The sequence below is a fragment of the Euphorbia lathyris genome, chromosome 9 (genome assembly GCF_963576675.1).
Source record: "Euphorbia lathyris chromosome 9, ddEupLath1.1, whole genome shotgun sequence".
Classification (NCBI taxonomy): domain Eukaryota; kingdom Viridiplantae; phylum Streptophyta; class Magnoliopsida; order Malpighiales; family Euphorbiaceae; genus Euphorbia; species Euphorbia lathyris.
Window position 1 is genome coordinate 63,357,966 of NC_088918.1, and position 71,032 is coordinate 63,428,997.

A 71,032-nucleotide genomic window follows, 5' to 3' on the forward strand; every position below is an offset into this window, starting at 1 on the left:
AGTTGTGGACAGGGCTACTGACGCCTGCTTCTTGCTGAACCAAGATACAAGACAGCTTCCTAGGAATTGGCATCCTCCAGAGGTGCTTTTTCTTTCCAGCTTGTCTCGTCCATAGTCAGCGTCAGTGTATCCGATGAGTGTAAAGTCATGAGTATTTGGATACCACAAACCTGCATTTACTGAGCTTTGCAAATATCTAAGGATCCTTTTTACGGCTATGTAATGGGATTCCTTAGGGTTAGCTTGATATCTAGCGCAATAACATACTGAGAACTGAATGTCCGGTCTACTTGCTGTTAAGTAAAGTAAAGAGCCAATCATACCTCGGTATAACTTGTTGTCTACTGACTTACCATTCTCATCAGCACAAAGGACAGTGTCAGTGCCCATAGGAGTGGATATTGGCTTGCAATTTTCCAAGTCATATTTCTTTAAGATCTCCTTGGCATATTTGGCTTGACTGATGAATATGCCATTCTTTCCTTGCTTAATTTGAAGTCCGAGGAAGAAGTTGAGTTCTCCCATCATTGACATTTCGAATTCAGTCTGCATTTGTTTGCTAAATTCCTTGCACATAGATTCATTAGTAGCACCAAATATAATATCATCCATATATATTTGTGCCAGCAGGGTATCTTTACCCTTTCTCTTAATGAATAAGGTTGTATCAGCTTGACCCCTGACGTAACCTCTAGTCAGTAAGAAGTTGGTCAGCCTCTCATACCAAGCACGTGGTGCTTGCTTGAGTCCATACAGAGCCTTTTTGAGTTTGTAAACGTGGTTTGGGAACTTAGAATCCTCAAACCCTGGAGGCTGATTTACATAGACCTCCTCGTCTATTACTCCATTAAGAAAGGCACTTTTGACATCCATTTGAAACAGTTTAAAGTTCATGTAAGATGCATATGCACATAAAATCCTAATAGCTTCTAGCCTTGCCACTGGGGCAAAGGTCTCACCGTAGTCTATACCTTCTTGTTGACTGTAGCCCTGAGCTACAAGTCTTGCCTTGTTTCTGACTACGTTTCCTTGCACATCTAGCTTGTTCCTGAAGACCCATCTTGTTCCAATGGTCTTTTGGCTCCTAGAATGTGGCACTAGCTCCCATACATTATTCCTCCTGAACTGATTGAGTTCCTCTTGCATGGCATTCATCCAGAATTCGTCATCCTCAGCTTCGGCAAAGTTCTTCGGCTCAAGTACTGAGACAAAAGCTACATTGCCGAGATATTTCCTCAGTTGATTTCTTGTCATCAGCGTATTTCCAGCTGAGTCAAGAATTGCATTTTCTGAATGCCCTCTTGGGACTCTTATCTCCTTTGGTAGACTTGTGTCTTGATCTATCTGTGTTTCAACATTCTCTGCAGAAGTAGATGGGTCAGTGAAAGTAATTTTAGGCTCACTCTTACTTTTGGTCAGCCGTTTTATGAAGGACTCAGTGGCTGGTTCTTGATCAGCAGGTGTTGAGTTTGGTTCATCTTCTGTCAGCGGCTGGTATCTTCCTGCAGGGTTAGTTTCATCGAATTGCACATGTATAGATTCTTCTAATACTTGAGTTCTCTTATTAAAAACTCTGTATGCTTTGCTGTTTGTTGAGTAGCCTAGAAAGATAGCCTCATCAGCTTTTGAATCAAATTTGGCTAAGCTATCTTTGGTATTTAAAATAAAACACCTACAGCCAAAGGCACGAAAGTATCCAATGTTGGGCTTTCGTCCTTTCCAAAGTTCATATGGGGTTTTCTTAAGTATAGGTCTAACTAAAGCCCTATTCAGAATATAGCATGCTGTGTTGACAGCTTCTCCCCAAAAATACTTTGGAAGCCTATGCTCATCCAGCATTGTCCTAGCAATCTCAACCAGAGTTCTGTTCTTCCTTTCAACAACCCCATTTTGCTGAGGCGTTCTAGGAGCAGAGAAATTGTGGTCAATGCCGCTGGCTTCACAGAATTCAACAAACTTCTGGTTCTTGAATTCTCCACCATTATCACTACGGATATGAGCTAATTTTAGGTCTTTCTCATTTTCAATTTTTCTAACCAAGTTTGAAAATGTCTCAAAGGTCTCATCCTTACTGGTCAGCAGGATAACCCATGTGTACCGAGAGAAATCATCTACAATAACCAAGGAAAACCTTCTTCCACCCAGACTCAGCGGCTGGACTGGACCAAAGAGATCCAAGTGTAGCATTTCTAACGGACGCTTAGTTGAGACAATGTTTTTACTTTGAAAAGATTGCTTGGTTTGTTTTCCAGCTTGGCAGGCATGGCATAATTGATCTTTTTGAAATTTAAGTTCAGGCAGTCCCTCAACCAATTGCTTTCTTGCTAATTTGGCCAGGAGGTCCATGCTTACATGACCAAGTCTCCTGTGCCATAGCCAGGAATTTTCTTCCTTTGTGACTAAGCATACAGTTTTTGAAAACTTCTTTTCGAGGTTTAGCATAAAGACATTGTCTATCCGAGGGGCAGTTAAAATTAACTCATTTGATTTTCCCTCATATATTTTACATCCAGTTTCGTCAAATATAACTTTTCTTCCATTATCACATAGCTGAGCTACGCTGAGTAAGTTATATTTGAGTTCGCTGACTAGGGAGACAGATTCAATAGTGGGATTACCTCCAACGGTGCCTGATCCTACTATTTTACCCTTTTTGTTGTCTCCAAAACTTACGCTTCCTCCTCGTTTACGTTCGAACGTGATGAATTGAGTTTCATCACCCGTCATATGCCTTGAGCATGCGCTGTCAATATACCACATTTTTTACTTCTCGGCACATCTCAGGCTTACCTGTATTGTAATCAGTTTCCTTTAGGTACCCAATTCTTTTTGGGTCCTGACTTGTTAGGTTCAACAGGTAAAGCATCATATTTTATTTTGTGGCGACATACATTAATAGTGTGGCCACTTTTTCCACAGAAGTCACAACTGACTTTCTGTTTAGGACTCTTTACTGACTTGTCAGCACCCCAGTGCTGAGCGTGCCAGCACACCTTAGTGGTGTGTCCTAACTTCCCATAAAAGTCACACTGGACTCTTCGCTGGGGATTTCGTCTCTGCTGAGTACCTTGGTACTGAGTACCTTGATACTTAGTTCTCAGAGGAAAATTATTTTTGTTTGGAACCTTTAGTTGGTTCTGAATGGTTGTGACATCCTTCCTCAGTTTCTTGGAAACTGACTGGACTTCAACGACAGACTCATGAATGGTTTTCATATTTTCATGCAAAACTGAGTTGTCTTGAAGAAGGTATCTGAGGTCACTCAGTTTGACCTCTTCTACTTCATCACAGCGCCGGCTGAGTGCCTTAATCTTCCTATTACACTTTTTAACAAGTGTATAGAGATCACTCAGGGCGTTACCCATTTCATTTCTGAGTTGAGAGAGTGAGATTACCTCATTAGATTGCTCTTCATTATCTGACTCATCAGATTGGTCAGCATGCTCAGAAATGCATAGCTCGGCAAGTTCGTCAGCCATAAAGCATATCTTCGCTGACTCGGTGTCCTCAGTTTCTGTTGATGAAGATTCATCACTGTCACTCCAAGTAGCCACCACTGCCTTCTTCCCACTTTTCTTGTCTTTCCTCAGCGTGGGGCAGTTTGACTTAATATGGCCATCTTGGTGGCACTCAAAGCATGTAATGGGCTTTGAGCTGTCCTTTCTGTATTTGCTGCCGCTTGAGTCAGCCTTATACTTATCAAACTTTTTGTAAGGTTTTTTGGAATATTTGTCGTTCTTCCTGAACAGCCTCTTCATCTTTCTTGTGAACATAGCCATCTCCTCATCATCAGTTGAACTCCCGTCAGTGGAGTCAGCCTTCATGATAAGTGACTTCTGCTTCTTGTCATCAGATTTTTCCTTCACCTCAAAGTTCTTCATTGATATCTTATGGGTCAGCAATGAACCGATGAGTTCGTCATATTTGTAGGTGGTTAAATCCTGAGCTTCCTCAACCGCTGTCTTCTTTGCTTGCCAGTCTTTTGGAAGACTCCTGAGTATCTTTTTGACTTGTTCTTCCTCAGTGAAGATTTTCCCAAGTCTCTTGAGCTCATTAATGATGTTGGTGAACCTTGCGTTCATGTTTGAAATGCTCTCATCATTGTTCATCTCGAACAGCTCGTACAGTCTCATCTGCTGATTCACCTTGGATTCTTTTACTTTGTTTGTTCCCTCGTAGGTGACTTCCAGCTTTTTCCAGATCTCTTGTGCCGACTCACAACCTAAGATTTTGTTATATTCTGCAGCATCGAGCGCACAGTGAAGCATATTGATAGCCGAAGCATGGTTTTGAAGCTTCTTAAGATCATCCTCTGTCCATTCAACCTCAGCTTTAACAACTGACTGGCCAGCAACAACTTTCACAGGTACAAACGGGCCTTGGACTATAGATAGCCAGGCACTCATGTTTGTAGCTTGAATGAAGTTTTTCATCCTATTCTTCCAAAAGGTATAGTTTGACCCGAAGAATAGGGGAGGCCTGGTAATGGACAGCCCCTCAGGTAATATCTGAGTTGTCTGGTTTCCAGGGAGAAACCGAGTGCTGTTTTTGCCCATGGTATGGATCAACTCAAGGTTGTTAGACCTTTAGTAATGAGCTTTTAGGCTCTGATACCACTTGTTGGTCCCTTGTAAGGTTGCAAATATAGTTCCAAGGGGGGGGTTAGGAACTATTTTACCTTTTTAAAATAATTTAGGCAGATTTCTTTTCTTTAAGAAAAGTTTATCTAACAGCGGCGCTTAGCACTCAACAAGACACTGGCTTAGTCAACTAGTGACTAGGACAGCTTCGTTGCTTAAGTCAGGAAATAGCACTTAGAGTCTATTCCTGAACCTTCTCGTTGGTAGCGCACAACTCAGCTTGACCTCTTTTACTTGGTCAGTTTTAGTTTGTTTTAAGCAAGCAATGTAAATAAGGAGTTAAGGTTTAGAAATACTTCACTCAGCAGATTTATCCAGGTTCGGCTTCTTCTAAGCCTACGTCCTGTCCCCGGAACACTTCCGAGATTTCAAATCCTCTACTGAGCTCTTTAAAGGTAGAGCCTCAAACCTTTTACAATATCAGCAATTGAGTATGACAAGAGTACCTTCCTCTATACTTCTACTCAATCCTAATCTCTCCGCTGAGTACTTAAAACCGAGTACTCAGCCTCTCCTTTCTACTTCTAGAAATGATAAAGATTTTTGTCCTAAACAACAATTGCTAGAACACCTTAGATGATTGAAAAACAACCACTCTAGACTTTTACACAGATATGAAAATGTAGTGTAAGAATTTTGCTTTGCTTCTTGCTTGCAGAACTTGTAGAGATTTGGACAGCGTAATGGCTTGATCAAGTTCTGTATTTAGTGAAGCTTGTGATGGCACTATTTATAGAGACGTCTGGCCATTCGGTCATTTCGAATTTCGAAATAACCGTTGGAGGGAAACGGCTATATGTCGTTGTCATCCTGACTTGCACAGAGCTCTTGGCCAATCACAATCGTGTATCTTCTGTCCTCGGTCAGCACAGCAGATGGTCTCTCCTTTTATGGTAAAGTCAACTGGACAGCATGCTGTGTCGTCTGAACTTTGCTAAAAGAGGAAACACTTTGTCTGGAAGTTTTCCTCTGCCGGTCTGCTGTCTTGTACGCTTTGTCGAGACTACTCAGCAGCTTCATTGTGAAGTTGTTCCTGAAGGTCTTCTAGATCCTTCCGTTTGCTGAGTTGCGTTTTTGTCCAAAACGACAACGTCTTGACATACGCGGGCCGAGTGTACTGAGTTGTTTGACTTGGGCCTTGGCTTCCGTATTGGGCTTGGGCCTTCCAATCCTTATGACTTATAACATTTATACTCAACATTGAACAAACACATTAGTAGAATAAATCAACGCATTTAAACTTAGTGTGTTTAGAATATGTATTCTAATTTATACTTAAACAATTTTGTCAAATCAAAATTATGTGGAAAGGTGTTTCAACACTCCTCTTGCTTGGACTAACATAGGACCGCATACATCTGAATGAATGAGTCCTAGAGTGTCTGATACACGCTCACCTTTATTGCTAAAGGGTGTCTTTGTCATTTTACCTTTTAAACATGATTCGCATGTTTCCAATGATTCGGAATCGATTGGATCTATAAGCCCATCTGAATGTAGCTTTAGCATGCGTCTCTTGTTTATATGGCCTAAACGACAATGCCACAAGTAAGTTGAATTATCTATCTTATGTCTTTTGGTATCAATTGCAAAAACAGGAGTTTTATCATCTAACACATAAATCCCATTTTGTGATATTCCTGAAAAATAAAAGATCGAATCTTTATAAAAATTGCAACTATTGTTCTTTATTGAAATATGAAAACCGTCGTCAACAAGACGGCTAATAGAAATAATGTTACGAGACATCTCAGGAACGTATAAACAATTCCTTAATTCTATTACAAGCCCAGAGGGCAAAAGTAAAACATAATCTCCAATTGCGAGGGCGGCAACTCTTGCTCCATTTCCCACTCGCAAGTTTATGCTTCCTTTCTTAAGTTCCTTAGTCTGTTTTAGCTCCTGCATATTTGTACAAATATGAGATCCACATCCGGTATCAAGTACCCAAGATTCAGACAATGAAACTGTATTTATTTCAATATAAAACATACCAGATGTAGAAGCACCGCCTTTTCCCTTCTTGAGGGTGGCTAGATACTCCTTGCAGTTTCTCTTCCAATGCCCATCTTTACCACAGAAGTGGCATTCTCCTTTGGGCTTTTTCACTTCCTTTCCCTTGGACACAGCTTTCTTACCTTTCTTGGGATGTTTAGGATTGGGAAAATTCCCTTTCCTTTTCTTCGATCCCTCAATTACAAGAGCTGGTATGGTCTTGTCTTTCTTCATATTGGGCTCAACTGACTTGAGCATGTTTGCAAGCTCTTCAAGAGAGGTTTGCAAGTCATTCATCTGATAGTTCATAATGAACTGTGAATAACTTTCTGGGAGGGATTGAAGAATTAAGTCAACACTTAATTCGTTATCCATCGCAAATCCAATACTAGAAAGTTTGGTAATGTAGCCAATCATCTTGACACAATGTGTCATGACTGATGTGCCCTCTTGCATCCTGCAACGATATAACAGCTTGGATATCTCGTAGCGTTCGCACCTGGTTTGTTTCCCAAACAATTCCTTTAGGTGCATGATGATGGAATATGCATTCATCTCCTCATGTTGCCTTTGTAATTCCGATGACATCGATGCAAGTATGATGCATCCGGTATGATCGTCATCAGCCTTGTGCTTCTGGTAAGCATCAATTTCCTCGATAGGAGCATCATCTTCAGGGACAGGGGGTATCGATGTATCAAGTACATACCCAATTTTCTCGAACTTCAAAATAATTTTGAGGTTGCGAAACCAGTCGGTGAAGTTTGAACCATTCAGTTTGTTATCGGTAAGAATGTTTTGCAGATTGGTTTTAGTCATGATTTTAAGAGTGTGTGTTTAAACAAAACCTGAGAGTGAGAAAGATAAACGTATGTCATTCATTTGCTTTAAAGTATAACAATCTAAAATTATAGGCCTTTTAATTTATTTCAGATTGCTCCCACTATTTTGCCAAATTAATAACCCTCCATATTAATTCGAAGAATTTCACAAATCCTTTAGTGAGCTAGGATCCTAACTCCTGAGATTTCGCCTTGACTTTAGCCAACAAGCTAGTCCCATTTGTCAGGTAGATTCATGCAATCAATCACATCTCGAATGTGATTCCTAGGTTATTGGGTTACTAACCACATTAGTAACTAATATGTCATTCATATTAATCCCAACCATTTTGCCCATTAGTTTATGACAATATGAGTTTGCCCATCCAATTATCATAATCTAATTTAAGTACTACCCCATATTCATGAAAGAATGATTTTCGATAATCCAGGTGTTACCATAAGACCCCGAGCTTGACTTTAGCCAACAACCCAAAGGCCCCCAGTGCTGCCGGCTGAATTATAATATTAGGGAGGGGCAACCGATTTTAATAACTTGCTTATTTACTTAACTTTTTAAAGAGGGATTTTTATTTAAGTCTCATAATCTAACTTAGTCTTGATTTGCTTTAGCATACATCAGACACACATACATACATACATACATTGGCGTTATGGACATATCATCTAAATTATTCCGTCGAGCCAGAGACGGAATAAAAGGCCAAACCTAAGGAAATACTAACTATTACATATTTCTCTTTAGGTCCTCCATCTTCTCCATGGCGCCTTGAAATTACATATTAATTTCTATACTACTATAAGAAAACTTCAATTGAATTGAAGGGAATCAGATGAGAGGAGAAATTACAATAGATAGTAGAAAGGCAGGACGCGCAGACCCTATTTCAAAAATACCAAAAGACTAAAAATAGGGTCCAAATATGTCCATAACTCCAAACATGCAAAGACTCAATTAAATCAATTTAATTGGTTGATTACATAACCGTCTTATGTAATATTTAGGTTAATCACATTAACTCGTCAAATTAACTTTCATCCAATTTTACATCTTATCGTTTCGTATCTTTATATTAACCCTTAGATTAATATAACCATATAAAACGTCGATTATGCATGTCCCAATTATTTTGATTTCAATTCATTTAACGCTTTGATTTACAACTTGGTAAAAACAAACTTTTAAACGAATTTTTCATTCGATAATCAAAAGAGAAAACTATTGATTTCCGAAACATATATATATATATATATATATAAATTATTTACAAGCCGATTTTAACAATTAAAATCAAGTGGGATTCGGGCTAGGGCCCGAAACTGGGCTGCTGCCGCGAGGCAGCAGCCGCGCGACAGCGGCTGGTGAGGCGCGACCCGAGCCGCTGTCGTATATTTTTTTTTATAAAATATAAATATATATATCAGTTTTTAAAACGATTTCAAAAACGATTTTCAGAAATAGGAAAAACTACAATAGATTTCCGTTTTATCTTTTAGAATTAATAAAACTAATTTTATTAACCTAACTATAAAACAAATAGATTTTGTTATAATGATTATCAACCGAAATAATTAGGAACATACGCATAATCAATTTTAATTAACAATTAACTAAAATTTATTTATCTTTAGAATTAATTAATCAAACAATTTGTTAATTAATCCTAACCATAAATATTTATTCAATCCTATTGAAAAACTTCTAAATTTTCATATATGAAATAACGGATTTAACGATGGCTCTGATACCACTGTTGGAAATTAAGGCTAAGGTATAGCAGCGGAAATATAAAAATTTTAGCCTATTTCCTTTTAACCATAGAATCCGTTAATCGTTATTTCATATAAAGAGGGATAAGAAGGAATACCTTTCGATGAACAATCTACCGTTGTTAAAGAAGCGCCCACAATTCTTTTCCAAGTTCCCAAGCACGAAGTATAACACAGTGAGGTTAAGTTAGAATCAACCCTTATGAGATGCAACCAAAATAGATTGCCTCTAATTAACCAACACAAGATCAAAGAGAAAAGGAGATGAATGAGATTAATCAATTGACGAAAGCCGTATGAATTCTTGTCCACGAACTAGGGGATGCGAATTCACTTTCTCTCTCTTAATGTAGGTTTCGAAAATCACAATAAGGGGAGGGGATAGGCTTAGTCGAAATTCTCATAAGGAGGGGGTATATATAGTCACTTGTATCTAAACCCTAGTTAGATAGGAATAGGTTACTTAATAGGAATTCCATTCGGAATAGGATTCCTAATTATTATCTTATAATATATCAAATACATTTAGGATAATAATAAATAACCTAATTGGATAATAATAGGAGTATATTAATCTAATTAAAACTCCTAACTTAATTATCTCTTAATTAATTTAATTCACAAACCTAATCAAATTAGGATTAATGGAATTAAGATAATTCCTTATTTACTATATATAAATTTCGGCCCCCCTCTATATAAATGGGCCTTACTGGGCTCATTTGGGCTTCCATCTATTAATGACATCCATCTCTCTTTTGGTTCCAAGTCTTATGTGTGATCCATTAGGTTCTTACTACTTCTGGCCGTATGCAACTATTAAATTAATTTCTTCAAGAATTATATTTAATCCTTGCATAACGGAATGATGTACTGAGTATGTTATTGGCAAGTCTGTAATCATTCCCCCAGAGTCTGTTAAGAAGACAGGTTGATTCTGTCGTTAACCCTTCCGTATTAGTTATAGTATAATTCGATCCTTTATCAACTACATCCTTGAACTGAATCTTATGACTATGGGTGATGTCAAGTCACATATAGCGAGACGTTCATTTTACTTGTACAGGCCGAGTCAACTCAAATAGACAGGTTAAGTGAAATCTGTATTTCTACTCTTAAGCTATCACCTTGCAAGGATTTAGAGTCGAGTCTTCCACAAGCGATCCTTGGATGTATCTCCCATTAATCGGGAGTGATAAATGCTCAATCCAATGTATAACTACCCTGACATTACCTCCTGTGACACCCAACCTTTGCAGTTCACACCCCAGAGTCATCTCTGTTAAGGATCGTGGGACCACAGGATCAAAGTCTCACATTCAGTAATTCAGGATGACCAATTAACATTCCTTTGAGTCTGAGGATTAGTTATACCTATTAATACCAATGAGATGAACAGGTGACAAGGAAGAATCTACCCATCCTGTTATCTCAAATCGGATCCCCAATCCTAATGAACGACGTTTCATCGGATCTATGTAACTGTCCAGATATCTATATATATGAAGCTTGTGAGATCAGCTTTCTGTCGGACAGAAGACATTGTTACATACAAGTCTCAATAGTGATATATCAATCCTAAACATATCACTTGACTTGGGGTGGTTTTAAGTCTATTAGTTTATTATAAAGTTTTGTCTCACTTCATGCTTGTATGAACACTTTATAATCACTTTAAACAAACTTACGGATTTCCTTTTATTAGACTTTATTTAGTGCTTAAAAGGGATTGCCTTTATATAGTTATAAAACATATATCTCATTAAAACAAATGACATAAAGAACAATTCATTTACATTAAGTTTGTATCCTGCAACAATTGTCTATAGGACACTAAACCCCAACAACATACGCGGGGCTTGGATTGGGCACGCTCAGCGTAGAATTAGGCACGCTCCGCGTACCTTCATTTTAAGGAACTTGCTCCTTACTCCAGCTTCCTCCTTAATTACAATCCTGTCACTCCTTATTTACAACCCATGCCACTCCCTATTTACCATCCATGTCACCCCTTTATATTTAACCCAATTTACCCTTATCTTGATATTTTAATTAGTTATGTTCTTTACCCTTTATTGTAATTTAGCAATTAGGTTTTAGATGATATAAATTCATCTCTTTCATTGTAATTCCTTAACTTTTTTATCAATCAAATATTAATCTTCTTCAAGAAGCTTATTAAGGTTTCCACCTTCAACAATGGGGATTTCATATTCCAATGGATTTTAGTCCATAAAACTCGGGATTAACTCCTTCTAGTTTAGCTAGAGAAGAAATATCTTTGTAAATTTACGATTAAAACTTTCAGACAAAACCGATCTATATCATACTATTAAAATATAAAATATATCATAGAGAGAAAAAAAATATTCAGACAATGTAGATTCATTTAGAGTATTGTAAACTACTTTAAAAAAAAGTAAGTAAACAATTATATTATTTATAATGAAACTTGCTACTATATTATTTTTTAATACAGAAATTTACAAAATTTATGAAGCGAAATGTTGTATGAAGCAAAATTATGTTCGAATCATTATGCTTCATTTTTCTTTTTTTTTTGGTAGAAACAGGAAAGGAAAACAAGCAAACAAAGAAAACTAACCCGGGATCAGCCTAGGAAGGCTAACCCCAATCCTATCCTCTAAAAGAAGCGACAAAAGAAAGATGGGAGGATCAGAAAGGGTAGAAACACCTAACATCCCCTCATGCCCAGCTGCCGCCAAGCGATCCGCAACCCGGTTCTGTTCCCTATAGATGTGGCTGAACTTTAAGAACTCAAAGGAAGGGCAAAGCCTTAAAATAGCTTTGATAAGATTTTGACTGTTAAGACAAATAGCCTGGTTATCAGAAATCCTGTTGATTGCCTCCATGTTATCAGATTCCACAGATAACTTCTTTACACCCAGGCTAATGGCAAGCTTGATACCCGAGAGAATACCCCAAAGTTCTGCCAAAAAGGAAGAACCCATCCCCAGGTTCTGGGTAAACCCAGCTAGCCAGGCGCCACCCGCATCACGAAGAACTCCACCGGCAGCAATCTTGCCATTACTAAGACAGGAGCCATCCGTATTCAGCTTAACTATCCCTTCTCTAGGCTTGCTCCATCCAACAAGGTGGACCTCTCTATTCTGGGTAGACCTAGCAAGGGGATCCCCTTTGAAGCTCTCAGTAATAATAGATAGTTTTTTCGAAAAGAAATCAAGTAAGTCAGGAATCAGGGCAGTTTTATCAGCAAAAAGCTCCTCGTTCCTCCACTTCCAAATCTGGTGACAGATGATAGCAAAGAAAATGTCACCATGCTCCATGTTAGCCATTAATTTTCCACTAGCACCATCAGAGAACCAGTCATACTCAGAGTGGGCCATGAAGGAAGGAAGAATGTGGTGAGGGAGAATCTTCTTCCAAACCTTTTTACTCTTAGAGCAATCCCTCAGAGCATGGCACAAAGTTTTATCATGGCCTCTACATCTACTGCAAGCTCCTGAATCCACCAAATGCCATCTGTGCCTATCCGAATTAGTAAGCAACCTGTTCTTGACTCCCAGCCACAGGAAACTCCTAATACGGTAAGGGATTTTAAGGGCCCAAATGGACTTCCAAGTATCCGAGAGAGGATCGGCCCTGTTAGGGGTAAAAGCTTCAAAGGCTGATTTGCAAGAATAAGCGCCATTGTTAGTCAGGGCCCAGCAATGCCTGTCCTTGTCTTCCTCATGATTACTAATCTTAACTCCTCTAATTCTAAGGAGGGTCTCCAGGCTAAAGAAGGTATGAAACTTTGACCAGATCCAGTCTCCCTCCGAGTCCACCACATCGGCAACTCTCCAGTTACGGAAGTTACTAGGCGGGGGGGAGCTACACACCTCTATAAGAGGTTTGTCACCAATCCATGTATCATACCAGAAACTGATGGACTTACCATTACCCACCTCCAGGCCAACCCCCGATCAGAACTCTGCAAACATAGCGCTAAGCCCTTTCCAGAGGAAGGAACAACTGACAACTCTCTTTTTAGGGCCACCAAAGATTTTGTCTTTCCGATACTTACCACAGAGAAGACGAACCCAAAGAGAGGAAGGGCATTGCCATATTCTCCAGAGAAGCTTCATCAAAAGGACTTTGTTGTTGTCCTTAGCTTGTCTAATACCAAGACCCCCTCTGCTTTTCGGTTGGCAGACCTCCTTCCAAGGGACCAGGTGAATCTTTTTCCCTTCTCCAGACTCTCCCCAAAGGAAACACCGGTTAATTTTGTCAAGCTCGTTGAGGACTGGCTCAGGAAGTTTACAGGCTTGCATGATATGATTAGGAGCCGCGCAATTGACAAACTGGATTAAAGAAAGACGGCCTGCAAGGGATAGCGAATTAGCTTTCCAACTAGCACACAAACCGTTAGTTTTGTCCAAAGTTTCTTTAAAAGAGGCTTTGGAGACTCTGTCGTTGTGGAGAGGGACCCCAAGATACTTCCCCAAAGAGTGAGTCAGGGGAATACCGGAAAGATCACTCAGCCTTCTGCACATGCCTTTGTCCATGTTCTTAGAGCACAGCATCCGAGACTTTTGGATATTAATCTTCTGGCCAGAAGCAGCACAGAAGCAATTAAGGATATCCATCACCACACTAATTTGCTCCTCATTCCCTTCTACGAAGAGCATCACATCATCAGCGAAGAACAAATGGGTAATAGGAGGACAATATTTGCTGATGGACACAGGATGGAGAGTCCCCTTGCTCACAGCCTCTTGGATCAGGTGAGACAATCTTTCCATAGCAATAACAAAAAGGAAGGGGCTCATAGGATCTCCTTGACGAATTCCCCTGGAGGGAGAGAACTCATCAGACATATCTCCATTGATCATAACCTGGAAAACAGGAGAGGAAATGCAATCCTCAATCAAGATCCTCCAGCTCTCCGGGATACCAGCTTTCTTCAAACTATCCAGAAGAAAGCTCCAGTTTAAACGATCATAAGCTTTCTCCGGATCCAGTTTGAGAGCCACGATCCCTTTCCTACCTTTCTTCATCTTCATGGAATGGACAACCTCCTAGGCAATAACTACATTATCCATCATTTGCCTGCCAGGAACAAAACTCCCTTGATTCTGGCTTATAATCTCCGGAAGGATCCGCCGGATTCTATTAGCCACAATCTTAGTAATAGCTTTATATAACACATTGCAAAGACTGATTGGCCTCATCTGAAGAAAGGAGGAAGGTTTATCAACTTTTGGGATCAGAACCATGAGGGTTTTATTAACCAGCCTAATATCTTTGGAGCCACCAAAAACACCTAAAACAAAACTGTAAATGCCCTCCTTCATAGTATCCCAGTGTTTATGGTAGAAACTAGCAGGAATACCATCGATCCCTGGAGCCTTAGTAGCTCTGATACTGGAGAAAGCCAGATCAATTTCTTTCTGGTCAATAGGATGGAAGGCTTCCTTAATAGCATCCTCCGCCAACCTAGGAAAGGAAATCCTAGAGTGGGCACTAATCAAATCCACCTCTTCCTCTTTAAAAAGGTCTTTATAGAATTCAAGGGCAAGGCGTCGAATATCTTCCTCCTCAAAGGCCCAATCACCATTGGAGTCTTTGATAGCATCGATCCTATTCCTCTGCCTCCTAATAATCGTTGAAAGGTGGAAAAACCTGGTATTCCGGTCCCCGTCCTTAATCCAAGCCTTCCTAGATTTCTGGAACCAAAGAAGCTCTTCCTGTCTAAGCACTGCTTCCAACTCGTTTTGGAGAGATCTAAGCTGACAATTCAGAATGTGATCGAAGCGGATCTCCAAACAACGTTGAATTCCTTCCATCCTTCTTAACAGTTTGTTTTTCCTTCTGATAATGTGGCCAAAGATGTTTTTATTCCATCCCACCACATTCCTCCTGAACCCCTCAGCGACAAGGAGAACATTAGAGTGAGGTTGCCAATTGTTTTTAACAAAATTCTTAAACTCAGGATGTGAATCCCGAGCAACAAGATACCTAAAAGGTCTATTCCCTTTAAGCCGATTACATTTAACCAGCTTAATGAGGATATGGAAATGGTCAGAATGACGGAAAGGGAGATTAAGCACGTTGACCTCAGGAAATCTATAAATTGCAGCAACATTAGCGTAAACTTTGTCTAAACGAACAAACACACTATTCCTTTTCCAGGTAAACTTGTGACCAGCGGCTCCCAGGTCCGACAGCCCGCATAAATCCATACTCTGCTTGTGATTAAGGCACCGGTTCACATAATGATTACCCCCTCCTCTCTGATCACTCATAAGGGCAATGTCATTAAAGTCCCCAGCCACCAACCAAGCATCCACCATGCTAGTACTGATAGAATACAGGATCTCCCACAGCCTTCTTCGGTTAGTCAAAACAGGATCAGCATAAACAAAGGTGACAAAGAAAGGTTTATTACCAGGGTAACACACCTTACTATGGATGAATTGACTGTCCATACTAATAATGTCAATATTAACTTGACTTGGCTTCCAAAAGAGCCAAATCCCCCCAGCTCGACCAGTAGCCTCCGATCTGACACAACTCCAATTCTTAAACTTTCTAACCACTTCATCTGCTTTGGAACCACTAACCTTGGTCTCCAGAAGAGCAAAACAAGAAGGATTAAATTGCTTAATAAGGTCATTAACATGGATGCGGGTTGCCTTGCTCACCGCACCTCTAACATTCCAAACAAAAAAGTCCATCAGAAAGGAAGACTACTGACACAAGCCCATACCCTAGATCATGTATTTATTCGGGGCTCCGGAGAGCCTAGAAGAGGTGCCAGAAGGCCCCCTTTTCTCCCAAGAATCCAACACACTATGGTTCTTTTTAGGGTTAGCTTTGGGTTTCTTCATATTCAACTTATTGACTCCCATAGGTTTTCCAATCAGAACATCAACAAGAGGTTTCAGGTTACTAACCTCATTATTCATCACTTTTCCTGATGAGGGAAAGGTCTGGGAACTCCCTCTGGCATCAGCTTTAGAAACAAAGAGAGGATTAATAGAATCACCTAGGATGGAGGCAGGCTCAGCCAATTCAAGGCCTGGCATGCTTAACTCCATATGCTCATTAGAAGGATCCGAGTCCTGTCCCTCCTCAATAGTCAGGACACTGAACCTTGACCCCGAACCGGATGCTGAATCCACACCAGCATCACCACCTCTCTTGATGTCAGGGGGCCTACACTTGATCTCAGGAGCAATATGGAGGGAGGTCATCTCTTTACTGATATCTGGAGAAGGAATCCTAGCAGCATTAGCTCGTGGCTTCCTTCTAACTGAACTTTTGGCAAGCATCCATGGGCCAAAATTCCTTCCTTCACCTTGACTCTCCTCAGCTCTACCTATGATAGGTGCTACCCTCTCCTCCACCACCTTCCTCTTTTTAGGACATCCATCATAGGTATGGCCAAACATGCCACACTCATAGCAGATATTGTGTAAACCTTCATATTCAATATGAAAGACCTTATTCTGAACACAGAATTTGGACAGAAGAGGCTTAGGGAGATCAATGTCAATACAAACCCTGGCGAACTTGCCCCTCACTGTCCCAACGGTAGTCTTATCAACATGGTGAACCTTCCCAACAAGGCCACCAATCTTATTCAAGAATCTTTCACTGTAGTATTCAATAGGTAGACCTGGGAATCTAACCCAAGTAAGGATCCTGTTCACAGAGCAATCATGAGGATTGAAATTTGGGACCCATGGCCTCAGCGCCAAAACATGATTGGAGATAATATAAGGTCCACCATTAACAACAGCATTGAAATCTTCAGCCCTTGTAAATTTAATGACATAATAGTCATTTTCAAGGTCTGTAATGGTAACCTTTCCCTTCTTCGCCCATTGTGCCTGGATCCTCTGGGCAAAGTAATTGAAACTAATCCTTTTCCCAAGGACCGTGACAATTAAGGATAACTTCCACTTCGATCTAAGGATTCGTTTATCTTCAGAGGAAAGACGGATCACTAGGCACAGCGGGTCCTCTTGATCTCCATCTTTAGCATCAGAGTCGGAGAAAAGTTCCTCAGACTCATCCTCGATAATATCATCCTCCAACATGGGTTCCTCCTCGACTACCCCTAACACCTTATCTCTCCAGGAAACTTTCCCCATATCGTTTTCCACAGTGAGATTATTCACCTTATCTACCGGTTTCCAAGAACCCGGATTAGTGTTAGGGTATATGGTATTCAGGCCCACAGCCCCCTGGGCCAGCGGTCCGGTCCCCGGGACAACCTCCGCCTCACAATCTGCCCTAGATCCAGGGGCAACTGCCGATAACTCTGCCTGGGCAGCAGCCCCCATCGATTGCTCAACCGCCACAGCAGCCCCCATAGCCGCGGTGCCCTCCTGCTCACAGCCCAGCGCGGCGCGGGCCGCGTCTCCCTCCGCATCTGGGCGTCTCTCACCCCCATCACCCATGCCCCTTGCCAAACCTCCCTCGGCACTCCCCGGCATCCCGCGCACCATCGCCTGCCCTTCCCCTGCCGATCGGATCTCGTCATCCAGATCCCACCACTCCCTCGTTTTCTCCATCCTCCCCTCACCTGCGCAACCCGAATCAGGCGCCGGATCCGGCCCCTTCCCCTCCCTAATCACCGGCCGTCCGCGATCCATAGACCGATCCCTCCGTCTCTCGCCGCCTGGCTCCATCACACTTCCATCGTCCCCCGTCAAAACCCCACCCTGCCCAAGATCAGCACCCTGCGCCGTCCCGGCCGCCCGTATCCCCAGCCCATGCGACGTCCGGCCGCCCACCGACTCCTTCGCCCTAGATCGCCCAAGATCGCCTTTTTTTGTCATCCGAGAGAAAAAAACCCTTACGTTCTTTTGTTTATGCTTCATTTTTCTAATATAAAAAATGTTTTCTCCAGTAGGAAGGCGAATAAGAGATCCAGTTCTGTCTACTTGTGGTGTGCATGACCCGAACAAGGAGATGTCTAGCCAATCAGAGGAGTTGTTGCACAGCGTCCAGGAACTGCCACGCCAGGAAAGAGAATAACGCAAAGAAAGTTCTTCTCAAAGACGAGTTTCACGCCTTCTACAGGGAGATGGTCTCTATCGTCTGGTCTTGCTTTTCGTCTTCAATATATTAATTATTATTTTTAATGTATAAAATATTAATTACTTATTACTTTACATTATAATCTAATTAATAAAAAAATATTATTTTTTGTTTCAAGAAAATATTATTTTCAATACAATTATTATACATATATTAAATGTGTCTTGTTAGCTTTTTTTTTTTTTTTTGAAAACAACAAATTATACAAAATTATTTTTTAAAAAATACTTTTAAAAATTTTAAATTATTTTAAAATAAAAACATTATTATCATTATATATAAATGATACAGTATATAATAACGGACTAGTATGAGTAAGACAACAAATAAATATATTATCATTATATAAATTATTAGTGTACACTTTTTTACCAAACACCCCAAATTTCAGTCAAACGAATTTGATCTTCAAGGACATCACGGACTGCAATTTCAGGTCACAACTGAAATGTGATGTCCTTGTTATGAATTAGCAGGTTTGACTGAAATCAAATCAGGTTTGATCCATCCTCAACTCCGGCCTTTAAAAAGAACTGCTCTGCTCTCCAGTGGCGAGGGTCTATTACAAAGGCGGAGGCAGCTGAGAGATAATAATTCATATATCATCAACTATAAGAATCCAGGTACGCTTTTATGAATTTTCTTTCTGCTGTGATTTTGAATACAACACTTGTCTTTTGGTGCTTTTATTTGCTTCTGTCTTCTCTTCTGGGTATTGCTGCTGAAAATAAAGTTTTGCGAACAGAAAAGAGTCGTATGTATGCATGATGTTTACTGAAGTTATGGAATTAAGGGTTCTAGAATGTTTCATTGCTGGAATTTTTAATATGTTAGTGAAGATCAATTGGATTTTTAGATGATAGTTATCACGAATTGATTGTTATTTTTGCTTGAGAGAGACCTAATTAAAATCCACCAGTTCTACATCTTGGATTATGCTGAAATTGAATTAGTTAGGAGTTATTGAGTAAAAAGACTTGAATTACGATTAAAAAGACTCCTAATCCAATTCTAATTAACATCTTCTCACTCGCCCTTAAAGTGTTCTTCTTCTTCCTCTGTTACGCCTAACTTACGTTTCTAATGGCTTCCTTTTGGCTGGTTACACGAAACAAGGAAGAGAAATCACCATCCTCTATTAATGATCTTCCGGTAGAAATACTCTTAGAAATCCTTTACAAACTCCCTGTTAAACAACTCCATGCCAACAAGATCATAAGTAAGCTCTGGCTATCACTCATCTCTCATCCTTCCTTTCCTTACCAATTCTTGTTTCGAATAAACTCTAATCCTGCAATCAGACCATCTCTCACAATATATCTAAGCTTTCCTGACCTGTTTTTTAATTCCTTCAATGGTGAACACTTAATCTACGATGGAGACTCAATGTCATGCTCCAAAAACAATCCTTTTGATTTTCTTCCTAATATTTTTCCAGGGAGAAAATTTTATTACCATGTTCTAGCTTCTAGCAACGGACTCTTATTATGCACCAAGACGTACTATCATTTTCCAGCCCTTTACTATGTCTGCAATCCCGTGACCAAGCAATGGTTTTCCCTTCCTCCCCCACCCAGCTACCGCCTATTTGCTTTGTGGGGAATTGTTTGCACCCCTAATTCTCAATCTGAAAATGGTTCGACTCACTTCAAGGTGGTCAAGATTGTTACCCGCGATGACAAAGTAATTTCAAAAGTTTCGAATATCGAGATATTGAGTCTGCAACTAACCAATGGAAGGTATTAACCACAACGTGTACTGCCAAAATCTTCTTTTTCACAACTATGTTAGATGCTGTTGAACACAGAGGGGTTGTGTACTGCTCTCATAAAGGTCATTCCATTATCGCATTCGATTCAAACCTTGATCTGTGTCGTCGCATTTCATTACCTCTAGCCGCTGTAATCTCGCATCCTCTTAGTGTATTTGGAGTAAGCCAAGACCATCTCTACTTTGTGCAAGTAGGTTATACTAGTACTAGAATTTGGAGATGTCACGAGTTTGAAGGAAAATATACTTGGAGTTCTCATGGAATATTTTATATGGATTGGATTGATCAACAAAATATATCTTTGCAAAATTGGCAGCATGTTAAATTATTAGGCATGGATCCCATGGACTGCAATATCTTGTATCTTTCATCATTGGATCAAGTCTCTTGCATCCGTAGCATTTACTCTCTCGATTTAGGAATGAGAGAGATGATGAAACTTTGCTCTTTTTCCCTGGACTCAGAGAATACTCTGGGTGGTGATTGTGATTGTTATATGCGGAGTTTGATGTTTCTTCAACCGAATTGGCGGACAACAGTTCCTAAGATGCCACAGGAACAGATCTAATTAGGGTCAGGATGGGTTTGAGGATGCATTAGTCGGTAGAACGTCCAAAGCCCAGGTGAATGTCAGCTACCACCACCATCCACAGCTGATAATTTACATTAACATACTCATCCATCCTCCTATCTTATGCCAGTCATTTAGTATTCCGCATTACAACATTCGATTATAAACTCAAATCGAGAATTTTCTTTTTGATATGTTTGGTCATGGTCGAAGCCAATAAATATTTGATGTAATGTTATACATTTTAGAGTTTATATTTTATATTGCCTGATTTATAATTTGTATTTTAAAGTTTATAACTTTATTTAACTAACATGAAATTTTGAAAGTATTCTAAATTTTTTGATAGATTAATATGTAGTTGGCATTATATATGATTCAGTGAAGAGATCAATGAAAGAAAAGAAAAGCTTAATACATCAGTTGTCCCGAACTTATCTAAAAAAATTTGATTGGTCTTCTGAACTTACTTATATGGTGTCTTATTAGCCCTAAACTTGTTTAAAGTATCATAATTAAGTACCGGAATCTATAAAAACGTCATAAAGATATACAAAACAGAAAGCTAATTTATTTTAAAGACTTAGAATCACAAATTAGGTCTTTATTGTTTAAGTTTTGAATTTTTTTATAAATTTAGACAAGTTGCAATTTATATCACGTTAAACAAGTTAGGAGGTAAATGGACCATTGTAAGCAAGTTTAAAAGACTAATAGATCACTTTAAACAAATTCGTAACTAATAAATTGCTTCAAACAAATTGGGAGACGTAATAAGACACCATATAAGTTTAGGGAGCCAATCGAACTTTTTAGACAGGTTCAAGAGCTTTAAGAAACTTTCAGCAAATGAAATGGTCAAGTTCTTATTCTAAATTTTCTATTACTTTCAAAACACTCACTTCCTATATATATTAGGTATATTAATAATTTAATATGCGGTTATAGCACCATATTATCAAGGTCGGTCCTTATATTTTATGGGTCTTGGAGATGAATGGTTCTTATTAATAATATTAATATTAATAATAATTGTATTTAAACATTTAAAATAAAAATTTGTATCCATTTTAGATTCAAAATGTCATTATTTTATCACTTTTAGACCTAAATGGATATTATAACTATATTTATAATTAATAAAAATTAATATATATATATATATATATATATATTAAAAAAATGGACCTTTTTGATTCTAGTCTCACGACCGCACTCCTAACCTATGTCCGGAACCATCCTCTTATATATTTTATTTTATATATTGAATACTCCTTTATAAACTAATGTGAGAGATAATTTATAACTACATACAGTAAAACCTCTATAAATTAATAATATTGGGATCATAGAATTTTATTAATTTAGAGAGATATTAATTAATCGATAAATTAATAATTATTAATTTATAGAGTGATTTTAAATTTTTTAAAATAAATTTTAAATTATTAATTGTTTCAAACATTGCAAAATTCGTACATGGGATGAATAAATCACAACGAATTTAGAGGAAGTAATCACAGAAGAAGACATTCATGAACTTGAGGGAATGATTGGTCAGCTTAGTTACCACAATCAAATGAATGTCAATCAAATATTGGATTATCCAGGTGAAAACAATGAATGCTCACAAATCCAAAGTTTAGAAGAAGTTGTATCAAGCGTTATGTAAAATTCTATTGAGGATGAAGCTGAAGATGATTTGGTACCTTTAAAACCAGTCACAAGAAAGTAAGCAATTATAGCATCATCCACTCTTTACAATTTTTTATTAAAATTTGACAAGGATACACCGGACTTTTGAATGCACTGAGAATAGTTAGAGATGAAATTCAACTAGATTTAAATTTCAAGAAAAAACAAAATACTATAGATTCATATTTTGCTAAATTATCCCAAGTATGTATATCTATATATATTTCGCATATGTATTTGAGAAATTATTAATTTATAGAGGTAATAATACAGTGTATTTATAAGGGGTTGTTCCAGAAAATTATTATCTTATTAATTTATTAAAATTGATCATTTTTTGAATTGGCCCAAGTCGGGACCAGAAGAAATTATTATTTTAAAGAGTTTATTAATTTATCGAGTATTAATTTATAGAGGTTTTACTGTATATTTGTGTTCTATAAAAGAATTTTTTTAAATAGGTTGATATATTGATGTGCGTGGGATATAGAGATATGTCATATGCAGTCTCATATTACTTTTACAATTAAATTATAATCATTCGATGGATTTGATATTTCTCCCAATAAAAATTAGAATTATTGTTCATTTGATCTTGGGTTTTACAAGACTGCAGTTGCATTCATTGCATTCTTGTTCAGTTGATATACCGTTAATTCAAGCATATTGACATTATGAAAAATTTATTCATGGTAGCATTCGTTTATATGAACAAACATGATGCGTGAATTCTATAAGTTTTTTAATATGAAATATGAGTAGTTTATTGTTGTTTTATTGCTATAGATATATTTATTTTATTACATATTTATTTTTTGATGTGTACTTTTTATTTTTATATTATATTGAAAATAGTGTTAGAAAATGGATAAGGTATCAAAATAGGCTTAAGGTTTTTGGTGAATCATCAATTTAGGCTTCACGTACAAAATAGCACCAATGTAGGCTTAACGTTTAAAAAAGAGTATCAATTTAGGCTTCGATAATAGAATGTGAGACGTTATTCATGTTACTCCGTTAAGTTCAGACAATTGTACATGGAGAGAGAAATAAGAACTTAACATAGTAATATAAATGGCATGTCATATTTCGTTATCGATGCCTAAATTGATCCTCTTTTTTTAACATTAAACCTACATTGATGTTATTTTGTACGTGGAGCCTTAATTGATACAATCTTTAAAACCTTACGCCTATTTTGATACCTTATCTCATTAGAAAATAATAACGATTTTTATAATAATTCAAACATTATTATTAAAAATTACAATAAATATAATATATAAATAAATAACCAACTATCAAAATAGTTAAATATATTAAGATCCGCGCAATTTACGGGTCTTTGACTAGATACATACTAGTATTTTTTATTTCCAATATGCGTGTATATGAAGTTATTAAGCTATATATCAATTAACTAAAAGAAACTAGTTAGTTACTCCCTTTCCCTTTGACTGTTTCCAAGTATTTTCAATGTCTATGTATACAGTAAATATCAATTTGTTCTTAAAAAAAATTGTTTTTTTTCTTTTATAAAAAAGCAAACTCGAATGAGACATGAGTACTCTTTCCCACAAATTTCTTCTAGAACTTATCCATTTAAAATATATATATTTCTTTTGAATAGATGCATCACGCGGGATTTTGCCCCAAAATGGGGTTCAAAATGAAAATTTATCCCTATTGGGAGTCCGGTTAAACATTTTGCCCACTATGAGGCTTGTTTAACCGGGCTCGAAACCGGATGACAAACTTCCGGTTTCAAATTGTAAAGAAACCGGAAGTTTATCTTCCGGTTTCTAATTTTAATTTTTTTTTTTTTTAATAATAAAAATTAGAAACCGTACTTGTTCTTCTGGTTTCAATTTAATATTATATATTTTAAAAACTTTGAATTCCCCATCTCTGCTTTTCAAAAATATTTAATGGAAATTTTTAAAAAAATCCCTCTATCTTTTTTAAACTTTCAAATTTTAATTATTTGTTTTTAAATTCATTAATTAAACATTTTTTTACCAAATTAGTTAGTAGTAAATATCTAATTCGGTCAAAAATGTTTATTCTTTTAAATGTAAGTTTGAAATTATATTTTTGACAGTTTAAATTACGGTTTTTACAGTTTTTTTATAATTTCAAACGTCACCGAAAAGTTACGGTTCAAAGTGACCGTTAAACCATTTCAAACTGTAATTTAAACTGTTCGAAGTGACATTTAAATTTGGCTAACACTTAACTGTCACTTCGAACAGTTTGAAATGGTTTAACTGTCACTTCGAACCGTAACTTTTCGGTGAAGTTTGAAATTATAAACTTAACCGTAACATTACGGTTCGAAGTGATAGTTTAAATTACAGTTTTTACAGTTTCTTGATAATTACAGTTTGAAATATGTTTTTTGCACTTCGAACATTTAACTATCACTTCGAACAGTTTAAATTACAGTTTGAAATGGTTTAACTGTTATTTAACTGTCACTCTGAATGGTAACTTTTCGATGACGTTTGAAATTATAAAGAAACTGTAAAAATCGTAATTTAAACTGCCAAAAATATAATTTCCAACTCACATTTAAAAGAATAAACATTTTTTACCGAATTAGATATTTACTACTAACTAATTTGATAAGAAAATGTTTAATTAATGAATTTAAAAATAAATAGTTAAAGATTGAAGTTAAATTAAAAGTTTAAAAAAGATAGAGGGACTTTTTTGAAATTTTCCATTAAATATTTTTGAAAAGCAGAAGTGGAGAATTCAAAGTTTTTAAAATATAAATATAAAATTGAAACCGGAACAACTTCCAGTTTCTATATTTTATTATTAAAAAAATAAAAAATAAAATAAAATTAGAAACCGGAAGACAAACTTCCGGTTTCTTTACAATTTGAAACCGAAAGTTTGTCTTCCGGTTTCGAGCCCGGTTAAACAAGTCCTACAGTGGGTAAAATGTTTAACCGGACTCCCAATAGGAATAAATTTTCATTTTGAACCCCATTTTGGGGCAAAATCCCATCGCGCGTAGTTCAACTATTGTGTAGTTCAATTATTCAATAGCATAGCATAGGAATGAGTAGTTATTCAAGTTATATGATAATACATTATATATAGGGAAAATTACACAGAAATTCATCTTTTGAAAACTATTTATAACAATGTCAAGTTATAATTTTGGATTATGTCAAACTAGTTAAAATCAGTACCTTTAATATATTTAAGGATTAGAATTTATAAATTAGAAGTCTATAATATATTTTCTACGGTCTATAGTTTATGAATTGGAGTCTAGAATCTTTAAATTATGATGTAAAATCATAATATATAAAAAAATAATGACATATTAAGAATTAAGTTTGGTGATATGACTTAGTTATAATTTTATACTTAATTATGATATTCATGTAATTGACCCTTATATATACAACCATTTCTTTCCCATTTTCAAAAGCTACTTTACTTCAATCTTTGCTTCATTTCTATCAATTGTGAGTTCTCCTTTGTTGTTCTTCACTTTAAATTCATGTTGAATCATGTGTTTTGATTTTTTTTTTTAATGTCTTGTTCTCTGATTATTTTTGTGGATTAAAATTTATTAAAGAATTTGCTATTTGTATATCTTATTTTCTCTATAAAATTTGTGGGAATTTGGATTTTTTTGTGCGTCCCTAATTTTCAACGTCAAGTACATAGTAAATATTAATTTGCTCTAAAAAAATATTTTAGCTTTTTTTTTCTTTTTTGTAGAAGCAAACTCGTATTAGTTACGAGTTCTCTTTTTTTTTTTTTTTGTCTTTCTAGAACTTACTGTTTGAAGTATATATATATATAAAAGTTAATTATTCATAGAGTAGAGGGAAAAAATCAAATAAGATGACATGTCAAATTCTCGACTTCCACTAAATTCCAAACTTTCCCCAAGGGAAATACACACTTTTATTTATAAGAACTTTATCAAGAAGTTATACACTTCAAATATTTAATATGTCCATGTATGCAAGTAACTACGTGAATTTACTTTCTAACTCATTATTTAATGTCATTATTTTTTCGAATTGATTAGACATTGGGATCCACACACCTAATTTTAATTTTGTTGTAAAACTCAATAAAATGTATTTCACGAAAATATTCTCAATTACAGGAAGAACTTGATTTACGCTTCTCAATGTTGGAATGTAGCTTCATGGAGAAACGTAGACCAAGTCCTTCTTGTAATTGAGAATCTTTCAGTGGAATGTATCTTTTTGAGTTTTACAATGGAACAGAAATTAGGTGTGTGGATCCCAATGTGTGATCCATTTGAAGAAATAGTGGCGTTAAACAATGGATCAGGAAGTAATTCATGTAATTACTTGCATACATGGGCATATTAAATGTTTGGAGTGTATCACTCCTTGATAGAATTTTTATAAATAAAAATTCTCCTTGAGAAACGTTTGGGATTCGGTGAAAGTTGGGAATTTGGTCTGCCATCTTTTTTTCTCCACTCAAAGGATAATTAACTTTTATATATATATATATATATATATATACACACTTTAAACAGGTAAGTTCTAGAAAGACAAAAAAAAAATTAAGGAAAAGAGAACTTATTCTAATACGAGTTTGCTTCTATAAAAAGCTAAAATATTTTTTTAGAGCAAATTGATATTTACTATGTACTTGACGTTGAAAATTAGGGGTGCACAAAAAAAACCGAACCAAGCCGATCATTGAATATATCATATTCTTAATCGCATCATAAAAAAAAGCATATATAAATATATCTTTATTAATATGTAAAAGTTAAAGAAAAATAGCGGTTTAATAATAAATACTGGTCTATATTCAGTGGAATAAAATCACACTTGAAAATTCAGTAAAATAAACACTATATAATATTGTTGAATTGATATAGGCCATTCAAATTCAATCTCCGAAGAATGTCCGAAAATCTCATTTTCAGTAGAACTTAATTCAATTTGTTCAAATTTCCAAACAAAAATAAAGATAACAATAATAAAAGAAATAAATTTTCTCATATTAATAGACAATTAAGGATGGTAATTAGGAATAAAAAAAATCTTTTGATATAAATATTTCAATCTCCTAAGAAGGCATTTGGTTTAAATTTCAGAATTGAAATGTGGCGGAATCAAAATCGAAATGACTATTTATTTATTATTTTGTTTGGTTCAATTTGGAATCAGAACCTAGTTCTTTTAAAAATATATATATTTAATTATTAGAATCAGAAGAAATATGAAATTATTAAAAATAATTTGTTATATAAACATTATAAATAATTCATTAAATAATAATAAATATAACTTCAATAAAAAAACAAATTATTATAAAAACTATTAGAATATTATTCATGAAGTTTTTTTATTAAATGTTACAGTCATGAAATTACAAAAGAAAATAAAATTGAATAGTATAATTTTGTTTGTTATAGAAAAAACATGGATAATTTTTATATGTTTGAAGGAATTAATATATAAAGCTCCAAAATATTGTATACATACAGTTATTACTTATGGTGTACGTTTGATCCTTTATTGGAATCAAAACTGATTAACACCCAATTTGGTAAGGAACCATCTATTCCATTATTTTAAGAATTACATTCTCATTCCATTACATTCTCCTCTGGTGTATATGGAAAAAATAGAAATTGTCAAGTCTAGAACCACAATCGGGAGTCGCCAACTGAATTAATTAGAACTGCTGCTAAGAAAGCTTCGGATTGGCAGATTGCGAATGAGCTGCGACACGTTGTGTTTATGCCGACTGATGGAAGGCTAAACAGATGGGTTTGATCGGAAGAGGGTAGATTTGTCTGTAACGTTGATGCTGGTTTATTCAGTAAAGGGAATTTCTATTCATACGGCTTCTTGGTACGTAATCATCAGGGTGTTTGCTCATTTGCTAGACATGGAATACTTGAATGATATTTTGAGCCTGCTGTGGCGGAAGCAATGGCGGTAAAGGAGGCGTTGTCCTTGTTGAAAGGAAGCAGTTGTAGGAATGTCGAACTTCGTACTGATTGTTTGGCGGTTGTACATGTCATAAATCAGAAATCTCATAACTGTTCATATTTGTCGGATATTATAGGTGATTGTTTAGCTTTAATTCATGAGATATGTAATGTTCTTGTCTTCTTTGTTAAACGTTCAGCGAACTGTGCGGCTCATATTCTTGCTAGAGCAGTTAATTCTTCGTCTGTTAGTGGAGAGTGGTTTGGCACTCCTCCGTTTTTGTATTCAATTCTTTTAGCTGATTCCAGCCAATAAAGCATTCGTTTATTCAAAAAAAAAAATTACCTATCCAAACAAGGAAAAATTACAAAATTGGATCAAATGGAAGACTCATTTACATATTTAACCTATTACATATCTAGACTATTTTTGTGTGACTTTCTCAAAATACCCTCAATATGTTTGTAATTTTACGGCGTCGCCGTCTCCCTCTCGTCTGACTTCGCGAATTGATACTTTCGCGACGTATGCGAAGCTATTATTTGGTTTAGTTGATGATTTTAATCCGCATATGCGAAATCTGGATGTGTTTTTAAGAGTATTTGTGAAGTGATATATAACAAAAAATGCCAAACAACAAAGGATTCTAACATTAAAATCATAACATTATCAAAATTTACAACAAGATTGTCACAATTCGACATTAAAATCATAACATTATTAAAATGTATAACAAGATTGCAACAATAAACTCATTACAAATCATTTCAAAGTAAACGTGACGAATCTGGAGGAAAATTTCCCTCTTTACCGAAAGTCCAGACTTTTTGAGATGATAAATGGAACTCCAGACTTTTTAGGATGGACGTTTCTCATGGTGCACATCAAGATTGACACAATCTCTCCTAACGAATCATTTTAAAGTGAATGTGTCAATCTTGAAGGAAATTAATCCCTATACAGAAAGGAAAGTCATCTTCCCTACACTCCAGCACGCCACCTTCCAGAAAGGGATGTTATGTATTCAACCACCTTCAGAAAAAATTAATCGTGTTAGGCAGAAAAAAGGACAACTTGGCTTCGCGAAATGAGGATTAGTGAAGCATGTTAATGTAAATATGTAGGGAAAATGATGATTTTACTTAGCGAATCGATGCTTTCGCGAAGTTTGTGAGATTTGAACGATCTACGTCGCATATCGATGCTTTCGCTAAGTCTGCAAGTGAAATCATGAACTTTTCTACTTGCAGACTTTGCAAAATAATCGATTCGCTAAGTAGATCACCACGTTTCAGGCTCTTTCTCATTGCAGATCTTCGCGGAATCATTAACTATGCGAAGTGATTTTATGGAAAAACGTAGAGAAAACAGTAGATACTTACATTTTTCGCGTCTTTCACTCTTAAAATCGACAATAACAATATGATAAACTGAGAAAATGATGAAAATAACGTAGAATAACCATTTCTTCGATGGTCACAAGAAGAAAAAAACCAAGGAACAAGTATGAACAGGAAGATGAAGAACCATGGTTTCGATTTCTAGGATTAGGAAGATGAAGAATCAAGAGATGAAGATAGGAAGAAGAGAAATACATTGTGATGTGGAGAAATGATGCAAATTTCGCGCAATTTAAAGGAAGAGAGGAAGATCAAAGGTCTAGAAATCATTTAGGGAAGAGCAGCAAGTTCGCGTAACCAGAAAGGAGAAGGGGGGAAGATGAAAGGTTGGGGTAGTTTGAGAAAGTCACACAAAAATAGTTTAGATATGTAGTAGGTTGAGTAAATAGGTTAAATATATAAATGGGTCTCTCATTTGATCCAATTTTATAATTTTCCCATCCAAACAATAGAAAATGTAATAACTTATTCTCATTCTAAAGCACATTTTGTATGAACCAAACGCCTCCTAATTTAGAAAAAAAATCATAAAATCAATTTTTTCTAAATAAACAGTTTGAGCCAATCCACCATCTCAAACCGCTTTTCACAGCATCTATACTATATATAATTACGGAAGCAGAGAGAAATGAGAATAAGTGTTTTAGAGGTCTTTTTGATGAGTTGTCAACGTAGTAAAAAATCAGATTAAAAATATTTAATTAATTAAAAATAACAAATTTATATTTATAATATATTAAATAATTACTAGCCTATTAATTAAAATAATAAAAGAAAGCAAGAGTTACGGGAAGATGAAAAAACACAAAGCAAAGGAAATCCAAAAGTCACAAATAAACTTCTATATAAAGCATGATAGATAGTATTCCACCATTATATTCATTGGTCACGATAGATAGTATTATATTTCTGAAGGTAAATATTCGGTTTTTTTCATTGGCCATGATAGATAGTATTATATTTCTGAAGGTAATTATTCGATTTTTTTCATATGCATGTTGTAGTTATTTTATTCTCAATTATGTTGTTGTTTTATTTTTATTAAACAATAGTTGTTATAGTTTCATCTTTCAGATCCATGTCTGTTGTTACCCAGGTTATATACCTCTCGCTATCTTATTCATCTTTTTTTTCATTTGTCTTTTTTTTTCAAACTGATATCTCCAATTGAAGAAATCCAATAGAAATTCAGGAAGCACAAAATCGGGAAGCACAAAAGTGTCAAAAATTACAAGAAATTCTTACGCTTCTCAAGGTAATTATTCGATTTTTTTTCATATGTTGTAGTTATTTTTGTTCTCAATTGTGTTGTTGTTTTATTTTTATTAAACAATAGTTGTTAAGTTTCATCTTTTAGAGATGAAATTTCATTTATATCGTTACCCAAGTTCCATATCTCTCGCTACCTTATCCATGTTTTCTTTTTTATTTGTCTTTTTTTTTCAAAATGATTAAAATAAAGATTTTGTATATTTGCATTCTTTTTAGTATATGTTGCTAGATGTTATCGTTTCGATTGTTAACTCTAACTAAATTTAAATATTCGGCTTTATATGAACTCAATTTTTAGCTTTAATTGAAGTTAGATTAATTTTTCTAATTTGAAATCTGTTGAAATCCACTCATTTGTTTAGTTTGAATTTATCTAACTGATATGAATTTTATTTTTTTATTTTTATGCATTTTGGTACAAATAGAATAAAATATTAAAGAGGTATTGAAATATTATACTTACAATGAAGTTTATTTCAATTATAAATTATGTTTTATTATTATTATTATTATTATTATTATCAAGAAGTTATTTTTTCCTAGTTCTCTAGACAAAGAGATTGTAAGCGTCTAATGCACTTGATAAGATGTTTATTCTTGAAGAATTTGGATTATGCTAGATTCGAATTCAAAATGAAGGTAAATAAAAATAAATTTTGATGCTCAAAATCCTAAAAATATACATTAATTATGAGATATTGAGATAATTGTTTTTGCAACATTCACGTATATAGTTTTTAACTATTATATTATGGTTTGTACAAAATTGTTAGTATTTCAAGAGTTTTTAACAGATGAAAATGAAACATGTCATGTTAACATGCACCTTAATGACCAAATGAATTTGATCATATTCATCGTTAGATCTAAGCTTATAAAATCCAAGCCTTAGTATGTTTTAAATCTTCATCTCATGATTATAATAAATCTAGATCTAATGGTGAATGACCAAATATTACATGGTCATTAAGGTGCATGTGATCAAAACTGATGAAACATAATCATAGGACAAGTTGTTGGAAAATATTAATTAAAAAAATATTATTATTTGAATCTCTTCAAATTCTCAAATGTTGAGCATAATGATTCTAATTAATAGTATTAATTTCACATATTAATTATAAAACGTTTTTTTTTTGTACTCATAGAACAAGTTTTTGGAAATATTAATTAAAGAAATATTATTATTTGAATTTCTTCAAATTCTCAAATGTTGAGCATAATGATTCTAATTAATATACATAATATAAAAAAAAATTCATAGCATGATATAAAATTACTTAAAAGTAAATATGTCTATTTATTTATTTATCTAAATTATATAAAAAAAATTGTATCCTTTGCATCGCACGGGTTTTCGACTAGTAATACATAATTACATAGCATTTCTCATCTTGAACCCTAACCATTATCTTAAACCGCTTTTTACCAAACCACTAGCTTTAACAAATCAAACCTCTAAAAGTTGTTTAAACCTCAAATCGCCAAACAGCACCAATACATAATACATAATTACATAGCATTTCTTATCTTGAACACATTACCTAACAAACACCTAAACATATTAATTTTATACCTCTAACACTCGTAGTTATGTAATTAACAAACAATTACATATCTAAACTTTTGTTGTTTGGTGCACTAAACATATATTAGAACCCATCGAATACCTAAACTTGTCCTTATTTACTGAAATGACATAAAATAAAATGTATTTAGGTGAAATTTGACTCGGCAAGACCATATCAACTTTAAAATCTGCCAAATGAGATAATAAGAATGTCAAAGGTCTAAAATTAATAGATTTAAATTTATGATAAATCCATGTATAATTTCAGAGTATCAAATGACAAGTTTAGGTATATATGTACAAAATAGAAAGAATAGCGGTGGGGCTAATTTAAGAGCTCATTTATGTGATTTTTTTTAATTTCAATACAATAGTAACAAGTGCATCAATGAAGAAAAGAGTGAACAAATAGAATGCTTCACTCAAAAAGATACAACAATCATATGCAATCAAAAGTCACCTAAAATATTCTAATCCAATAGGGTTGATAGCTTCAAGAGGAACTACTTGATTGGTGCTGCTTCTAAAAAAACAATTAAGCATCCTTCACACCAACAAAGGGCTATTTAATACCTCGCCCTCATGCATCCTATCAATGTTTCCTCTCAACTTTCTTCAAATATTGATTCATTTTTTTCTTTACAGAAAAGAGGTCCTCATCACTTATTTACATGATGTTGGAGATCTGTGAACATCGGGAGCCCCATAACTTCGCAATTCAAATCCAAAGTATTGGCTGCTTTTCCCCTTCTGCCCCTGCAAAAATGCAGGTTGAGCATTTGAAATTAATATTACAGCTACCGAAGCAACTAAGTGGCTTATGCCATGATCATTAACAAACAGTATCAGCATCAACATGCAACGGATCAATATATGGTTATGATGTGACAGGAAAAAAAACTAATGAATTTGCTAGCCAATTCTTTTCCTAACCCACCTACTTCACGATCCAAAATAGAGATGTTTGGAGAAAAATAATGGCCGATAAGAGTAAGAACGTGTTTACTGATTCACAATTTCAATAAATCGACAAGGATACAACCATGTAAGTTGTGGATAAACGTTTTATACACGCCTATTCATTAGGTTTCAATGGATGCATCTAACATTTTATGTGTGGAAAACTAGTGAAAAATTTGGAGCTATCTACTGTCTACTGTAGGTTCACATGCCAATAAGGATTATCTTGTCCGTGTAATATAGCATCACAAAATAAATAAATAATCCTTCTACTATTTTATTTAGGTCAACATGCTCACAAAATAAATAAATAATCCTTCTACTATTTTATTTAGGTCAACATGCTCGTTGCTTTCATTTCCTCAAAAAGAGAAAAATAATACAGTATCAGTACCAAGAATTCTATAAAATTACCAATTGAGCCAAGTTGCTTTATTTTGATCTACTGAGCCCTAGGCTTTTATTACGGCTCACCAAGTCCAATATGAAAACCTAACAATGAGAATTACCACACAAAAGCTAATGTATACATGAGAAACTTCACCAGCTAGAATTTGAATGCAAAGCACCGATTTTCAAAAGTAAGGGATGAAACAGTTGTTAAAGAACAGATCCTTCTCTTTATAAAAGCTCAGGTTAGTCACTGCACAATTGTTTAAGCTTCAATGGAATCCCCATTAAGCTATTCAAAACTTGTCTTAACAATTCACACCACAAGTACCAGAACATATGATTTCGTTCAAACTTACTCTTCCTATCACTATTCTCTCTTTTTGTTCCTTTTTCGATTTAATTTTCTTCTCAGGCATTCCTTTTTTCACCTCAGAACTCAGTTCCCAAGTATATATGCATCTCATGTGCACCTAAATGAAGGTAGTATCCTCCAATCTGAAAGCACTTAACCTGAGACAATTATAAGCCTCTTCGATTTTATTGAGGCATTGCTTATTTCATCTCTAGCCCCGAGTAGACATGCATCATATGTGAACCTAAATGAGGGCGTCATACTTGGGGTCAAAAGCACTTCAGTGATGAGTGCTAAAAACTAATGCTAATGGGATGCTCAGGCTATGCCATTATCAACACCACAGCATCATAAAAACAATGAATTGATTCTGATCATATGAACGAACTTATTACGCTTTTGGCACAATCCAGCTATAAGCCAGACCCAGACATATTGACTCAGAAAAACACACACATACACTATATATCCTAGTGATTTCTTTTACTACAAAAAATTAATAAATCAAAATATGGACATCAGTGGACAAGCTCTATAAGGAACAGGAGTGATAGGCCTGGCTTCATATATATACCCAGCATCAGTAAAAATTCAGCCCATGTTTACTTACATGCAGTACATCAAATCTACAGGTCACTGTAATTGCGCCAAACAGCACGAAATTCTTCACGAAATGTGTTCAGACGTGCTTTCAGATTAGGAGTTCTAAAGCTTGCATGAAGGAGAGTGGCTGAGAGAGAGAAAGACAGTAAGTAAGAATTGATTAAGAAAAAGCATCTTATTATGAAGAATAAGTCTGAGAAGTCTACGAAAGAAACCAACCAAGAAGCCCAAAGGCAAGTGCCCATAGCACAGTCAAGAGACCACAGGAGACATGCCAAAGGATGAAACTTGCTACAAAATGAGTAGGGAAAAAAAGTTAATGGTGATGCAATCAGTTAAATTTTAAAACAAATTCCATATAGGCTAGCAAACAAAATGGTCAGTTCACACTGCTTTATAAGAAATCAGTCTTAAGGTAAGCACTTACCAGAAGAGAATATCAGCACAAATACCCAACGGGGCCGACCACATATATGAATTGCCCTTTTAGCAGATGGACGTCCACGAATAACAGGTCTAACAACAAAAATAAAAATGAAAAAGGCAAAGCAGGAGTGATAGATACTCAACAAACAAAGCAGGTAAAGGACTTACGAAAGAGGAGGTCTCAGCTTAGCAGCTAAATGTGGAGAAATTTGCCTCATAGTTCTTGTTACCTTCTCACTAAAAGTACCTGCAAAGCTGCACGAAAAACACTCAGCAATCTTAAGTGGGGGAAATATCAGCACAGCTACAGCAATAAGGAAAGAAGTAAGGTAGTCATGAGAAATAGGGACAAGGAAAAAATTTGCTCATATGGTTATTGAGAAAGTTCAGTTTTACCTCATCGTACAAACAGTCCAATTTTGCCCCTATTGTAGAAACTTTAGCTTAATTTTGACCTCATGATATAAAACATAATTCAATTTTACCCTTTTCTAAGTAACACCTGACGAAAACTAGCAACGGAATTCCTTAGAGAAAGATAAAACTGAGCTAAGATTTCTACCATGGGAAAATTTGAGTTGTTTGGTAACAGTCCAATTTTGCCCCTATTGTAGAAACTTTAGCTCAATTTTAACCTCATGATATAAAACCTAATTCAATTTTAGCCATTTCTAAGTACATAATGGCAAAAACTAGCGATGGATTTCCTTTTGAGCTAAGATTTCTACCATGGGGGCAAAATTGAGTAGTTTTGTACGATGAAGGCAAAACTGAATTTCCCCAATAACCTTAAGGGTAAAATACTTCTATTTTTCTGCACGATGCTTTAAAATGCAATTTCATAGCTTAAAATCACCAGAAACCACTCTCAGCCATCCTTTGACCAATCCTTCCTAAAAAACTCTATGGGCCATTTCTTGTTATCTGACTGCTTATTCATTGTGTACACGTGCCTAGGCACAAAAATAACCAGATATAAACGGAATAAACCCCTTAGGTTTTTCCAGTCAACTTCCCCACCACATCTTCCATGTATAATATATCATTATTCTGCATCTCACTTACTAATGTGCTGCCACCAACAAAATAGCCATTTAACAAGATAGTGAAGAAAACATGTTCCAAGTCAGGTGAGAGCAATAAGGCCGGCATGTGTGACAAACACATAATTTGGATATAATTAGATAATGAAAAGGGGGTGATCCATGACACATTTGAAAGTGAGAGTTTGAGACTGAATTCCAGGAAGAAATTCAACTGAATGATAAGATGACAACAATACCAACAAGACCTTGATTTCAGTTGCCCCACTACTCTGCTGACCTCCAATACGAGAGTAAAAGGGAAGCCAAATTAGCTAGAATACCTTATTCTGGCTCTCCTTCATTTCAAATGTTCAATTGTTAATTTCCTTAACCATTCTAAATTTTGCCACTATTTCGTATTCAAATCTAATATATAAAATTTACATCTTCAAAGCCTAGCATTGAAGCTATCAACATATTAGTTGTATATGTCAAGTGCAAAAACTAAGTCAGTATTCTCACAGCCTCTTAAATGCACACATGTAAGTACACATGCTGACTTCACTGTCATTCTCAGCTCATACCACAATTTCCAATCTCTTTGACTTGAATGCCTCATTACCAATCCATTTGGATCTGGATCAGTAATAGGATATTTTAAGATAGAGCTTTTTTTTACTTCTAATTGTGTAACACTTGAAATTAAAAAAGTAAATAAACACCACTTCAAAATTTCAGTTATATTTAAAAAATCACTTAATTAGATAAGTCAGTAATCTATCTTTAAATTTTAAGCTCAACATTATCAATAAAGATATTTCAAAGTGACTTGTATACTCGCAAAATATATTATGTTTATCACTTTTCATAAAAATTCGAAAAATTATTTTTATATCCTTATGTTTATTACTTTATTTTCAACACTTACAAATTTATCATTTGACATTTTTCAGCAGTTATAATATTTAGCAATTGAAATTTAGTTTTTCGTTTTTCAGCTCTTAGTTTCATTTATATATAATCCATATACACACACAGTCACACACACTGAAAATATGCCAGTCGTTATTGTCTATGTTTCACGGACATTCCTCTTTAGTAGCTTTTCTGAGTGTCATGTCCGTGTCCATATCCTATCCGTTTTCATTTCAAGGTTAATTTATGAAGGTTATGTTTTAGAAATAACGTTTCCCGTGTCCGTCTTTATGTAAGCGTCCGTGCAACATAGGTTATTGTGTGAACCAAGTTCCTTCTTTCAAAGAGCTCCCAGGTCTTTTTCTATTTGCCATCCTTGTTGATATCAGAGGTCAACAATATCTTGAAGTTCTATAAAACCTAAAATACTCCGTTCATAGATAGATCATTAGATCCCAGAAATTTATCTACATTACATTAAGCTTCTTTGGAGTCCTAAATGTTTGGGTTCTTCAACTACAATAAGAATTTTAAACATACAAACAAAATAGCAGTAAAATATTTCATTTCATGATTACGTGAATATTTACTAAGTGACTGAAGTCTTAATAATCAAAATTTCCACACATCAATTTCTACACCTTGTACATTTTAAATCAATAATGCAAAATCAGGATGCACACAAACAAATCAAAGGGGAGGAAATTAAAAGAATGATCTAAAGAAACTTACCTATCATTCATAAAAGCAATGCTAAGTCCTGATAAGAGAGCAGCCACTATAGCAAGTGGTCGTCTAAGGAAACCCAGTCCTGTATCACAACATGCCGTTAATCCTTTTACAAATATTAGAAACTAACACTTACAGAGCAACGTATGCTTACCAAGAAGGAAAATGATCATAATGAAGTAGTTTGTCCGATAGCTGTAAAGCAAGTAGTATAGCTCAAGGTTAAAACTTAGCTAGGGAAAATAGATATACTCTGATTCAATCAATGAGGAAATATGGCTTTTATGATCCACAATCAACATTCCAATCACGCGTCACCATGAAACAGCAAGAAGAAATAGTTGCATAAAAATTACATCAGCAACTAATCGAATTGCACATGCATCCAGTTGTACACTGTAATATGCATTAAAAGCCTATAATAGAATTAGTTATCAAGTTGACATGGTATGTTTTCCGATGAACAAAACCCCGCATAACGCATCCGAAGCAAAGTCTCTTGTTTTCTCTTACAATTTCTGAGAACAAAGGGGAACTTAATCTAGTGTAAGCAAAGAAAAAAGAGATTCATGAATGCCTCCTAGCAGATTATAAGACAAATAGCATAAAAATGAGATTGCGATACAAATAGGAATAAAGAAACGCACTAGTAAAGATTGCATTTAAGGCGGCTGTCCCATTTAGCAGATGATTTAGGGACAGTGAATCTTGAGAAAAATTCGGAGAAAGGTCGAGGTGGCGATGACCAGTCTACCTCGCGAAGTGCATCGATCAGATCTTCTGCTGTTACGTTACCCCAATCCATAGCAGTCTGTAGGCCGTGAGAAACTTCAGAAACGATTGGCAGCAAACACAAAGAGGAAGAAGAAGAAGAAATCAGGAAATTAAAGGGAAATGAGTAGGAATTTCTGGAAGTCTGCGTCTACCTCGATCTGAGGTTATGGAAATTGCTTTGGCTGTTTGCTATTCGACAGGTAACAATGATAAGTAAAAAGCGAAGCAAAAACAATAATTAACTGAAAATGTAAAAATATATATATAGATGTCTGAGCCCGGGTTCGAACCGGGGACCTCTAGTGTGTGAGACTAGCGTGATAACCAACTACACCACCCAGACTTCGATGTTGAACTTTGTACAGTTAATCTATAAATAGGTTATGTTAACTGAAAACGTTAGTGCCTATTGTTGCCAACTGAACAGATCGATCAATTTAACAACTAGTTTGGAGCTGCAGATTAAGCAAACACCAAATTAATTTTTTTAGTAAATAAAAAAATGTGCTGAAATCAGTTTTTGTGTTTTTTCATTGCAAGAGTAATTTTTAAATACTGTTACAATCATTGAGACAACCTTGTCCAAAGTTAATTTTTGTTATATATATTATATATGTTTATGGGCTGAATCGGGATAGGGCTGGATCTAATCAGGTTATATATTGAACTACCTTGTACAATCCAACTCGACGCGTATTATATTTATCTCAGGCTCGGACTGGACTGAATTAAGGTAAGAAAACTAATTTTCAAACCTAGTCGAGCTCTTCCAATTAATATATATTTATATTAGAAAATTTAAATAAAATTAAACTATAAAAAACATAATTAGGTGAGCTACTGATATCCATATACAATTCTACATACTTATAAGGAAAGATTTTAAGTGGCAAAGACTTTAAGTGTTAATTTTAATAGTAAATTGTAAGATTATGGATGAATATCTGATGCATGTATGAATAATAATAAAAAGCAACAAATTTAAAAAAAAACAGTTAATTCAAAAAAAAAAAGTCCAACTCTTGTCCTGCTATTACGCTAATGAAATCAAGATTTTGTGCAGCCTCCGGACTACCAAAGGTTAGTATCGCCTCGTCTTCAATCTGGTCATCTTGTAAATTGGTGTATTCATTGATTCGAAAACAAACGCATTGGTGGATTGGTCAATATTCAGCCCTCAACTTCTAGACTGATAGTTGGCTAAATCCGACAGTGGCTGAACAGCTGGGGCTTGAAATGCGAGTTCAATGCAATTTATTTAACCTTGTGAATGATTTCCTGGTTCATTCCGAGTGGCAAAATATTGAGCGCTTACCCCTGGATGCCCAAAACAGCATTCGCTCGATTCAAAGGGGTCATAACGTCATTGATTTATGCGTCTGGCAGCCGGCAGAGAAAGGAGGGTTCATTGTCAAGGGGTTTTACTTGGATATTAGTTACAGCTCTACATTAATTGGTATAAATTTGTTTGGGGTCCCCAAATACCGCCATCTAGATCGATTATAGTATGGAGAGCCTTATATGGACGCATTTCAACACAGGACCTGCTCCAGCGCCACGGATTTTTTTATGGCTCCTCACTGTGTTCTGTGTGGCGCAGATGTTGAGACCATTAATCACCTTTTTATTAACTGTTTTTTCTTTTTGTAGGTTCTCTATGAAGGAGTTTGAGCTGATATTTGATTGTTCTTTGTCGATGCACTTATAGTTCACAGCTTTTTTTACAGCTTAAGATGTCTCAGATACGGTTCTCATGTGTCTATGCTTTGGCATGTAGCTGCGGTTTCTTGTGTATGGTTGATATGGCATACCAGAAATGAAGTTATTTTCAATTCGGTGCTCCCTTCCATCCAAAGAGCAAAAGGCCTCCTACAACGACTTATTAGCGAATCACTTCACATCTCAAGGGGCTACTGTTCAACTGTCCGTGATGCAACAATTATAACGCGGCTCCAGGCACTGCCAAGACCGCTTCTGGCTCCTAATATCATCACGGTTCGATGGTTAACGCCTCCTTAAGGATGGTTAAATGTTAACGTAGACGGCTCAGCTCTTGGTGCGCCGGGGGACGCTGGGGCGGGTGGAATATTCCGCAATACGCGTGGATTCCCAAAAGGTAGCTTCTCGTTCTCTATCCCTCGCACCTTTGCATACGTGGCATAATTGAAAGCTGCAATTTTTGCGATTGAACTGGCTTGGGAGAAGAACTGGCACCACTTGTGGGTAGAATCGGGCTCGATGTATGTGGTTGATTTACTAAAGAAGCGTTCTATGGAGGTTCCCTGGGTTATTCACCAAGCTTGGCTGAATTGCCTCAACATTTGCTCCCAAATGAACATTATGTCTACGCGCATTTATAGGGAGGGAAACCGAGTAGCAGATGCACTTGCAATATTTGGAGTTTCTACCTCGAAAATAAATTGGTGGCCTATAGCTCCTAGCTTCTGCCATTCCATTCAAGACGACATTTGTAATATTAGTCATCTTCACTTTTCTTAGTTTAGTTTTGTTAATTTTCCTTTTCTTCCTCCTCTTGTTACCCTCTTATATTTTTTTCATTTATTAATTTATTTGGGTTTTATGGTACTTGGGTTGGGGGTGCCGACCTGGTTGGGATGTCAGGCCCAAGTTACTGTATCGTTCCAATTTTTATCAAAAAAAAAAATATTTCATGTAATTTTTTATGTTCTTTTAATTATTTGCACCTATCTATTGTTATTAAATAATAGGGAAAAGAATAAAAATAAACCTTGTGGTTACACTTGTTTTCGATCGGCACCCTTGTGGTTTAAAAGTTTATAAAATAGTACCTTAAGGTTCATTCTGTTAGCAAACGCATACCAAATTGACTAACGGTGTTAAAAGTCAAAAGGAAAAAAGTTAATTTTGTTCTTATTTATTTATTGTATAAATTACCTCTCCTTATTATCTAATTATCACAAATAAATCTCAAAATAAAAATTAAAAATCAATTACATCATCTTCTTCATCTCTTTTAATTTCTTATTTTTCTTCTCCTTTTTCTCTCCTCTCCCTCTCCCCTTCTTCTCTCTCTTCTCTCTCGTCTCCCTCACCTCTTTTTCTCCCTCTATGCTCAACATACGGTGCCCATTTTTTCACTTTCACAAGAGTGGTTATGGTGCGAATCGTGGTGCGGTAACGCCACAAAATCTAAGGCAAAAACTATTGATCTTTGCAATAACCCAATGATAATGATAAAGGAACCCAAACTTCAGGTGAGTGTTCGGACAATTAGACCTCCATAGTGATAATACTTTTCTTTATTATTCTTTTACTTAAAAAGCTCTTCTTTTCCATTTTTGTTTCTGGTGGGGTGCAAGAAGAATAGTTTCTGAATGGGTGGATTTTGACTCGGAGGCAAGACATTTCATAACGAAAATCTTAGGAGAGGAAGTAGAACCTCAAGAATCTATTGCATCTCCAACTCAATCATAGAGTTCTGCAACTGGAAGCTCCTAGAAGGAAGACACAGAAGCCATGGCTGAATTGTGAATGAAACACGAGCAACTTAAGCTTAAATTTGTTACAACGATCTTTTAACCAAATGCAGCTTTGGTTAAAATTTTACTATCAAAGGTTGCTGGAAATTTCGGTTCCACATTTTCCTGCAACATAGCTGCGTAAGTCGAGCTAGTTCTTAAGATAATACTGCGGCTTAAAGTCAGCAATGAAAACATTAGGAATATATATAATACTTAGATTGCTAGTCATCTGAAACCTGTAGAACTGAAATAATATATGAAGGACCACGGTACGGTCATCTCGAAAATGGATAAATTAAGGGAAACTAAGAAATTTTGTTGTATAATATCCAAATTGCGATAATAAAAGACAAGTAGTGACTGTTTGATTCTCTTTTGCGATAATAAAAAATGGGCACCGTATGTTGAGCATCTGGTCATTTTGAATATTGGGTTGAATTTTAATGTCTAATTTTTAATTCAATTGGTTTTAAAGAGAAATTAAGAGAGATGAGAGAGAGATGGGAGAGAAATAGAGGAGAGGGAGAGGAAAGAGAAAGGAGAAGAAAAATAAGAAATTAAAGAGGGATGGAGAATATGGTTTAATTGGTTTTTATTTTTTATTTTGGGGTTTGTTTGTGATAATTAGATACTAAGGAGATTTAATTTATAAAATAAATAAATATAAGGACCAAATTAACTCTTTTCTCATTGACTTTTAACACTGTTAGTCAATTTGGTATGTGTTTGCTAATGGAATGAACCTCAATGTACTATTTTGTAAACTTTTAAACCACAAGGGTGCCGATCGAAAACAGATGTAACCACAAGGTTTATTTTTGTACTTTTTCCTAAATAATATTGTTACGAATAATTCAAATAATATAAATAGCCAATATATATTTTTTTTTTGACAACCAATGAAGCATATATTAAGAATCAAGAAGAAGCATTACAAATAAAATCAGGGGGTACAGAAAACCACTCACCCCGATGTAAAGGTAAAATACTACTTTTAGCTAACAAATGAGCAATAGAGTTTGTAGAACGACGGACAAATGGAATAGAGCAATTAAAAAGCCCGTTCAATGAAAAATGACAATCATTGGCTAAGACGTTAAAAGGAGATGAAACCTCTAACGGGCGGGCCATAGACTGTACCACAATCAAAGAATATGATTCAATGATTACATCCTTCCATCTGCGGTCTTTGATCCAACTGAGAGCTTCACGGACCGATAGCGCTTCAATGAACGATGCATCTTGATAATTCTGCAAGATACCATTTTTAGCCGCAACAAACCGGCCCAACTCATCCCGAACGATACACCCAAACCCAGCCACATTCTCGTTCGCAAATGACGCACCATCCACATTTAGTTTTAGAAAGCCTGTTGGAGGACGCTGCCACACCGTCGGGCTTGGCACAGCCGGACAGCCTGAAGGAGAAACCGATGCCTGCGCTTTCCTCCATGCCTGTAGAAAGGAACCGGCCGAATGGTACAGGATCGAGGCGTGTGAATCCTTCCGATTCCACACAATGTCGTTTCTATAACACCAAATAATCCACCATAAAACCGCTACAAGCTCAACAAGCTCCACCGGTTTAGAAAAGATCCAGCCCCAATAATAAAAAATGTTATGAAATTGGGTTCCCACATCCCCAATAGGCGAGAGAATCCAAATAGCTCGAGCCATGGTACATTTGAGAAAAATATGATAAGAATCTTCCATCGCCCCATGACAGAGCTCACATAAATCTGAGGTAGGAACCCTCCGGGCTTTCAGCGCGACTTTAGAAGGGAAACAGCTAGCAAGAACCCGCCAAAGAAGGTTCTTAACTTTAGGGGGCACTTTAAGATTCCAAACTGGAGAATCAATGAACCAATTTGTTCCAAATCCAGCCATAAGCTTTCGGTACCCACTTTTAACAGTATAGTTGCCCCATCGGTCATCCTTCCAGTACCACCCATCATGATCAATCCGATTAGATAAGGGGATACAGAGAATAAGTTCTACATCCCGAGGGACAAAAATGCCCGAAACTAACCCAACATCCCATGACCACCGACCCTCCTCCATAAGATCAGCCGCCACTTCCACCCCTAAACCATCCAATTTTTCGCTTTCAATATATGGAAAATGATCGTCAGGGAGCCACGGGTCATCCCAAATCCGAACCTCACACCCTCCCCTACAAACCTGCGACTATCTGACTTTAACAACTCTTGAGCACCCATAATGTTGGAAATAGGGCTAAGGTATAGCAGCGGAACTATAAAATTTTTAGTCTACTTCCTTTTAACCATAGGATCCGTTAATCGTTATTTCATATGAAGAGGAATAAGAAGAAATACCTTTCGTTGATCAATCTACCGTTGCAAACGAAGTGCCCACAACTTCAAAGGAGAGGTAAACTGTTTACCAATCTGCCCCTATTCGAAACAGACCTTCCAGACCTCCGAACGACAATCCCTTCGGTGGAAACATGGAGGAATATGTCTAGAAGCTACTGTCCAAAACTCGCGACGATCCGACGGTTCAATCTCCGGGAATCCTCGAAATAGTGAACTGACCTGATGTAGGCGAAGAAAAAGGAATTTCTCCCTTTTGATTGTTTTTCTTCTTTCGTGAACACGGTGAGGTTAAATTAGAATCAACCCTTATGAGATGTAACCAAAATAGATTACATCTAATTAACCAACACAGGATCAAGGAGAAAGAGGGATGAATTAGATTAATCAATCGATGGAATGCCGAATGAATTCTTATCCACGAACTTGGGGATGGGAATTCTTTTCTCTCTCTAACTAAGCAATTTCGAAAATCACTTTAGGGCAGGGTAGAGGCTTAGGTCGAAATTCACATGTAGGAGGGGTATATATATTTGCTTGTATCTAAACCCTAGTTAGATAGGAATAGGTTACTTAATAGGAATCCAATTCGGAATAGGATTTCTAATTATTATCTTACTATATATCTAATATAATTAGGATAATAATAAATAACCTAGTTAGATAATAATAGGAGTATATTAATCTAATTAAAACTCCTAACTTGATTATCTCTTAATTAATTTAATTTCACAATCCTAATCAAATTAGGATGAATGGAATAAATTAATTCCTTACTCAAATACATATAAATTTCGGCCCCTCCATGTAATTGGGCCTTACTGGGCTTAATTTTGGGCTTCCATCTACTAATCATATTCATCTCTCCTTTTGGTTCCAAGTCTTATGTGTGATCCATTAGGTCCTTACTACTTCTGGCCGTATGCAACCTATTAAATTAATTTCTTCAAGAATTATATTTAATCCCTTGCATAACGGAATGATGTACAGAGTATGTTATTGGCAAGTCCGTAATCATTCCCCCAGAGCCCGTTAAGAAGACAGGTTGATTCTGTCGTTAACCCTTCCGTATTAGTTACGGTATAATACGATCCTTTATCAACTACATCCTTGAACTGAATCTTATGACTATGGGTAATGTCAAGTCACATATAGCGAGACGTTCATTTTACTTGTTATTGGCCGAGTCAACTCAAAAGATAGGTTAAGTGAAATCCGAATTTCTACTCTTAAGCTATCACCTTGCAAGGGTTTAGAGTCGAGTCTTCCACAAGCGATCCTTGGATGTATCTCCCATTCATCGGGAGTGATAAATGCTCAATCCAATGTATAACTACCCTAACATTACCTCTTGTGACACCCAACCTTTGCAGTTCACACCCCAGAGTCATCTCTGTTAAGGATCGTGGGACCACGCGATCAAAGTCTCACATTCAGTAATTCAGGATGACCAATTAACATTCCTTTGAGTCTGAGGATTAGTTATACCTATTAATACCAATGAGATGAACAGGTGACAAGGATGAATCTACCCATCCTGTTATCTCAAGTCGGATCCCCAATCCTAATGAACAACGTTTCACCGGATCTATGTAACTGTCCAGATATCTATATATGTGAAGCTTGTGAGATCAGCTTTCTGTCGGACAGAAGACATTGTTACATACAAGTCTCAACAGTGATATATCAATCCTAAACATATCACTTGACTTGGGGTGGTTTTAAGTTTATTAGTTTATTATAAAGTTTTGTCTCACTTCATGCTTGTATGAACACTTTATAATCACTTTAAACAAACTTACGAATTTCCTTTTATTAGACTTTATTTAGTGCTTTAAAAGGGATTGCCTTTATATAGTTATAAAACATATATCTTATTAAAACAAATGATATAAAGAACAATTCATTTACAATAAGTTTGTATCCTGCAACAATTGTCTATAGGACACTAAACCCCAACATACTCCCACTTGGACTAAAGCCAATTGTTTCTAAAACTTATCCCAGTAGAAGTTAAATGACGATCATGTACTTTCTAGGCTAATGGCTTTGTCAACGGATCTGCAACGTTGTCCTTGGTAGGTACTCTTTCTATTCTCACATCTCCTCTAGCCACAATCTCTCTAATGATGTGGTATCGCTTTAGGTAGTGCTTGGATGCATTATGAGACCGTGGTTCCTTTGCTTGCGCAATGGCTCCATTGTTATCACAGTACAGAGTAATGGGATTGACAATGTCAGGCACCACTCCTAGTTCTGTAATGAACTTTCTAATCCAAACTGCTTCCGCAGCAGCGATGTACTCTGACTCGGTCGTAGAGAAAGCTACGCTTCCCTGCTTGGAACTTTTCCAACTGACCGCGCCCCCATTCAAGATAAACATGTATCCTAATTGGGATTTAAAATCATTCTCATCTGTGAGATGACTAGGGTCTGAAAATCCTTCAATTTTCAGATCTCCTTCTCCGTACACTAGGAACATATCTTTAGTCCTTCTCAAGTACTTAAGAATATTCTTGACGGCAATCCAATGCTCGTCTCCCGGATTCCCTTGGTAGCGACTCGTTACAGATAACGCGAATGCTACGTCAGGTCTAGTGCATAGCATAGCATACATAATCGAACCGATCGCGCTGGCGTACGGGACAACAGCCATGCGTCGTTTGTCATCATCAGTTTTAGGACATTGATGATTGTTTAACTTTACTCCATGTACCATGGGTAAGTTACCTCGTTTCGATTCAAGCATGCTAAACCGATTTAGCACCTTTTCAATGTATGTAGCCTGTGAAAGACCAAGCAGTCTACGCGATCTATCTCTATAGATCTTTATACCAAGTATATAGGCTGCTTCACCAAGGTCTTTCATTGAGAAGTTACCGGATAACCATACTTTCACCGATTGTAATAGAGCAATGTCATTTCCCATTAACAGTATATCGTCCACATATAGTATGAGAAATGCTATAGAGCTCCCACTTGCTTTCTTATAAATGCAAGCTTCTTCGCAATTTTGTTCGAAACCAAATTGTTTTATGGTTTCGTCAAAACGCTTATTTCAGCTTCTAGATGCTTGCTTGAGTCCATAAATGGATCTCTGAAGTTTGCAAACTTTATTTGCATCCTTTGATATGAAACCTTCAGGTTGCATCATGTATACATCCTCAAGCAGGTTTCCGTTTAGGAAAGCTGTTTTCACATCCATTTGCCAAATCTCATAATCAAAATAAGCGGCAATTGCAAGCATGATTCTGATTGATTTGGACATAGCAACGGGAGAGAAGGTTTCGTCATAATCAACGCCTTGTTTTTGACGATATCCTTTCGCTACCAACCTAGCCTTGTAGGTGCTAACCTTTCCATCCATGTCAGTCTTCTTTTTGAAGATCCACCTGCACCCAATGGGTTTTATCCCTTCGGGTGGATCAACCAAAGTCCAAACTTGGTTAGTATACATGGAATCCATTTCAGAATCCATGGCTTCAAGCCATGCTTTAGAATCTGGACTAGTAAGAGCCTCTTCGTAGTTTTCAGGTTCGTCGTCTAACACGGGAACCTCGTCATCATCTCCCACTAGAAAACCATATCTAACTGGGAGTTCACGAACTCTTCGTGATCTACGAATAGGTGCCACTGGAGTCTCATCTAATGGGACTTCTTCGGGTACCTCGACCGCCTCCGTTGTTTCAGTTGTTGTTTCTTCCTCTTGAACTTCGTCGAGTTCAATCACGCTTCCCTTTTGTGTTTCTTTGAGAAACTCTTTCTCTAAGAAGGTTGCGTGTTTGGATACGATCACTTTCTGATCATCTGGATGATAGAAGTAATATCCCATAGTTTCCTTAGGGTATCTAATGAAGAAACATTTATCAGATTTAGAATCTAATTTGTCGGACGCAACGCGTTTGACATATGCTGAACAACCCCATACTCTCATGAAAGAGAACACGAGTTTCCTACCAACGAACAATTCATATGGCGTGGAACTAGCGGATTTAGTTGATACTCGATTCAGGGTGAAGAGGGCAGTTTCTAAGGCATAGCCCCAGAACGTCTTTGGAAGTAAGGCCATGCTCATCATGGATCGTACCATATCTAATAGGGTACGATTTCTCCTCTCGGATACACCATTGCGTTGTGGTGTATAGGGAGGTGTCCATTGTGAGCATATCCCACATTCAGTTAGATAATTCAGAAAATCATCAGAAAGATATTTGCCACCTCGATCAGATCGAAGTGTCTTTATTTTCTTTCCTAATTGATTTTCCACTTCATTCTTGAAGCATTTGAACTTGTCAAAAGCTTCTGATTTGTGCCTCATCAAGTAGATATAACCATAGCGAGTATGGTCATCTATGAAGCTAATGAAGTATCTGAATCCTCCTCTTGTTTGCACTGACATAGGGCCACATACATCTGAATGAATGAGTCCTAGAGTGTCTGATACACGCTCACCTTTATTGCTAAAGGGTGTCTTTGTCATTTTACCTTTTAAACATGATTCGCATGTTTCCAATGATTCAGAATCGATTGGATCTATAAGCCCATCTGAATGTAGCTTTAGCATGCGTCTCTCGTTTATATGACAATGCCACAAGTAAGTTGAATTATCTAGCTTATGTCTTTTGGTATCAATTGCGAAAACAGAAATCTAACACATAAATCCCATTTTGTGATATTCCTGAAAAATAGAAAATCCCATCTCTATAAAAATCGCAATGTTTGTTCTTTATCGAAATATAGAACATACCAGATGTTTGGAGTACCGGCTTTTCCCTTCTGGAGGGTAGCTCGGTACAAAGAACAATTTCTCTTCCAATGCCCCATGTCACCACAATAGTGGTACTTTCTTTTAGGCTTTTTCACTTCCTTTCCCTTAACTTTAGTGGGCATGGCTTTCTTACCTTTCTTGGGATGTTTAGGATCGGGAGAATTCCCTTTCCACTTCTTTGATCCCTATATGACAATAGTCGGTATTGCCTTCCCTTTCTGAATATTGGGCTCAACTGACTTGAGCATATTTGCAAGCTCTTCAAGAGAGGTTTGCAAGTCATTCATCTGATAGTTCATAATGAACTATGAATAACTCTTTGGGAGGGATTGAAGAATTAAGTCTACACTTAGTTCGTTATCCATCGCGAATCCAATACTAGAAAGTTTGGTAATATAGCCAATCATCTTGACATAATGTGTCATGATTGATGTGCCCTCTTGCATCCTGCAACGATATAACCATTTGGATATCTCGTAGCATTTGCACCTGGTTTGTTTCCCAAACAATTCCTTTAGACGCATGATGATGGAACAGGCATAGTTGCCTTTGTAATTTCGATGTCATCGATGCAAGTATGATGCATCCGGCATGATCGTCATCAGCCTTGTGCTTCTTGTAAGCATCGATTTCCTCGATTTGGAGCATCATTATTAGGGATAGGGGGTATCGATGTATCAAATACATACCCTATTTTATCGAACTTCAAAACAATTTTGAGGTTGCGATACCAGTCGGTGAAGTTTGAACTATTCAACTTGTTATCGGTAAATGTGTTTTGCAGATTGGTGTTAGTTATGATTTTAAGAGTGTTTCATTAAACTGAGAGTGAGAAAGAGTAAACGTATGTTATTCATTTGCTTTAAAGTATAACAATCTAAAATTATAGGCCTTTTAATTTATTTCAGATTGCTCCCACTATTTTGCCAAATTAATAACCCTCTATATTAATTCGAAGAATTTCACAAATCCTTTAGTGAGCTAGGATCCTAACTCCTGAGATTTCGCCTTAACTTTAGCCAACAAACTAGTCTCATTCGTTAGGTAGATTCATTCAATCAATCACATCTCGAATGCGATTCCTAGGTTATTGGGTTACTAACCACATTAGTAACTAATATGTCATTCATATTAATCCCAACCATTTTGCCCATTAGTGTATGATAACATGAGTTTGCCCATCCAATTATCATACTCTAATTTAAGTATTACCCCATATTCATGAAAGAACGATTTTCGATAATCCAGGTGTTACCATAAGACCCCGAGCTTGACTTTGGCCAACAACCCAAAGGCCCCCAGTACTGCCGGCTGAATTATAATATTAGGGAGGGGCAACCGATTTTAATAACTTATTTATTTACTTAACTTTTTAATGAGGGATTTTTATTTAAGTCTCATAATCTAACTTAGTCTTGATTTGCTTTAGCATACATCAGACACACATTCACACATACATTGGCGTTATGGACATATCATCTAAATTATTCCGTCGAGCCAGAGACGGAATAAAAGGGCAAACCTAAGGAAATACTAACTATTACATATTTCTCTTTAGGTCCTCCGTCTTCTCCATGGCGCCTTGAAATTACATATTAATTTCTATACTACTAAAAGAAAACTTCAATTGAATTGAAAGGAATCAGATGAGAGGAGAAATTACAATAGATAGTAGAAAGGCAGGACGCGCAGGCCCTATTTCAAAAATACCAAAAGACTAAAAGAGGGTCCAAATATGTCCATAACTCCAAACATGCAAAGACTCAATTAAATAAATTTAATTGGTTGATTACATAACTGTCTTATGTAATATTTAGGTTAATCACATTAACTTATCAAATTAACTTTCATCCAATTTTACTTCTAATCGTTTTATATCTTTATATTAATTCTTAGATTAATATAACCATACAAAACGTTGATTATGCATGTCCCAATTATTTTGATTTCAATTCATTTAACGCTTTGATTTACAACTTGGTAAAAACAAACTTTTAAACGAATTTTCATTCGATAATCAAAACAGAAAACTATTAATTTCCGAAACATGTATATATATTTTATATTCAAAACTAATTTTAAACACATATATATCATATTTTCAAAACGGTTGAAAAGCGATTTTCAGAAATAGGAAAAACTACAATAGATTTCCGTTTTATCTTTAGAATCAATAAAACTAATTTTATTAATCTAACCATAAAACTAATAGATTTTGTTATAATGATTATCAACCGAAATAATTAGGAACATAAGCATAATCAGTTTTAATTAACAATTAATCAAAACTTTATTTATCTTTAGAATTAATCAATCAATACTATTTGTCAATTAATCCTAACCATAAATATTTATTCAATCCTATTGAAAACTTCTATATTTTCATATATGAAATAACGGATTTAACGATGGCTCTGATACCACTGTTGGAAATAGGGCTAAGGTATAGCAGCGGAACTATAAAATTTTTAGCCTACTTCCTTTTAACCATAGGATCCGTTAATCGTTATTTCATATGAAGAGGAATAAGAAGAAATACCTTTCGTTGATCAATCTACCGTTGCAAACGAAGTGCCCACAACTTCAAAGGAGAGGTAAACTGTTTACCAATCTTCTCCTATTCGAAACAGACCTTCCAGACCTCCGAACGACAATCCCTTCGGTGGAAACGTGGACGAATATGTCTAGAAGCTACTGTCCAAACATCGCGACGATCCGACGGTTCAATCTCCGGGAATCCTCGAAATAGTGAACTGACCTGATGTAGGCGAAGAAAAACGAATTTCTCCCTTTTGATTGTTTTTCTTCTTTCGTGAACACGGTGAGGTTAAATTAGAATCAACCCTTATGAGATGTAACTAAAATAGATTACTTCTAATTAACCAACACAAGATCAAGGAGAAAGAGGGATGAATTAGATTAATCAATCGATGGAATGCCGAATGAATTCTTGTCCACGAACTTGGGGATGGGAATTCTTTTCTCTCTCTAACTAAGCAATTTCGAAAATCACTTTAGGGGAGGGTAGAGGCTTAGGTCGAAATTCACATGTAGGAGGGGTATATATATTTGCTTGTATCTAAACCCTAGTTAGATAGGAATAGGTTACTTAATAGGAATCCAATTCGGAATAGGATTTCTAATTATTATCTTACTATATATCTAATATAATTAGGATAATAATAAATAACCTAGTTAGATAATAATAGGAGTATATTAATCTAATTAAAACTCCTAACTTGATTATCTCTTAATTAATTTAATTTCACAATCCTAATCAAATTAGGATGAATGGAATAAATTAATTCCTTACTCAAATACATATAAATTTCGGCCCCTCCATGTAATTGGGCCTTACTGGACTTAATTTTGGGCTTCCATCTATTAATCATATCCATCTCTCCTTTTGGTTCCAAGTCTTATGTGTGATCCATTAGGTCCTTACTACTTTTGGCCGTATGCAACCTATTAAATTAATTTCTTCAAGAATTATATTTAATCCCTTGCATAACGGAATGATGTACAGAGTATGTTATTGGTAAGTCCGTAATCATTCCCCCAGAGTCCGTTAAGAAGACAGGTTGATTCTGTCGTTAACCCTTCCTTATTAGTTACAGTATAATACGATCCTTTATCAACTACATCCTTGAACTGAATCTTATGACTATGGGTAATGTCAAGTCACATATAGCGAGACGTTCATTTTACTTGTTATTGGCCGAGTCAACTCAAAAGATAGGTTAAGTGAAATCCGAATTTCTACTCTTAAGCTATCACCTTGCAAGGGTTTAGAGTCGAGTCTTCCACAAGCGATCCTTGGATGTATCTCCCATTCATCGGGAGTGATAAATGCTCAATCCAATGTATAACTACCCTGACATTACCTCCTGTGACACCCAACCTTTGCAGTTCACACCCCAGAGTCATCTCTGTTAAGGATCGTGGGACCACGCGATCAAAGTCTCACATTCAGTAATTCAGGATGACCAATTAACATTCCTTTGAGTCTGAGGATTAGTTATACCTATTAATACCAATGAGATGAACAGGTGACAAGGATGAATCTACCCATCCTGTTATCTCAAGTCGGATCCCCAATCCTAATGAACAACGTTTCACCGGATCTATGTAACTGTCCAGATATCTATATATGTGAAGCTTGTGAGATCAGCTTTCTGTCGGACAGAAGACATTGTTACATATAAGTCTCAACAGTGATATATCAATCCTAAACATATCACTTGACTTGGGGTGGTTTTAAGTTTATTAGTTTATTATAAAGTTTTGTCTCACTTCATGCTTGTATGAACACTTTATAATCACTTTAAACAAACTTACGGATTTCCTTTTATTAGACTTTATTTAGTGCTTTAAAAGGGATTGCCTTTATATAGTTATAAAACATATATTTTATTAAAACAAATGATATAAAGAACAATTCATTTACAATAAGTTTGTATCCTGCAACAATTGTCTATAGGATACTAAACCCCAACACATAATACTACGCCAGATAAAGCTAGGCCCATCAGATAACGATGCATCAAGAAAAGAGCTATTCAGATAATAAAGAGCTTTAAAAACTCGTGCCACAAGAGACTCAAGATTTGAGCTAAGTCGCCAACCTTGTTTAGCCAATAAAGCTAAGTTGAAATTATGCAACTTTCTGAACCCCATTCCACCAAATTTTTTAGGGCAGCACAACTTATCCCATGATTTCCAGTGTAAACTACCTTTACCTGAATTATCTGATCCCCACCAAAAAGAATTCATCAACTTCTCTAGATCATCACAGATATTCATCGGAAATAGGAAGAGACTCATAGCATAAGTAGGAAGCACCTGCACAACAGATTTGATCATAATCTCCTTTCCTGCTCTTGATAGAAACCTAGCTTTCCAACTCTTTAATCTAGATCGCACCATGTCCTCAGCAAAGCCAAAAACCTGTGACTTATTCCTTCCTACCACCGAAGGTAGACCCAGATACTTATCCGGGAGGGCTACAGTGGAAACGCCCAAGATATTACTAGTTTCTGCACACCCACCATCTGGGCAGTTTCGACTGAAAGATATAGAGGATTTTGATAAATTTATTTTCTGTCCAGAAGCACACTCATAGTCATTTAGAGCTTGTTTAATTTCTAAAGCTTCTGATCGATTGGCTCCAAAGAAGAAGTAACTATCATCAGCGAAGAACAGATGAGAGATTGCTGGCGCTTGGTTCGCAACAACACAACCTTGGATCCGACCCTCTGACTCCAGCCGAGATAAGTAGAGAGAGAGACCCTCCGCACAGATAATAAAAAGATATGGTGACAGCGGATCCCCTTGACGGAGTCCCCTCTGTGGAACAATAGGGCCCACTACATACTTCCCATGGACAACCCTATATTTAACCTTTGTAACGCACTGTATTAATAGGTTAACAAAGCTTGATGGGAAATCAAGTTTTAATAACATCTCCTGAAGAAATTTCCATTCCACCCTGTCATATGCTTTAGACATATCAAGCTTAAGAGCAGCCATACCACTTGAGACCCTTCTAGTCCTCTGATGGAGATAATGATTCACCTCAAATGCCAGCATAACATTATCAGTGATTAGTCTGCCTGGGATAAAGGCACTCTGGGATGGAGATATAAGAACATAAAGGACTTTCTTTAACCGATTAGCTAAGACTTTAGAAACAATTTTGTAGATCACATTACAAAGAGCTATCGGTCTCAAGTCAGAAACCATCTCAGGTTTTGATTTCTTAGGGATTAATACAATATTAGTATCATGAATCTCATCAGGCAACACTCCAGAATTTAACCATAACAAACAAGCTTCAGTAACATGACCTCCTACTACATCCCAAAATTTCTGATAAAAATCGGGGTTAAAACCATCAGGACCAGGGCTTTTGTCAGGGTGCATTGAAAACAAGGCTTCTTTAATTTCCACAGCATTAAAATCACCATAGAGCATATCACAATTTTCCACAGACAACTTCGGCTCCACATTTTCAATAATAGGACCCAAAACACAACCATTCGAGGTAAAAAGCTGGGAAAAGTAAGAGAGAATAACAGAATCCAAACCTGCACCTCAGCTGCGCCATTCTCCATCTGCATCACGAAGCCTCTCAAAGCTATTCTTTTTCCTCCTATTATTAGCAGCTGCATGAAAAAATTTAGAATTCATATCACCGCCAGCCAACCACAATTTTTTTGCTCTTTGCTTCCAATACAATTCCTGTTGGTACAGGATATTTTCCAGCTTTTCCCGAGCTTCTATGAGTAACGCCTGATCTGCCCCGCCGACGCGATTCTGCAGCCTTTTAATCTCAGCTCGACAGTCTACAAGTTTGGAAGAAAACCGACTGCGCAGCTCGGTTCCCCACTGATACAGCGCCTGCCTGCACTGCTCCAGCCGAACCAAAATGTCAGCCGAGCCATTCCCATTCCAGGAGCTTACAATCCGATCACGGCAATCAGGTTCTTGAGTCCAGACAGCTTCGAATCGGAACCGGCGAACAAACACCCCTTCACTAGAGGTCGGACACAGCACAAGAGCTGAAAGTATATTATCATTATAGAAAACAATAGTAACAATTATATCAATAATATAATATCTTAAAGTAAAAACTATAGAAATGATAAAATGGTATTATATAATTTATGTAATGAGCATGTCTTCGACTAATTACTTATATAAAAATGATTTTTAATTTTTTTTGATAATACCTTAAAAAGGAGTTATTATATTATATTCCTGAAATAATATATTTAAGTAATTAAAAGAGAGATGTATATCGAGATGATTGATATTAAAAAGAAAAATATACAAATAATATCAATCATTGGTAATATAGCACTCCACAAATATAGTAGAATTTCTCATAAAAAAAAACTATTGTTTGATGCAAATATTTTCCTTTTTCATTATTTTGTTGTAAGATTTTTTTTAATCGAATTTAGGTAAACATTGAAAAACTAATAAAAGTTGAATAATTCTTTTTATAGGAATCGAATTAGATTGAGTTAAGTTTGATATGCGGAACTTACATAGTTCAACCAATTTATATTTGCATTTATGAAAGATCAGAATTTTTTTTATTAAAATAACAAAAAATAACTCACAAACAAATCTATGAAACCTCACAAATTTAAAAAGTTTTTTCTAAAATATTTCATATTAAATGTTTCACAATCGTATATAAGGATGACATCGGGTAGGGTACTCGCGGGTAGTATCAATCTCAAATCCTTATCCGTTTATTTTTTAATTATATGTACTCATCTCATTATCTTAACATGTATACTTTTTTCATTCCATACTCGTCCCATTTAATTCACGGATACCCTTACCGGTTAAGAATGATACATAAAACAAAAAATATTATAAATTTAATAAAATATAAATTTAATGAATCATTCATAAATCATTTATCTAAAAATTGAACATGTTGAACTTAATCAATAAGAATAAAGTAGCTTAGTAGTATCACTCTATGGTTGAAGAACAAAATGTTAGAGTTTGAATCTCACATCTTAGATCTAAAAAAATAATAATATTTTTTAATATATAAAGAAATTATAACAGGTATCAGATACCTGCGGGGTGTTTGTTAGAAGGGATATAGGAGGTGGGATAGGGATAAAAAAAACACGAGATAAGTTATCCGTGTTTGTTTGGGAGATAGACGAGTGAGACAGACGAGGGATAAACCTCTTATTCCTCAAATCCTATACTCAGGAGGGGGTGGTATAAGGAGGCGGGATAAGCTCCTGCGATTTTAATAGGATGGAAAAGTCCATCTTATCCCTCAAATTAATGTTATGTAGTTTAAATAGGGTTAAAATAGTAAAATGTATTATTTTATCCCTATCCCTATCCCACATACCAAACATTGAATAATAATTCTCGACTATTATATTTTCATCCTTATCCCAACCATCTATCTTTGTCCCTATCCCAATCTTTATCCTTATCCCTATCCCAATAAATACCAAACGTCCCGTGGGGGTATTCCTATACCCGTCTTATACCCGTTACGGGTAATGGTTTTGATCACATATCCATCCCATACATTAGGGTTGGGTAGCAGGGGCGGATCCAAAAAGCGCGGGGAGGGTCGACCGACCTCCGGCCACTAGAACACCCCTAAACGGGGTGGCTTTGGAAGCTCCGCCCCTGAACTGCCATGGCTGGGAGTCCCTCCAGCCATGGCAGATCCTTTTCAATGAAGAAGAAGATGGTGGCTGAACTCCATCTGTTTAATTTTTTTAACTGCGTTGACGCAAAACGGTGTTGTTTTGCAAAGAGAAAAACGATGTCATTTTGCATCAAGACATTTTAATAAGAAAAAATATCGCATACGCATTTCATTCCTCAAAAACCCAAAGGCGTACATGACAAATAGTAATAAACATGCCCTCAAAAGCCCAAAGGCGTATATTGACAAATAGTAATAGCAATATTTTTTTTCGGTAGTAATAATAATAGCAATATAAAATATGCACATAGGAACGCTTTTGTTTAGTTCATTACTATAATTTTTGTTTCATATAAGCCTAATTAAAACCATTAAAGGAACCTGATAATGCTTGTTATTTAAATAGGAAAGAACTTTGGCTTTTATAGAGCCTTACAAATAGAAAGAGACAAAATAGAAGGAAACTATAACTACACAGTTTTGAATAAATCAGTTTCTAAAAACCAATGTTTTGAAAACCGGACCAGCCGGTCGAACCGCAAACCAGTCAAATGTCTGATCCGGTTTTAACTATATAGGTTTAACTATATCAAACCGCATCAAACTGTGGTCGAACCGCGAACCGGTATTGAACTAATGAACCGGATTGAACCTGGTTTTTTGCCATTTTTATAAAAAAAAATATTGAATTAAAGAAAAAACTAAAAAATTAGATAGCATAACAGCCTATTTAATTTTAATTTAATTTATTGTGTTAAACTATGAGTTTGATTTTAGATATGTGAATTTTTAATTAATGTGTTAAATTAAGAATTTGTTATAATGTGTGAATTTTTATATTATCTGTATGCATTTTTAATTTTTAATTAATATGTTAACTTAAGAATTGTTTATTATATGCATGAAATTTTTAATTTTATGTTCAATGAAACATGATTTTATTATATATATATATATATATATATATATATATATATATATATATATATATATATATAGTTATCCGGTTGAACCTATTAAACCTTGAACCAGTTGTCTCACCAGTTCAATGTCTGGTCCGTTTTCAAAACATTGCTAAAAACTAGTTTATTTAAACAAATCAAATAACTGTTATTGCTTATTCTTTAACTAACACGATGCAAACCAAATCAAATAACTCCAACAAATTCCTCCCCTTAAACTGATTTATGCTTGAACAACATTAGTTTATTTCCTCGATTCGTCTAACACCAAGTAGGCTTTTGAGTTTTACAAATCGATCCAACTTAATGGGTTTGGTCATTATATCTACACTTAATCTTTAGTTCCACAAAGCCTTGCTCTAAGCATTTCTATAGGGGACTCCCTCATTGGCAAATCGGAGGGCTGACCATTTCTAACAAATTTGCCTGGGTCCTAAAAACGACGGCCAAAGACTAACTTTACAGCTCCATTAGTTGAGATATTGCGCAAATAATGTTATTTGGCATCAATATGTTTTGTCCTTCGATGCATAACTAGATTTTTTATAACTTAATTGCTGAAGTGTTATCACACATAATATCAATACACTCACAACTTTTGACCCCTAACTCTTTCAGAATTCCCTTCAGCCAAACTCCATGACATGCACAGGCAGTAAGAGTTACGTATTCGGCTTCTATTGATGACAGAATAACAAATCCTTGCTTCTTTGAACTCCAACATATTACTGCTCCACTTAGAAGAAATATGTAGCCTTAAGTTCTTTTTCTAACATCTCGCGCATAATCGCTATCTGTGTACGCTAACAGATTTTTGTCATTCTCATCTCCTACATAATAGTTGTCTGTGTATCCTAGCAGATTCACACCTCAACTCCTTTTGTAATAGACTCCAAATTCCATTGTTCCTTTCAAATATCTCAGCACTCTCTCAGCAGTCATCATATGTTCTTCTTTAGGACCAGCCATGTAAACATACCACGAACATTAAATCAGGATGAGTTACCATTAGGTACATAAAGCATCTTACCAAGTGCTTGTACAGTGTTGCATTAACGTTTCTACTGCCTATTTTTATAAGACAATATCGGAAACAATGGGTTTTTTTACAGCATTGCAATTCCATATGTTGACTCTTCCCAGAACTTTCTTTGCATACTTCTTTTGGCACAAGTGAATGTCATCTTTGTTTTGATCAACTTCAACTCCAAGGAAAAACTTCATCTTTCCCAAGTTTGTCATTTCAAACTCCTTCTGCATTAATAACTTGAATTCTTTGCACATGTTTTCATCATCTCTTGTATAAATTAAATCGTCAACATAAAGACTTACTAGCAAAAATTTGTGACCATTCTTTTTGAGGAACAAAGTATGATCATAGTTGCTCTTTTCAAAGCCTTCTGTTTTAAAGTAGCTATCGATTCTACTAAACCATGCCCTTGGAGCTTGTTTTAAACTGTAGAGAGCCTTCTTTAGTCGGTACACCTGATAAGCCCAAAATATACCTAAAATAGCATGCATAAATATGTCAATTTCATGTAAAAAATACATTAATTATATTATTTTGGAAAGATTTCACGTTGGTATTTGTTACTTGTGTGCAATGTGTTAATTATTTGGAAAAATCCAAATAGGAGCTAAAATTGAGTAGAAATGAGTAAGAAATCAAGTTTTCAGTGAAAGACGCATATGAGAATCAAAAGTCGCGTCAGAGAATTCAGCACACAACAAAGGAAGAAGAAGAAAAGTCTTTGTCATGACCGAGATTATCAAAATCTCAATCGTGACACGTGCCCTAGCAGCAGCAGCGCGACTCCTTCCTTCCTTCCTCTTCCCCTTGTCGCGATAGAGATTCCTGAAATCTCTACAGAAACAGCAAAGTGTTTAGGCACAATTAACATGTTTTAATTTCCAAATGACACATCCTTTCATCCGGATAGAGGCGACTCTTCACCAACGGACACGTCTCTTCAACACACCTCTCGGACAATTATAAATAGAGGAAGAATTCAGAGTTTCAATGTTGTTCTAGTTCATAATTTTGTTAGAGACATACTTGTTAGACAAAGTTACAAGTTGTACAAATAGTTATAGATACAAGATACAAATTTTATTATTTTCATTAGAGTTTTCTTCGAAGTCGAGTTTATACTCTGTAGTTTGGCCGAAAGGTGTTATTTCGAGGATTCAGCAAGAAGAACCAGTATTGGGGCAGCCCATGGTCTGACAAACCTACAAAGTTGAGCAAAGGATTGACAACTCGGAACTCTTCCTAGTCAAATGTCATTCAAACTTCTTCTTCTCTGTTAACTTATGAAGTTTCAATTTAAACTAATAAATATCTTTTTAATACAATTCCATTTTCACTATTGTTTTATTTAAAGTTGGATTTAATGATATTCTTTAAGTAATTCTAATTGGTGTTTTCATGCAAAAATATTTAGAAAGAAATTCGATACTTTCTCATGCAAACTTGGTTGAACACTTAAGCAAATTCGGATTTATATTTGGTCATTGCGGTAATTCGAATAATGGGTTTAGATTCCGAATTTGATTAAGGTTTTCAGTCTTAGACCGAAAGGAAAAGATTGATTACAGTTCAATGCTTTTAAATTGAATCAATTGATATTTGTTATATCTTTTTAAACAAATCAAAGTTAAATTTGTATTTTCACTTAGTGTAAATAAGCCTTGGAGTTAACTTTAATATAAACATAATTTCTATAAATCGTAATCTAAACTATAACCAAAATTTGAATCAGAAACCTTTTTAAACCATTTAATGATTTTTCTATTAACCTCGAGAAAATGAATTTAATCAGAATTATAAGTTTTTATTATCAAAACGTTCCCTGTGGGATCGATATCTTTTTATTACTATATGCGATACTGTGCACTTGCGGAAATCTCACAACAACACCTTATCTTTTTCTCCCCTTTTGAGGAATCCTTCTAGTTGTTCAATGTAAACCTCCTCCTTCAATTCACCATATAGGAAAGAACTTTTGATGTCAAGCAGATAGATGCAACATCCTTGCTAAGCTGCTAAAGCCAATAAAATTCCTATTGTATCCTATCAAGCTACATGCGCATACACTTTGTTGTAATCTACTCCAGCCCTTTGAGAATATCCTTTGGCGATGAGTCGAGCTTTACATTTATCCACCTTTACTTTTTCATTTAATTTCATTTTAAATACCTATTTGATGCCAATTTTCTTCGCTTGATGTGGTAATGACACAAGCTCCCAGGTCTAGTTTCTTTCAATGGCTTGAATTTTAAGTTTCATGGCCTTCTGCCATTTTTCTTCTTTCACAGCTTCATCAAAGGTTGTTGGATCATCATGTGAGATGTGAAATACGAAGATTTCTTCTAATTCCTCTTCTTCAGACAAGCATTCACCAGATTCATAGTCGCACATCCAGACATGCTCTCTTCTTCTTCTTGTCTATCATGAAATTTCTGGTGAAGATTCCTTAGTTTCTGGAACAGCTTCAGAATTGTTATATGTTATTTCATCAGATTCTCCTTCACTCTCTTCTTCTTCAGGCTCCTTTGTGGTAGTTTCATCATCTCCCTAAGCTAATATATTCTGCCATACTTCTGTTACACTCATGTTCCAACCCCATTTTTCACCTTCTTCAAATATGACATCTCTACTTATGATTATTTTCTTTGTTGATGGATCATACAAACAATAAGCCTTTGATTCGTCACTAACTCCAAGCAAAATGCATTTGTGACTTCGATCATCAAGTTTAATTCTCTTCTGTTCAGGAATGTACGCATGTGCAATCAAACCGAACACTCTGAAATATGTTGGTCCTTGTAATGTGAGATTAGTTCTAAAGGGGAATGAATGGAACTATTGGTAATTTAAAAATAATTTTCCCTTTAAAAAAGTGTTTCTCACAAATTCAATAGCATACACAGAGGCTTGACTCGGAACCAGAAGCAAGTTTAGTTGATTAGTGCAACTTAGCTTGTTTGCTTCAATGTCAGAGGCGCATAAGATGTCTTTATTGGAAGTGATTCTGTCCGGTCTTTTAGGTTTAACGTATGGATTGCAACACTTTGACTCTAAGGTATTGAGATAAGCAGAAATGTAAAGCAATCAATATCAAAAGAGAAATAAGTATAAATAGAAAATGATACTCAATGATTTTATCCTGGTTCAGCCTCCTGCCTACATCCAGTCTTCAGAATACCTTCTTTTGAGTTTTAATCCACTACTGAGCTCTTTAACGGTAGAGCACAAACCTTTACAATAGACACAAAGGTTATGTAAAGTACCTTCCTTTACAATCCATACTCAGCTATCTATCTATCTCTCTATCTATTTATTTATGGCTGAAATAAACAGAAGAGCTTCTGATGTTTTTATATATTGATGATTTTGTTCTAAGAACACAAGTGAAGTTCTACTGATCTAAAAGCTATTACACATAATATAAAGATGATTTGATGTGTATCAGACTTTTGCTTTGAAGAATATTTCTCAATTTCAGCGTTGATGATCAGTGAATAAGAAACCTTTTCTTAGCCTTTTTATAGTGAAGCATTTGGCGAAGATTCCGTTTGAATTTTGAAATAGACGTTGGAGGGAAACTTCTATCACTTTCAGCTTCTGACCTTTGTCGGAAGGATAACCGTACTTGTTTCCTCTTTTGGAATTGCCTCGTCAAACGTGAATGTCAACACATGTCAGAATTGTCTCTTATCCGTTGCGTTTTGGCTTCTTATGGATCTTCAATATAGTTTCTTCTATCATGGACCAATTCCTTTTCTTTGGGCTTCTAGATTTCAGATTTCTGAAATTTCGAGTCATTTGGGCCTTTCTTTCTCATAAGGCCTTTGTGTGTTTGTCCATATACTTAGTGATAATTTTTCATCATTCAACAAACACATCAGCATTAATAAACTTAAAATTAAATATTAGAATAAAAAATATTATGGGAATTAATTTCTTATTAAATGATTTTGTTAGAATTAAAAACTTAGTAGAAATTGTGTTTCAACAAAATATTCTATATGTGGTTTTGATCCAGCCCATCTCTCCTCAGGTACCATGTTTTTTACTGCCTTTTTGTAACTACGATTTAGAACATGAGTTGTTCATTTAGCTTCCTCCGACCATAATGATTTTGACATCTCCTTCTCGGATAATAAACATCATACCATGTTTATGATGGTCTGATTCCTTCTTTGTGCAATTCCATTTTGCTGTGGAGTGTAAGATGCTATCAGTTGACGTCTTATGCCATTATCTTTACAGAATTTGTTGAATGCATTTGATGTGAATTCTCTTCCCCTGTCAGTTCTTAATCCATAAATAATGCCTTTGTTCCTTTCCAACAAAACTTTTGAAGTTTTTGAATGTTTCAAATGTTTCAGCTTTATCGACAAGAAAATAAATCCAAGTTTTTTGAGAGAAATCATCTACAAGCACCAACAAATATCGCTTACCACTATGGGAAATTGGGGTGATTGGTCCATAAAGATCTCCATGAATCAGTTGCAATTTCTCTAATGCCCTCCATTTGCTTTTCTTTGGAAATTTTTGTCGTTGCTGCTTTCCCACATTGCATATTTCACAAACGTTTTCTACTTCTTTTAATTTTTGAAGCCTTTTCACCATTTGTTTCTGCTGTATAATTTGAATGGACTTGTGGTTTAAGTTTCCATATCTCATGTGCCGAAGAATCTCTAAGTTTTCTTCCTCCATCTTCAAACAATTACCAGACAGTGTTTTCATCTTTGCATATATTATAAACATGCGATTTACGGTTATTGGCGTGTTTACTATCAAGTCCCTTTACTGATGATAAATTTTACAGGTTCCTTTTTCGATTAAAATCACCAGGCGCTTCTCCTGTAGCTGGCCTAAACTTAACAGATTGTTGGTAAGGTTTGGAATATAATACACGTTTGACACGGTTTGTGTGATACCTTTTACTTCAAATTTGACACTACCTTTTCATTCACTGCCATTTTTTAGCTATTCCCCAATCTGACAGAGAGTTTGAAGCTTTCATCAAACTCCACAAACCAGGTTTTATCTCCTGTCATATGATTTGAACTTTCGAAATTGAGAAATCAAATGCCCTTTCATGTAGCTTTGCTGTTTTTTTTTTGTACGCCATCAAGAGTAATTCTTCCTCCTCGTCAAATTTAGCATAGTTGATGACTCCCCTTTTGACAAGCCCAAAATATACCTAAAATAACATGCATAATTATGTCAATTTTGTGTGAAAAATGTGTTAATTATATTCTTTTGGAAGGTTAATTATATTCTTTTGGAAGGATTTTACGTTGTTATTTGTTAATATTGTGCAAGATGTTAAATTATTTGGAAAAATCCAAATAGGAGCTAAAATGGAGCAAAAACGAGTAAGAAATCAAGTTTTTAGTGAAAGACACGTACGAGATTCAAAACCTGCGTCAGAGATTCAGCAAACAAAATAAGGAAGGCAGGACAACTCTCTGTCGCGACCGAGATTCTATAAATCTCGATCGCGACACGCGTATGGTAACACCAGAAACGCGCGAATCACCCACTCCTCCTTACTCCCTAAAGCCGCCACATAGATTTCAGGAATCTCTGCATGAACAGCCACTGCATTCAGCATATTTTACATGTTTCAATTTCCAAGTGATGCATCCTTTCATCCGGATAGAGACGACTCTTCACCAACGGATACGTTCCTTTAACACACCTCTTGGATAGTTATAAATAGAGGAATAAATTCAGAATTCAATGTTGTTGAGTCTTTGTTCAATAGTTGATTAATTGTTGTTCAACTATTGTTCAAACACAAACAGTTAGAGATACAATGTATAGATTTTATTATTTACATTAGAGTTTTCTTCGAAGTCGAGTTTATGCTCTATAGTGATCGAATAGGTGCTATTTCGAGGATTCAGCGAGAGGAACTAGTGTAGGAGGCGCCCCAGGGTCTGAAGAACCTACAAAGTTGAGTAATGGATTAACAACCCAGAACTCAATTAGTTAAAATGATATCCAAGCTTCTTCTTCTCTGTTAACTTGTGACATTTCAATTCAAACTAATAAAATATCTTTTCAATACAATTCCATCTTTACTGTTGTTTATTTTGAGTTTGATCTAAGTGATATTTTTAAGTAATCTAATTGGCGCTTTCATGCAAAAACATTTATTTACAAATTTAGTATTTTCCATGCAAACTTTGTTGAACACTTAAGCAAATTCGGGTTTATATATGGTAATTGCGGGAATACCGAGTAATCGGGTTTAGATTCCGAATTTGATTAAAGTTTTCAGTCTTAGGCCGAATAGGAAAGATTGATTACAGTTCAACGCCTATTAAATTAAATTAATTGATAATTTGTTACATCTTTCTAAGCAAATCAAAGTTATAAGTTGTGTTCTTGCTTAGTATAAATAAGCCTTGGAAATTAACTTTAATCTAAACATAATTTCTATAGATTGTAATCTTAACTATAACCAAAATTAGAATTAGAAACCTTTTAAACCATTAACGATTTTCTATAAACCTCGAGAAAACGAATTTAATCAAAACAATAATTTTTAATCAAATTATCAGACGTTCTCTATGGTATCAATATCTTTTTATTACTACAAGCGAAACTGTGCACTTGCAGATTTCGCCCAACACCTTTCTGAACTTGAGCATTCGAATTGATAGTGTCCCTACCTTCCATATCAAAAGCAATTAATGGCATCCCTATTGACAAAGGACCTAGCTCATCTCCATCCTCTAAAGTTACATCTTCCTCTCTGAAATCTGCCTTTTCCTTGTGCATTCTCTGGCTCATTCTCCAGTTGTAGAACCTGGTCTTCACTTCTTCTCAATCACCTTCTATTCATATACACGCAATGATGCTTGTAGTTCATCTATTGTAAGTTTATCAATGTCATTAGACTCCTTAACTGAGCATATTACGAAGTTGAATTTTTCAGTGAGACTTTGAATTATTTTCTCAACGATTTTGACATCACCCATATCTTCTCCATAATTCCTCATGTCATTAGCAGTAGATATGACTTTTGCAAAATATTCAGATACACCTTCTCCTATCTTCATCTCAAGAATTTCAAATGTTCTGCGAAGTCGTTGGAGATGAGCCCTCTTCACTTTAGCACTTCCTTGGTACTTGACTTTCATTGAAATCCCATAGTTGCTTGGTCGTCTCCTTCTGAGTGATGGTTTTCAAAATGCTCTTGTCTAGGGATTGAAAGAGATAATTCTTTGCTTTGAGATCCTTGAGTCTCGCTTCATCGATTGCCTTTTGTTGCGTTGCGTTTATGACTTCGTTTCCCTTCGGTTCTTCGAAACCATATTGAATGATGCTCCAATATTCTTTAGAACGAAGGAGATTTTCCATAATCAAGCTCCAGTAATTGTAGTCTCCATCAAATTTTGGAACACAAGGTGTCGTGAAGTTTCCTAAATCTGCTATCATATTTGTGTGTTTTTCCTCTCAAACACTCTTACAAGCTTTTTCTCTCCTTATCTCAGTATTTTTTCTCTCAATAATGAGTTTGTACGTTTCTTTTATCAAGTATGTAATGGCTCTAATACCAAATAAATGAACCTAATAATGTATGTTATTCAAACAGAAAAGAACTCTGGCTTTTATGGAGCCTTACAAACAGAAAAAGACGAAATAGAAGGAAACTACAACTACACAACTTTAAATAAATCAGTTCCTAAAAACTAGCTTATTTAAACAAATCAAAAAACTGATGCCTATTTTTTTAGCTAACACGATGCAAACCAAATCAAATAAGTCCAGCAACCATTAGATTTTTTTTTGTATGAATAGTAAAATTCTGCTCAAATAGTATTCTCAAATTAATATAGGATAAAGACCAAATTTAATTTAATCCTAACGTTTTAAGAGAAGTGCAGATTTAGGATCTGTTTGGTTCAACTGTTATCTAATAGTTGTTGCGGTTGCTGTTAGCTGTTTGTAGTTGTAGTAAGCTGTTAGCAGTTGCTGTTAGCTGTTTGTTATTAGTTGTTTAATTACTAGTGTTTGGTAAAATTATATTGAACTGTTGATGTTCGGATTTAAAATGTCTAAAATGGACATATTTTAAATTAATCAATGATTAAATTATAAAAGGGAAAATGTGAAAAAATGCTCATAACATTTACAATTAGGAATAATTTTACTCTTAACATCTAAAACTGTGCAATTTTACCCCTAACATTAGCAAGTTGGGTCGATTTTTGTGATTTAATAATAAAATTGAAAATTAATATTATAAATTTGATAAAATATTTGAATTTTTTTTGTCCAACTCGTACAAAAGACAATATATATATATATATATATATATTATTTTCTTAAAAAAAGGCTTAATACATCATTTGCCCCCTGAACTTGTCCAAAAAGCTTGATTGGCCCCCTGAACTTTCAAAGTGTCTTGATAGCCCCCTGAACTTTCATAAAATATTTAGTTAGCCCCCTGAACTTGCGTAAAATGTAATCAATTGATCACTTGGTCGCAAAAAAGTAAGTTAAATGCGGAAGATGTATTTCACGCATCTTAGAATGTTATCACATAATTCAAAAATAGATTAAAAATGAAGTTATTGCTTGATGAACTATACAACTTATCTTCTCTAATCTAAGAACCGTATAGCCCGATTTCGGTCATTTTACTTTTTTTAAGACTCGTACTGTCACACCCGACCCTAAATGACATCAATCGGCATCGGGCGTGAAATAGAAAGATAATAATCAATACTTAGGAGTCTCCAATTTATCCACATATCATTATAATACAATTGCAATACCAAAGTTCTAACCATAATTCTAACAATAAGCAGCCAACTTCCAAACCTCGCCTAATCGGGCGGTAACCTTCTCTATATCCTGTACTTTCTCACCTAAAAACATTAAAACATTTAAAAACGTGAGACAAAAATCTCAGTAAGAAACTATCAGCTATAAAAACCAACTTTACTTAACATAGCTGTATATATACATTTATAAAGAGATTTAATCAAAACCTTATAAAATATACTCAAAACTTAAGTTCATAATATAGTCAAAGTACTAAACCAAAAACCAAAAATAGATAATCTTGTATCCATTCTTGAGTTCAAAACCTTATAAAATATTGTAATCAAATAAGTGTTTTATCAAACCAAATCGTATTCACGCAAACGTAAAACTTATATCAAAATCAATCATAACCGAAAACATAATCCAAATGAACTTAAAACATTGTATCCATCCTCGAGTTTCTCCCCTTAAGTATCAATCAATAACCACATATATAGTCGAGACGTCTCTTAACATTGCCTATCCCATATGGTCTTACCCAACACTTCGCTGCCATACCCAATAGGTCTTAAGACTGTGTACATAGGCCATGCCCCTCACTGAACATGGTCTTCAAATATAAGACCACCGATCCGGATAACTCTCGATGGATATAAAATCATAACGTGCTCAAATATCATTTCACAATCAAATTCCAAACTATTTCATGATCATAAATCATTTGGCTACAATTAGCCCTTTTGTATCATCAAAATCATATTTGGACTTCAATCCAAAATAATAACAATAATAACCGCAACAGATTTCTCAATCCAAACACAAATCGTAAGAAATCATCAAATTCATTTTGTTCAATATAGATATATATTGAAACCAAAAACATATATGTATATATGTAAATCAACCAAATTAAGCATTTAATCAACATAATCAAGTAAAATCTGAAATTCACATAGAAGCATAATCAATAGCTTCATTTGAACCATAATTTCACAATAAAAAGCAAAATTAGGAAAACCCCTAATTTTACAAAATTCCTGCATAACCCTAAAATATCAATTTCTGAAACTTCTTTGATTATATATATATCTGTATACATAAAACTCAAAATATAGTTGATAGTTACTTACCTTGGCTACTAATTAAAGACCACAAACCCGTTCAATTCGCATCTAAACTCTGTCTAAGCCATTTCCCTCCAAACATTGTCGAAACTCAAAAACTCTTCGACTAGGACTTAGATCTATATATAAGGATGCTATGGTTCCAATTTCGAGTGATTCGGACGGTCGAATATCCGTAAATCAAAGAAATAGTGGAAAAACGGTTCAGGATCGATGAAACAGACGAAGAGGCAGAGAAAGATAAAGATGAGAAAAAGAAAACTGAGATGGTGATGATGATGATCATCACGAAATAATTTGATATATATATCCAAATCTGGAAAAAATCCAGTTTGATCCTCTATCTTTATATAATCTTTTTAAAATTACCTTAAACTTTTCAGTTACTCCTAAAACCATCAAATTAACTCCAAACTTTTCCTATAGCACCAAATTAATATCATATACCCAATAATTATTATATATACTAATATCAAAATATAAATTCTAGAAATTTAGTCACGGACGTGACACGTACAATACATATTTCACATTTAACTTACTTTTTTATAATCGAGTGATCAATTGATTACATTTTGTGCAAGTTTAGGGGGCTAACTGAACATTTTATGCAAGTTCAGAGGGCTATCGAGACAGTTTGAAAGTTCAGGGGGCCAATCAAGCTTTTTGGACAAGTTCAGGGGACAAATGATGTATTAAGCCTAAAAAAAATCACATCTAATCATATCTTTGTGATCTGTTACTAACGATGATAAAATGGTGCACGTGTGAAGTGTAGATGACAATATTAATGACAAAAAAAAAAACAGTTTAATAAATTATTTTTTAAATTGACCCAACTTGTCAATGTTAGGGATAAAATTGCTTTTGACCGCCAATATTAGGGGTATAAATGTACCATTTTAAACGTTAAGGGTAAAATTACTCCTAGCTATAAATGTTATGGGTATTTTTTGCACCTTATTCTAATATAAAATAAAAAATGTGTAACGCAAATTAATAAAATTAATCTATATAAAAAATAAAAAATTTATTTAACGCAATAAAACTTTATTCTTCCGGTAATTATATTGTAGAAATATAAATAATGTTAATGAATAAACATATTTTGTGGAAAAAAAGAAGGATAATTTTGTCAAATAACAAATAATTACAAACAGCTGTTTATGAAAAGCTTTAAATATGAGCTTTTCGTGGAACGCTCCAAAACGCTGCAGTTTCTAGAGAAAACGCTAAACGCTGCGGTTATATAAACCTAACCAAACGCTATATTTCCTGCGTTTTGGAGTGAAACGCTAAACGCTCATCCGAAAAGCTAAAACAAACACCCACTTAGGCTTAACGAATGAAATGGTACAAATTTAACCTTAATGTTTCCAATTAAGATCAATTTTAGTCATATGTTGTAAAAAATTGGAAAACACTTTTTGATTGGTATGTAATTGTCATTTCAAACATTCCACATATCAATGATGTCTAAGATATTTACTATATCTAACAAAATTATAAAATTTCTGTTAAAATGTTACAAACTAAATCTGTTATATACAAACTAATCATAATTTATAAAAATTACAAAAAATATAAGTAAAAATAAAAGAA

At 35.3% G+C, this 71,032-nt stretch overlaps 1 protein-coding gene and 1 non-coding gene across 2 annotated transcripts; both read right to left on the bottom strand.

Annotated features, from left to right (window-relative positions):
• Nucleotides 1-32,778: 32,778 nt before the first annotated feature.
• LOC136206442 (PRA1 family protein A1-like) lies at nt 32,779-38,946 on the bottom strand. Its single transcript, XM_065997500.1, has 8 exons — nt 38,612-38,946; nt 38,119-38,159; nt 37,968-38,046; nt 35,464-35,550; nt 35,297-35,385; nt 35,089-35,160; nt 34,877-34,996; nt 32,779-33,317 (listed from the first exon to the last, which is right to left on the bottom strand). The coding sequence occupies exons 1-7, from the start codon at nt 38,767-38,769 to the stop codon at nt 34,893-34,895; spliced, it is 630 nt and encodes a 209-aa protein (XP_065853572.1). The 5' UTR covers nt 38,770-38,946; the 3' UTR covers nt 32,779-33,317; nt 34,877-34,892.
• Nucleotides 38,947-39,007: 61 nt separating this feature from the next.
• Nucleotides 39,008-39,081, bottom strand: TRNAV-CAC (transfer RNA valine (anticodon CAC)). The gene has a single exon. It is a non-coding gene; the product is annotated as a tRNA-Val (tRNA).
• Between the last annotated feature and the right edge of the window lie 31,951 nt (nt 39,082-71,032).

Coding starts and splice junctions, on each gene's coding strand:
- LOC136206442 (XM_065997500.1), bottom strand. CDS start 38,769: ATGGATTGGGGTAACGTAACAGCAGAAGATCTGATCGATGCACTTCGC. Junction 35,386..35,463: donor AAGCTGAGACCTCCTCTTTC/GTAAGTCCTTTA, acceptor TTTTGTTGTTAG/ACCTGTTATTCGTGGACGTC. Junction 35,161..35,296: donor TGTGCTGATATTCTCTTCTG/GTAAGTGCTTAC, acceptor CTCATTTTGTAG/CAAGTTTCATCCTTTGGCAT.